The sequence below is a fragment of the Phyllobates terribilis genome, unplaced genomic scaffold (assembly GCF_046119375.1).
Source record: "Phyllobates terribilis strain yellow unplaced genomic scaffold, ASM4611937v1 Scaffold_11__3_contigs__length_659146591, whole genome shotgun sequence".
In the NCBI taxonomy this organism is placed as follows: Eukaryota; Metazoa; Chordata; class Amphibia; order Anura; family Dendrobatidae; genus Phyllobates; species Phyllobates terribilis.
In genome coordinates this window covers 287412651-287484739 of record NW_027362771.1, presented here as the reverse complement: position 1 = coordinate 287484739, position 72089 = coordinate 287412651, and positions in this window count along the sequence as shown.

The window sequence follows — 72089 nt, the reverse complement described above, 5'->3', positions numbered from 1 at the left end:
AGTGACAGTGCTCAAATTACATAGGGACAGCATGGGGATCGCCCCAGGAAGCATTTCTGACCCCCAGGTCACTGCTGTCAACAACGTGGTCAGAGGTATTAAGCCACAGTTAAGGGCTCACAATAAAACGTTCAAAAACAAAACTGAAAGTGCTTTCCTGTGAAATATGTTAAGGAAGTTCCTTTCCAGGGTAAAGACTTGTGTATAAGGTAAAATATATAACCAAAAAAAAAAAATACTCCTCCACACCTTGGGCTATGTTCACAAGTAGCATATTTTATGCGATTTTGCACTTTTGTATTGCTTTCAACCGTGACAAATGCATTCACCAGGAAATGTAATTTTAACATTTTACAACCTTATCTGGCCATGTGCTGTATGATACTTGCATACAGTGCTAAAAAGACAAGGGAAAAGCATGGGGAAGACCCCTTGAAGCATCTCTGACACCAAGGTCACTGCCTAAAAGTGTGCCCATCAGAAGTCATCATTGCCGCAACAGAAGATGCAGACTTGCAACTATCCCCATGCAAGTCCTTGTCCCAGGGCAGTGTTCAATTGTACCTCCCCGATTCCTTGCAATGCAAGGGCAAATATGCAGCCAACCACCCACCCACCCCCAGGCTGCAATACCATACTGCTTGCTTGCTTGCACTTGAAATTGGGCCTTTTAGGCATGTGGAGGCGGCATCTGGCGACCACGTCATGGCTGCGTTGAAGGCCTGGTATCCATACTCAGTCCCCAGCCGCCCGGCGGCCGGGTGTCCACACTCGGTCCTCAGCCGCCAGGGGGCGGCCGGGTGTCCATACTCGGTCCCCAGCCACCCCGCCGCTGGGTGTCCACACACGGTCCCCAGCCGCCTGGGGGCAGCCGGGCGTCCATAAACGGTCCCCAGCCGCCCTTATTTCTCCTTGGAACATCCCTCCACACACTTTTCTTAGCCCAGCCTGCTTTAGGGCAGCATTGGAATAGCCCACCAGAGAACCAGACTTCTCCAGTGGGCCCTGGCTTCTCCATCAGAGGAGTTGAGAGTGCCAAGGTTAGGAGCATGATGATGATGATAGAAGTTAGCATCTGCTTTGCTTTCTTGGAATGCAATCGTAAGTGTGCAGCCTGCCACCCACCGACCCCCAGGCTGCAATACCATACTGCTTGCTTGCTGGCACTTGAAATTGGGCCTTTTAGGCATGTGGAGGTGGATTCTGGCCACCACGTCATGGCTGCGTTGGCGGCCTGGTATCCATACTCAGTCCCCAGCCGCCCGGCGGCCGGGTGTCCATACTCGGTCCCCAGCCGCCCCGCGACCGGGTGTCCACACAAGGTCCCCAGCTGCCAGGGGGTGGCCGGGTGTTCACACTCAGTCCCCAGCCGCCAGGGGGCAGCCGGGTATCCATACTCGGTCCCCAGCCGCCCCGCGGCCGGGTGTCCACACACGGTCCCCAGCCGCCTGGGGGCAGCCGGGTGTCCATAAAAGGTCCCCAGCCGCCCCTATTTCTCCTTGGAACATCCCCCCACACATTTTCTTAGCCAGGCATGCTTTAGGGCAGCATTGGGCGAGCCCACCAGAGAACCAGACTCCTCCGGTAGGCCCTGGCTTCTTCATCAGGGGAGTTGAGAGTGCCGAGGTGAGGAGCATGATGATGATGATAGAAGTTAGCATTTGCTTTGCTTTCTTGGAATGCAAGAGTAAGTGTGCAGCCTGCCACCCACCCACCCCCAGGCTGCAATACCATACTGCTTGCTTGCACTTGAAATTGGGCCTTTTAGGCATGTGGAGGTGGAATCTGGCCACCACGTCATGGCTGCGTTTGCGGCCTGGTATCCATACTCAGTCCCCAGCCGCCCGGCGGCCTGGTGTCCACACTCCGTCCCCAGCCGCCAGGGGGCGGCCGGGTGTTCACACTCAGTCCCCAGCCACCAGGGGGCGGCCGGGTGTCCGTACTAAGTCCCCAGCCGCCCCGCGGCCGGGTGTCCACACACGGTCCCCAGCCGCCTGGGGGCAGCCGGGTGTCCATAAATGGTCCCCAGCCGCCCCTATTTCTCCTTGGAACATCCCCCCACACACACTTTTCTTAGCCCGGCCTGCTTTAGGGCAGCATTGGACGAGCCCACCAGAGAACCAGACTCCTCCAGTGGGCCCTGGCTTCTCCATCAGGGGAGCTGAGAGTGCCAAGGTGAGGACCATAATGATGATGATAGAAGTTAGCATCTGCTTTGTTTTCTTGGAATGCAAGTGCATGTATGTAGTAGCAGCTAGGCCTGAGGTGGTCAGCGTTTTGGCGCATATTCTACCTCCTCTGAGGATTGCTGGATGTTTTCCTGCTACTAACCCAGTTCTATGACTCCCGTTAAAACACAGCTTCAGGTGATAAATGATGGATGAGGTAGTGGCAAAGGAGAAAGAGCAGGAGGAACAGGGACCATTCACATCAATATCAGGCCAGTCAACCACATATGTCTTGTAGGATACGTTTCTTTAACAAAAGTAGCGGTTCGGCTACACAGTTATAGGGCATACAGTGAGTGCAATGCCTACCAAAAATTTTGAGGCACTCCAATGCCCCTTGGAAATTACATGGAGGTCAGAGGGCCTTAATTAAACCATTTTTTCCATTCATAGCAACTGGGTCTCCCGTACACTGTTGGCCTAAGCAGTGAATGGAAGGCTTTCCAAAAATTATGAGGAACTGCAATGCCTGTTGAAACAGACGTGGATTACAGCATACTAAAAACCTTCTACCCATTATTGGGGAGTGGGTCTCCCTTAGTTTTTGCCTTTGCATTGAAAAGCAAAAGCTGACTAAAATTAGGAGGAAATGCAATGCCCGTTGGAAGAGTCGTGGAGATTAGAGGTAATTAAAAACAACATTTCAATGCCCCTTGGAAGAGCTGTGGAGTTGAGAGTGGCTTAAGAAGACGCTATTAATGCCCCTTTGAAGAGACGTGGAGGTCACAGTAGCTTAACAAGACAGTTTTAATGCCCCTAGGAAAAGACGTGGAGGTCCCAGTAGCTTAACAAGATGGTTTGAATGCCCCTTGGAAGAGACGTGGAGGTCACAGTAGCTTAGCAAGATGGTTTTAATGCCCCTCGGAAAAGTGGTGGAGGTTGCAGTAGCTTAACAAGACGGTTTTAATGCCCCTTACAAGAGCCAACAGTACATCATCTTAAAAACATTATTCCCATTTATGGGGAGTGTGTCTCCCATAGTATTTGCTTATGCCTTCCAAGCAAAAGCTGACAAAAATTAGGATGGAGGAACTTGCAATGCCCCTTACAAGAGCCATGCAGTACAGCATATTACAAACATTATTCCCATGATTGGGGAATGGGTCTCCCATAGTATTTGCTTATGCCTTCCAAGCAAAAGCTGCCAAAAATTAGGACGGAGGAACTTGCAATGCCCCTTACAAGAGCCATACAGTACAGCATCTTAAAAACATCCTTCCCATTATTGGGGAGTGTGTCTCCCATAGTCTTTGCTTATGCCTTCGAGCAAAAGCTGCCAAAAATTAGGACGGAGGAACTTGCAATGCCCCTTACAAGAGCCATGCAGTACAGCATATTACAAACATTATTCCCATTATTGGGGAGTGTGTCTCCCATAGTCTTTGCTTATGCCTTCCAAGCAAAAGCTGCCAAAAATTAGGATGGAGGAACTTGCAATGCCCCTTACAAGAGCCATGCAGTACAGCATATTACAAAGATTATTCCCAATATTGGGGAGTGGGTCTCTCATAGTCTTAACAGTCTTAACAGTCGCAGTAGCTTAACAAGATGCTTTTAATGCCCCTCAGAAGAGACGTGGAGGTCCCAGTAGCTTAACAAGACGCTTTTAATGCCCCTCAGAAGAGACGTGGAGGTCCCAGTAGCTTAACAAGACGCTTTTAATGCCCCTCAGAAGAGATGTGGAGGTCCTAGTAGCTTAACAAGACGCTTTTAATGCCCCTCAGAAGAGACGTGGAGGTCCCAGTAGCTTAACAAGACGCTTTTAATGCCCCTCAGAAGAGACGTGGAGGTCCCAGTAGCTTAACAAGATGCTTTTAATGCCCCTCAGAAGAGACGTGGAGGTCCCAGTAGCTTAACAAGACGCTTTTAATGCCCCTCGGAAAAGTGGTGGAGGTCGCAGGAGCTTAACAAGAAGCTTTTAATGCCCCTCAGAAGAGACGTGGAGGTCCCAGTAGCTTAACAAGATGCTTTTAATGCCACTCAGAAGAGACGTGGAGGTCGCAGTAGCTTAACTAGACAGTTTTAATGCCCCTCAGAAGAGAAGTGGAGGTCCCAGTAGCTTAACAAGGCGCTTTTAATGCCCCTCGTAAAAGAGGAGGAGGTCGCAGTAGCTTAACAAGATGCTTTTAATGCCCCTCAGAAGAGACGTGGAGGTCCCAGTCTCTTAACAAGACGCTTTTAATGCCCCTCAGAAAAGACGTTGAGGTCCCAGTAGCTTAACAAGACACTTTTAATGCCCCTCAGAAGAGACGTGGAGGTCCCAGTAGCTTAAAAAGACACTTTTAATGCCCCTCAGAAGAGACGTGGAGGTCCCAGTAGCTTAACAAGACGCTTTTAATGCCCCTCAGAAGAGACGTGGAGGTCGCAGTAGCTTAACAAGACCCTATTAATGTCCCTCAGAAGAGACGTGGAGGTGCCAGTAGCTTAACAAAATGGTTTTAATGCCCCTCAGAAGAGACGTGGGGGTCACAGTAGCTTAACAAGATGGTTTTAATGCCCCTCAGAAGAGACGTGGATGTCCCAGTAGCTTAACAAAACGCTTTTAATGCCCCTCAGAAGAGACGTGGAGGTCGCAGTAGCTTAACAAGACGCTTTTAATGCCCCTCAGAAGAGACATGGAGGTCGCAGCAGCTTAACAAGATGGTTTTAATGCCCCTCAGAAGAGACGTGGAGGTCCCAGTAGCTTAACAAGATGCTTTTAATGCCCCTCGTCAGAGTGGTGGAGGTCACAGTAGCTTAACAAGACGCTTTTAATGCCCCCTACAAGAGCCATACAGTACAGCATCTTAAAAATATTATTCCCATTATTGGGGAGTGGGTCTCCCACAGTCTTTGCTTATGCCTTCCAAGCAAAAACTGGCAAAAATAAGGACAAAGGAATTTTCAATAATGGCAACACGGACCACGGTCACCCTGGTGGTATAGTGGTGGTGGAAGCTGAGGATAAGGAGAAGAACATAAAACAGCCGAAATGAGTAAGCGTATACCCATGTGAGGGTGTGAAGCGGTGCATGTGAATACACCTCCCAAAAAAAACACAGTGGATTTGACTTTATGTTACTCTGCTGTCATTTGGTGGCGATGAGAAGTTTGGCCCTTGTTCATTTTGATAAGGGTCAGCTTGTCAGCATTGTCAGTTGACAGGCGAGTGCGCTTGTCAGTTATAATTCCCCCAGCGGCACTAAAAACACGCTCCGATAACACGCTAGTGGCAGGGCAGGCCAGGACCTCCAAGGCGTACAGAGCGAGTCCATTCCAAGTGTCCAGCTTGGAAACCCAATAATTAAAAGGCACAGAGGAATCATGGAGGACGCTGGTACGGTCGGCAAGGTACTCCCTCACCTCAGATGTCCGACATCCAGGTCCACTCCTAAGGTCTTATGTGTGGATTCTGACCTGAATATCGACTGCCTTGTTACAGCTGGTACTCCACAACTGCTCTATTCTGCTCACAAACCCTTTGCAACATGTGGAGGGTAGAGTTCCAACATGTGGGGACATCACACACCAGTCGGTGTGACGGAAGCTGCAAACGCTGTTGCAACACAACAAGGACGGCGGAAGCTGTAGCCGACTTGAGAAAATGAGCTGACATGTGGCGTACTTTGACGAGCAGATCTGGCACTTCGGGGTACGATTTAAGAAACAGCTGAACCACGAGGTTAAGCACATGAGCCAGGCATGGTATGTGTGTGATCTTGCCTCGCCTCAGAGCCACCACCAGGTTACGGCCATTGTCACACACGACCATGCCTGGATGTAGGTTCAGCGGTCTCAGCCACAGATCTGCCTGCTCTTTCACAGTTGTCCACAACTCACAATCAGTGTGAGGTTTCTCACCTAAGCTTATGAGTTTCAGCACAGCCTGTTGCTGCTTGTTGGAGGCAGTACTGCTGTGCTTCCAGCTTGTAACTGATGTGTTGATATCTGAGATGGAGGCTGAACATGAGGAGGAGGAGGATGATACGCAGGAGCTATACACTGTGGGGGCAACTCTGATTGACAAATGGCTCACAATCCTAGGTGGGGGGAGGATGTGTTCCGTCCCAAGGTCCGACTGGGTCCCAGCTTCCACTATGTTTACCCAGTGTGCAGTCAGGGAGATGTACCATCCCTGGCCACAAGCACTTGTCCACGTGTCCGTTGTCAGGTGGACTCTCCCAGTAACTGCGTTGTTGAGGGCACGGCAGATGTTTTGGGACACGTGCTTGTGTAGTGCGGGGATGGCACACCGGGCAAAATAATGTCGGCTGGGGACCGAGTACCACCAGCCTAAAAGGCAGCATTTCCAATGCAAGCAGTCTTAAAATGTGCGAATTTAGGACTTTGGCCTGTGGGGCATTAGCTGCGAATTTCCGCTTTCGTTCAAAGGTGTGTGATATGGACAATTGAATGCTGCTGTGGGACGTGGACGTGGACGTTGATGCTGTTTCTTGAGAAACTGCCATAACAAGTGAAGACTGAGAGGATGGGGCATCTTTGCATGCAGTATGGACAGGGGATTGCCTTGTACACACAACAGGGGGTTCTATTGCATGCACAACAGTGGAAGAAGCAGTGGTGACACCCGCTGATATAGGTCGTGGACACTGGGGTTCGCCCCACAAAGTCGAGTGCTTGGCTGCCATGTGACTGATCATGCTGGTGGTGGTCAGGCTAGTAGTTTTGTCACCGCTGCTGATGCTGGCATGGCAGGTGGTACAAATGGCCTTTTTGGGGTTATCAGCAGAGTCTTTTAAAAAATTCCAGACTCTGGAAGACCTATCGGTTGTACTGGCAACGTCCCTCGTGTTGGTGTTACGGGGAACCGTTGCCCGCCTTCTGTCTGCGGCCACCACACTGCTTCTTCCTGCCTGTTGGGGTACTCTGCCTCCCTCCCCCTTTGTGCTGCTGGCCTCACTCTGCATGTCCTCCTGCCACGTTGGGTCAGTTACTAGATCATCCACCACCTCTTCCACTTGCGCACCACGATCCTCCTCCTCACTTCCTGGCAATTGTGTCTCGTCATCGTCCACTTCTTGTGACAAATTTCCAGCATCGACTTCCTGTGACAGTGGCTGTTCAAATATTTGGGCATCGCTACATGGGATCTCCTCTTCCACCACTTCAAGTGGAGCAGGCGAGGGGCACAAATCTGGAAATGGACCAGTGAACAGCTCTTCAGAGTGTCGAAATGTGGGATCAGTTGCTGTCTGTCGACACTCGGCATGGTGGGAGGAAGGAGCATCACGGTGAGGGGGAGTATGCGGTCGAGACTCACGGCTACTAAGAGTCGACCGTGTGGAAGACAGGCCGGAGGTGGTGGTGCCCAGGTAACTGGAAGTATTATCTGCTATCCAATTAATAACCTGTTCACACTGATCAGTTCTCAATACTGGTGTTGTTCTGTGCTTCCCTAGTAAGTCGGTCAAGAAGTTGGAGCGAGAAGATGTGGCTGTTGGTTGTGGCACATTTTCACCTTGGCCACTGCCCCGTCCTCTGCATGCACCATCACCAGAACGTCCACTTCCACGTCCCTTGCCACGTGCCTTGCCCATTGTAAAGGAAGTAAAATAGCTTACACTCGCACTGTCAATGGAAAAAGGGTAATAAAAAGTAGATTAGAACCATGGAAGAGGAAAAACACAGTTCTATTTCTCTGGCCTACACCCTACTCTTTTAAACAATCTGAACAATCAGGGAGAAACTATTACTGTTTTTCTTTACGGAAAAAATTCCAAAAGCTGAATAATAGAGATTTTTTACCGTGGAACAGCAAAACCACAGTTATAATTTACTGGTGTATACCAGACTTTTTTAAATATATATATTTGCGGCTGAACAGTGAGCGACACACTCAAACAGTTTTTTTTAGAAATGGCCCATGAAACTGCAAAACCACACTTCTACTTCTCTGACCTACACCAGACTATTTTCAACAGATATATTTGTGTCTGAAAAATCAGAGACACACTTTTTTTTGGGAGGGGGGGGGACACCAAAAGGTTATTAAGACGGGTATTTGTGCAGTGTGAAAGGAGGAAAAAAAAGAGGATTTAGATGAAAAAAAAATGATTTTTCCTGGCCCCCGAGACCTGCAGCTAAGTGTAGCAATTTCAGCAACAGGAGCACACAGGACTGTAGTGCAGCACTTGCTGGTATAACCACTGCATCTCCTATACAGCCTGCCTGTCTGCCTAATATCTGGGATGAATATTAGTCCTGAGAAGGACTGTTTGTTTGATCTGGCAGCCTTTACAGACCCTACACTAACTATTTCGCAGGATATATCTCTCCCTAAATCAGCAGCGCTGTCCCTACACTGTCTTATCTGGAGCGACTGTGTTCAAGATGGCGGCGCCTGGTTTAAAATACTCGAGGTGACGCTGTGCTGCCAGCTAATCACTGTAATGCCCACAAACAACATGACTGCGGCATTACAGTGACTGGCTGGCAATCCCTGCATGTTCATTGGCTCTGTAATGAGCGCCAAACATGCAGGGCGGAGACCCGAGCTCCCGCCCGAGTAACCTGGAAATGCTCGGTGCTCGCCGAACTTCCTGAGTAGCGTGATGCTCGGGCGAGTACTGAGCAGTGTCGAGCATGCTCGCTCAACACTAGTAACTAGGTATCAACTCGGACCGACCAAGGTCATACGGTGGCTCAATCGACCCTTGTATGAGAGCAGGTGACTCCCACGGGTCAGAAGGCAGGGACTGACCGGTACAGCAGATGAGCACGGCAGGCAGGCTGACGGGTGATCCAGGCAGATGGACTGGCAGGCACGGCAGGTAACAAGCAGGAGCCTCCAGGTAGGCGGGCTGGTAGGCACGGCAGGTAACAGTCAGGTGCTTCTAGGTAAGCGGGCGGGCAGGCATGGCAGGTAACAGGCAGGAGCCTCCAGGTAGGCTGGCTGGTAGGCACGGCAGGTAACAGGCAGGTGCTTCTAGGTAAGCGAGCTGGCAGGCACGGCAGGTAACAGGCAGGAGCCTCCAGGTAAGCAGGCGGACAGAGCCTATAGACAGACTGGCGGACTGGACTGTAGACAGACTGTCGGGCTGGAGAGTAGACAAGCAGGCGGGCTGGACTTGTAGTCAGGCTGGCCGGCTGGACTTGTAGTCAGGCTAGCAGGCTAAACTTGTAGTCAGGCTGGCGGGCTAAACTTGTAGTCAGGCTGGCGGACTGGACTTGTAGTCAGGCTGGCGGGCTGGACTTGTAGCCTGGCTGGCGGCTGGACTGGTAGTTAGGCTAGCAGCGGGACCTGAGGGCTGAAGCAGAGTATAACACACAAAGCTACAACCTTGCCTGGGCACCTCCATTTTGGAGGAAGTGCCCTTTATATGAGAGGACCTCTGGCCATTGGCCCGGGAATCCTAAGGAGGGCGCGCGGCACCTTTAAGAGGGAGGGAGCGCGCGCGCCCTAAGCGCAGTGCCCGGGAAGCTGCGCGTGCCGGCAGCAACAGAGGCAGGAGCGCGGGAGGACGCCGGGCAGGGAGCGCGGCGATAAGTGGGACGGCCTATCTGCCTGTCAGGGGGCTGAGACGCCGATACTACACTATGTATTATAGCCAGAATCTAATGTAGCGTGAAAAGAGCACAGCTTGTAAGACCTCTACACACACAGGAATCCCATAAATGTACAAGATTTTGCATTAAATGGAACTATTACCTTATGCATATTTTCCCATCTATTTTATATAATATATATATATTTTTAGACCTGTATGATGGTATTGAACTTGTGGCACATGATGGCACATGATGTCTTAGAGGGGAATTTAGGGGAAGATTAAGTATTTAATCTAACATTAGGCTAATCCATATGTCGTGGATGGGTGGATTCTTGCCAATAGGTCCTCTGATCATCCTTTCTAGCCATCTTGTTTCTTCTTACCTAGTGCTATCAAGTGTGCATGCGTGCCGCTCTCACTCTGGACCTTCCTTCCTCTGACACAGTGCACACAGACTTATTCGCCACTGCTAGGCAGTGGTGGTATGCTTACTTTCCACCATCGGCGTGCGAAAGTGTCCCGCAGGATGTGACGCGCTGTGATGCCTGCTCCAATGGTGATATGCACCATCTCCACATTAATCACACTATGTGAAAGTAATGACAGCATTGGTTGGGGTGCCCTATATAAACAAGCCTTAGCTCACCTATAGACATGCCCCCTTACAAAGCGAGGGCGAAACACGCGTAGGGGCGCGAGGACACACAGCTCCCATTCACCTCTCACTGTAAGTATAATTAACTACTCTTAAGAAGAGCACTTTATGTATGGATGCATTAAGGTAATGGTGAGGTGCAGAATTTCTGTTTGTATTTATGTCTTGGGTCATCTCCAATTAGAGTTCAGGCGTATGCATTGGTATGCAAGACCACAAAAATCCCTAGCCTATCTGTGTTGCAAGATATACCACCTGTGTATAGATTACCAATTTTTTTACTGCACCTAGTGAAGTAAAATCTTTTGGGCATAGCATCATTCTATTAGTCCATCTATACTGACCTCCATCAGGTTGCAAACTGAATATAATTTTTTTCTGCATCTAGCTCTGAAAAAATATTTGGGCTTCTAGCGGTGTGTGGGACTTGGTCTATTAGTCCATCTATACTGACCTCCATCAGGTTGCAAATTAAAAATAATTTTTTTCTGCATCTAGCTCTGAAAAAATATTTGGGCTTCTAGCAGTGTGTGGGACTTGGTCTATTAGTCCATCTATACTGACCTCCATCAGGTTGCAAATTAAAAATAATTTTTTTCTGCATCTAGCTCTGAAAAAATATTTGGGCTTCTAGCAGTGTGTGGGACTTGGTCTATTAGTCCATCTATACTGACCTCCATCAGGTTGCAAATTAAAAATAATTTTTTTCTTCATTTATCTCTGAAAAAATATTTGGGCTTCTAGCAGCGTGTGGGACTTGTTCTATTAGTCCATCTATACTGACCTCCATCAGGTTGCAAATTGAATAAAAAAATTTTCTGCATCTAGCTCTGAAAAAATATTTGGGCTTCTAGCGGTGTGTGGGACTTGGTCTATTAGTCCATCTATACTGACCTCCATCAGGTTGCAAATTAAAAATAATTTTTTTCTTCATTTATCTCTGAAAAAATATTTGGGCTTCTAGCAGTGTGTGGGACTTGGTCTATTAGTCCATCTATACTGACCTCCATCAGGTTGCAAATTGAATAAAAAAATTTTCTGCATCTAGCTCTGAAAAAATATTTGAGCTTCTAGCGGTGTGTGGGACTTGGTCTATTAGTCCATCTATACTGACCTCCATCAGGTTGCAAATTAAAAATAATTTTTTTCTGCATCTAGCTCTGAAAAAATATTTGGGCTTCTAGCAGTGTGTGGGACTTGGTCTATTAGTCCATCTATACTGACCTCCATCAGGTTGCAAATTAAAAATAATTTTTTTCTGCATCTAGCTCTGAAAAAATATTTGGGCTTCTAGCAGTGTGTGGGACTTGGTCTATTAGTCCATCTATACTGACCTCCATCAGGTTGCAAATTAAAAATAATTTTTTTCTTCATTTATCTCTGAAAAAATATTTGGGCTTCTAGCAGCGTGTGGGACTTGTTCTAATAGTCCATCTATACTGACCTCCATCAGGTTGCAAATTAAAAATAATTTTTTTCTGCATCTAGCTCTGAAAAAATATTTGGGCTTCTAGCAGTGTGTGGGACTTGGTCTATTAGTCCATCTATACTGACCTCCATCAGGTTGCAAATTAAAAATATTTTTTTTCTGCATCTAGCTCTGAAAAAATATTTGGGCTTCTAGCGGTGTGTGGGACTTGGTCTATTAGTCCATCTATACTGACCTCCATCAGGTTGCAAATTAAAAATAATTTTTTTCTGCATCTAGCTCTGAAAAAATATTTGGGCTTCTAGCAGTGTGTGGGACTTGGTCTATTAGTCCATCTATACTGACCTCCATCAGGTTGCAAATTAAAAATAATTTTTTTCTGCATCTAGCTCTGAAAAAATATTTGGGCTTCTAGCAGTGTGTGGGACTTGGTCTATTAGTCCATCTATACTGACCTCCATCAGGTTGCAAATTAAAAATAATTTTTTTCTTCATTTATCTCTGAAAAAATATTTGGGCTTCTAGCAGCGTGTGGGACTTGTTCTATTAGTCCATCTATACTGACCTCCATCAGGTTGCAAATTAAAAATAATTTTTTTCTGCATCTAGCCCAGCCAATAGTTTTGGCCTAATACCACAGTTTGGCCACTCAGCTCTGCTCGGTTACCATCCATTGTTTTTTTGTGCAAACAACTCCAGAGTTGTGAATTAGTTAACCACCAAAATGAGTGGAAAAAGGCCTGCTGCTGGTGGAAAGGGGAATAGGCGTGTTGGGAAGGGGAAAAAAGGTTGTGTCCGTGGGGTAGGTGCAGAAGAAAGACCATCTTCCAGCCAAACTAAAATGTCTACTTCTTTTAGCGGACAATGTGATAAGATCCCTTTCTTACGGCCACGCCAATCGCTACAAATTCCAGATGAGGCACAAAAACAGCAGGTGCTTCAACGGATATCAAGTGCTCCTTTAAGTGGGCTCTCCTCCACATCAACTTCAACATCACAAATACTCCAGTCCTCAAAGGTGTCACCCAAATCGCACTTGCTTCCTCACAGCTCCCAAATCTCCAGCTGCCCGTCTGAGTATGAGGTAGAACAGATGGTTGAGTCTGCAGAGCTGTTTACTCATACTATAGCCTGGGAATCAGAGGTCGACTCCAGCGCTTCTGTGAATCCAGACGAGGAAATGATCTGCCCTGATGCCCAGAATCTTTATGAGTCGGATCCAGGACCAGACGCAGAAGGTTCTGACCATAATGTAGACTCTCATTCCCAAACTGTAACTCCTGTTGGTGGAGACAATGAGGAAGACGATGATAAGACTCAAATACCTGATTGGAGCGACAACTTTAGTTTTTTGTCAGGGCAGGAACAGGTTGGCTCTGAGGACGACGGGTGTGATAACGCACAGGGTGATGATGATGAGGTCGGAGATCCCACTTACTGTCAACCCACAGTCAGCCAAGAGATGAGGTCAGCAGAGGAGGTGGAGGAAGATGCTAGTGACGACGAGGTCAGGTTGCGCCTTCCTGGACAGAGACGTAGTACTGGAAGCACGTCAACAACTGCATCCTCAAACACAACTCTGCCTCTCACCACAAGTCGTGGTGGCTCTTCAGGTCGCATGGGTGCTAAGCCTTGCATAGCCTGGGCATTTTTTCAGATCGATAAAGATGACCCAACTCGTGTTATCTGTAACATTTGTCAGCAAAAGCTAAGTAGAGGCCAAAAAATACATAGTTTGAGTACTTCATGCATGAACCGGCACATGGACATGAAGCATAAGTTGCAGTGGGAAGCTCAGTGTGCTACAATGCGGCCTAGCCGGCCGGGCCAATCACCGTCTGCCATATCTTGTGCATCCGCGGCCTCTTCATCCTCTGTGACTGGGGGGACAGCAGTCACACCTGTTTTGGGGCGCAGACCTGCCACCTCTTTACCCGCAACAACCAGCGTGATTGGCAGGTCATCATTTTCTTTGGAGGTGATAACACCAGCTGGTGTTGAGCGCTGTCCGACATCGATAGCACCACCTTTGGATCAAGGCAACCTAACATGTCCGCCTGCATCTTCCTCACAGACCGGCAGTTTGCCGGGGACACCCTTATCAACCCCGTCTAAGCACAATAGCCAGCCCTCGGTCCCTCAGATGTGGACAAGTAAAAGACCATTTCCTCCTAGCCATGAGAAAGCTAAGAGGTTGAATTTCACCATCTGCAAGCTCTTGGCTACAGAAGTGCTGCCTTTCCGCCTGGTGGACACAGAGGATTTTCGAGACCTTATGTCCGTCGCAGTGCCCCAGTACCAGATGCCCAGTCGGCACTACTTCTCAAAGAAAGGTGTGCCTGCGCTCCACCAGCATGTCGCACACAACATCACCGCTTCTTTGAGAAACTCTGTGTGTGACAGGGTGCATTTCACTACAGACACTTGGACGAGTAGGCATGGACAGGGGCGTTACATGTCGCTGACTGGGCACTGGGTAACTATGGTGACAGCAGGACAAGGGGCTGCTGTCCAAGTCTTGCCGTCCCCACGAGTTGTGCGTCAATCCTCTTTATGTCAAAGTTCCTCCACTGCTTCTGCCTCCTCAACCTCCTCTCGGTCTTCCACCTGCACCCAAAGCCTGTCTGGTCATGCCACAAGCTTTTTAACTGCGCAGAAGGGATCCTGCACACCTCCTTACTATGCTGGCAGTAGGGCTCAACGTCATCAGGCGGTTTTTACATTGAAATGTCTGGGAAATGTGAGTCACACAGCTGAGGAGTTGTGGTCAGCTCTGGAGAACCAATTTCATGAATGGTTGTCTCCACTGGACCTGAAACCAGGGAAGGCCGTGTGCGACAATGCTGCAAACCTGGGTGCGGCCCTTCGCCGGGGCAATGTCACACACGTGCCTTGTATGGCTCACGTGTTGAACCTGGTTGTCCAGCAATTTTTAGCCCACTATCCCAGACTAGATGGCCTTCTGCAGAGGGCACGGTCGCTGTGTGCTCACTTCCGCCGTTCGCATCCCGCAGCTCAGCGACTTACATCTCTACAGAAGTCGTTGGGCCTGCCACTTCACCGGCTAAAATGCGATGTGCCTACCCGGTGGAATTCAACTCTGCACATGTTGCAGCGACTGTGGCAGCACCGACAAGCCCTGGTGCAATACGTTCTGACGTATAGCCTGGGCCAACGAGATTCAGAGGTGGGGCAAATCACGCTGGAGGAGTGGTCTCAGATCAGGAACCTATGCACCCTTCTGCACAGTTTTGAAATGGCGACGAAGATGTTTAGTGCTGACGATGCCATTATCAGCATGACTATTCCGGTGATTTACATGCTGGAGCACATGTTAAACAGAATTCGGAGTCAGGTGGTGGCACAAGAGGAGGTGGAGGAAGTAGAGGAGGAGGAGTTGTATGCGGAAGGGCTAACATCTGCAAGGTCCAGACGGTCGGCAGCACCAAGGCGGCAGGCATGTGAGGGTGGGGGAGATGGTTTTACCAGGGCGCATGGTAGCAGCCAAACTAGTGAGGAAGGTGCAGGAGCCCAGGAAGAAGTGGAGGACGAACTGATGGAAGACTCATCAGATGAGGGAGACCTTGATCACATTTCTGTTGTGCGAGGTTGGGGGGAGAGGACAGAGGAAGGAAGCATGATTGTTACCTCGCCACCAACACAACAGGGACTTGGTGCTCCTGGATGCGCAACACACATGAGTGCCTTCTTGCTGCACTACCTGCAACATGACCCTCGAATTGTGAGAATTAGAAATAATCCTGACTACTGGGTTGCCACACTGTTAGATCCCCGGTACAAAAGTAAATTTGCAGAAATTATTCCTGCCATAGAAAGGGATGCACGCATGCAGGAGTATCAGCAGAGACTGTTGCAGAATCTTACATGTGCTTTTCCACAAAATACCAGTGGTGCACGTAGTGAATCTCACAGTTCCAACTTGCCAACCGTGGGACCGTCAAGTGTTCAGCACTCAAACCGTAACAGAACCACAGTATCTGCTGGTAACATCAATTTTGCGGAATCATTTCACCACTTTTTTAGCCCATCCTTTGCAAGGCCACAGGAGACAAGAAGTCTGACACATAGTCAACGCCTAGAGACGATGGTACAGGAGTATCTCCAAGTAAACATTGAAGCCACGACTGTGTCACTGGACCCTTGCTCTTTTTGGGCTTCCAATCTGGATAAATGGCCGGAGCTAGCCACTTACGCCTTGGAGATCTTGTCATGCCCCGCAGCCAGCGTTCTGTCTGAACGTGTGTTCAGCGCTGCTGGTGGTGTGCTGACAGATAAGCGCACGCGGCTCTCCACTGATAATGTAGACAGACTCACGTTCATAAAGATGAACAAATCATGGATCCGAAACGACTTTTCTACCCCTGTGTCATCCTGGGGAGAGTAAAAGCTTGATGATTGGTTAAAATCACCCTACCAACCGTTTTAAGCTTTCAAATTACTAATCATGTTTATCTGTATCTTGACTGGAAAATAATTTGGGCTTTGTAGCAGTGTGCAGCACTGATCCTATTAGGCCATCTATAATAAGCTTCACCAGATTTAAAATTAAAAATAATTTTTAGCTGCATCTAGCCCGGAAAATAATTTTGGGGCTCCGAGATGCGCAAGACACATAAGTGCCTTCTTGCTGCACTACCTGCAGCATGACCCTCATATTGTCAGAATTCGAAGTAATCATGACTACTGGGTTGCCACACTCTTAGATCCCCCAAACTTTTCGATCAACCTTTTCATTTTAATAAAGACCAAAAAAATGGTCATTTTTGAAATTATAAGCATTAGCAGGTTGTTAGAAACTGAAATCAAACAGTTTTCAACTCAAAACTTTATTCTAGGTGATGTTACATTTTCACATAGGACCCCTTGTTTGAAAGGAGCTTCTGAACTCTCTCGTCCATTGAATTTGTCAGGTTTTGGATGGTTTCTGCTTCAATTGTTTTGCATGAGGACAGAATACCCTCCCAGAGCTGTTGCTTAGATGTGAACTGCCTCCCGCCATCATAGACACTCCTTTTAATGATGCTCCAAAGGTTCTGAATGGGGTAGAGGTCAGGGGAGCATGGGGGTCACACCATAAGTTTGTCCCCTTTTATGCCCATATCAGCCAGAGATGCAGATGTTTTATGTGCAGCATGAGATGGTGCATTATCATGCAGAAAAATGATCTTGCTGTGAAATACATGGTTCTTCTTCTTGAACCATGGCAGGAAGTGCTGTTTGAGAAAATCCACATACATTATGGAGTTCATCTTTAGCGCCTTCAGGGATCCTAAAGGGGCCGACAATCTCTCTCCCCTTGATTCCAGCCCAAAACATTACTCCACCTCCTACTTGTTGGCGCTGTAGCCGTGTTTGCGTGGGGTGTCCATCAACCAGCCATCCTCCACTCCATTCATCTGGACCATCGAGCGCTGCACGGCACTCATCCGTGAACAAAACAGTTTTGAAATCAGTCTTCATGTAATGTTTGGCCCACTGGAGCCGTTTCTGCTTGTGTGAAGTGGATAGAGGAGGTCGACAGGATGGCATATGCACAGCTGCAAACCTGCAAACCTCTGAAGGACCTTGCATCTTGTTGTTCGGGGGATGTTGGAGGCACAAGCAGCTTCAAAAACTTGTCTGCTGCTATGACAAGGCTTTTTTGCCGCTGCTGTTTCAACCTGACGTAATTGCCTGTAGGAAAGAGTCCTCAATTTGCCCTTATCAGCACGCACACGTGTGTACTGTGAATCAGCTACATACTTCTTGATTGCCAAGACACTTCATCCTGATCATCGCACAATGTTGATTGTAGTCATGCCTTGACCTAAACACTCCACAATTTGTTGCTTCTCAGCAGCCGACACATCCTTTTTCTTTCCCATTTTGGCAGAAAATGTAGGCTGCTTAATAATGTGAGAGAGCCTTCTTAAGTAGTCTTGCCTTTCATTGGACACACCTGCCAAACTAATTAGCACAGGTGTCTGCAATTGCTTACAGTGATATAAAGAGCCCTGACACACATCACCATCAATGAGTTTAACTGACAAACAAACAAATTCTTCCCTTATCACTCCAAAACACTTTTTGCATAATAATTTGGAACGCGGTGTACATGTGCTTTTCCACAAAACACCAGTGGTTCACGTAGTGAATCTTACAGTTCTAACTTGCCAACCGTGGTCTGTATGGAATTGTTCAATAAAGGGCCCAAAATTAAGATAACGTAGATGGGAGAGGTCTCTATGAATAGGAATTCCTAAGTATTTGATACCCTGTGAGGGCCAGGCAAAGGGAAAGTTGGACTGGATGGAATCCTATATAGATTTAGGGAGGGAGACATCGAGGGCCTCAGACTTCGCTGCATTGATTTTAAAATTTTACCATGTAACAAAGTGATCTATTTCAGCCATAACAGCAGGGATGGATATATGTGATTGAGTGATATATACTAGGACATCATCAGCAAATAGAGAGCACTTGTACTCGGTGCCTCCCACCTCAATCCACCTAATATTGGGGTTATGGCGAATTGATGAGAGCAGGTGCTCCGTCACTAGGATGTATAAGAGAGGGGACAGAGGACATCCCTGCCTTGTCCCATTGGTGATTGTGAAAGGTGATGAAAATGTTCTGACGCACCCCCTGGGCCTTGGGACACCCGGAGCCGGACACTTTTTGGTGGATGCTGGTGGTTGTAGTCTTCGTGGCGGCGATCCGGTTCCGTGGCTCAGGGCGGTCAAACCAGTGGCGGAACTATTTATGTGGTTTTGATGTTTAAATGTCCGACTACGCCACCCGTGGATTGCGGTCAGAGTGAACCGCCGCTACAGGGCAGACCGCTAAGGCTGGTGTTGTGGGTGCAGCAGAGCGTAGCATAACTCCCCACGGGAGGAGTATAGCCTCAGGGCAGTGTATGCGGAGGATGGGGGTGATGGTGCAGGGCAGCAGCAGTAACGACACGGAGTCAGTGATGCAGTTCAGGGCCTTTACTCACAGTTCTTATTATCCAGACCACGTCTGCAGGTAACGGCTGCCCACGTCGTACTGTGCTCACCAGGTGAGGGGCTCAGACAACTCCCAGATAACTTTGGAGCGCTTCACAGGACCCCCTTTGTGTGTCCTTTGTCTGGCCTTTCTTACCAACACTTCTGTCCGGCTGCCTCGGGCCTCCTCTTGGTAAACTTGGCGCCAGTTTCCCTGACCCTATGTGGTGCCTTCCTAGCGGGTGGAGCAAGGGGCTGCGCCAGATAAAATGTCAGAGCCTCCGGTTTCTAGCTGAGGGTCGTTTCCTGCCTCCACTAGTTCGGGGACCGGTCTCCCCCTTTGGCCTGACCCCTCCACGCAGGTGGATTCGGGCGTGCGGTGGCGACTCGCCCGTCCGCACCCCTGGGATCCCTTCATTCCTGGTTCCTGGAGCCTTCTCCGCTCCTCTTCCTTCCTTCTCCCTCTTGCAGGCCTGGGCCTCTGTTACTAGGCCCGCCTCCGGAGCAGAGCTCATGCAGAGCCCCTGCTCCCTGCCACTTCTGCTCAGACTTCTCTGCACTGAACTAAGATGGTGCCCACCTTTTATACTCCCTTCTCAATGCACCCAGGAACTGCTTCCTCCCTGCTCCTGCACTGCAGGGTTCCCCTTCCTCAGTGTTCCCTCCCCCCACTCCAGCCAGGGACAGGGACTGTCGTGCCCATCTCAGGGGCATATTGGTCGCCCTGCCCCACGGCAATGTGGTGTAATGCATGCAGGTGTCGGGTCCTGATCCACACTCCATCCTTATCTGAGAGTGAGATATCACACCTCTGGGTGAGGTGCAATACGTCTGTAGCAACCGAGCCCTCGGTGCTACAGTTCCATTTATCTTCAGCCTAGGTGACGTATTGTGATACAGGGCCGTGATTTTGGCTATAAAAGGGTCCCCTAGACCCCTACCCCAAGCTTTTTAAGAGAATCATATATGGCGTGCCAGGAGACTCTATGGAATGCTTTCTCAGCATCCAACGAGAGTATCTACTTACAAATTTTTAACTGCATCTAGCCCAGGAAATACTTTGTGCCTAGTAGCAGTGTCTGCTAGTCAGCGGATTATCCCGGCTGTTAAGCAAGCTACACCACCTGTAGTTTGGACACTTAATTTTTTCAAAGGAAATGCTTCGGGACCACGGGATACTTAGTGAAGAGCATCAGGAGGCACCCCAAGGCATAGGGGCTGGGACTGGCACTAGGATGCCTTGCGGTGGACAGCCGAGCTCGATCCTTATAAAAGCTTTTTAACTGCAGCACCTTTAGTGGACGCTACTGGAGCTGGAATTACGCGGCTGCTGGCATGAGACTTGCCCTCCAATAGATCCTTGTAAATGGATTTAAAGTGTATTCATTCAAATTAGAGGGACAATTTAAATTAAAAAGCTTAGAGCTGCCTCCACCACAGGGGGGCTCGCTCGACCCACCAGTGGACAGGCACCAGTATTGGGAGAGGGGGGCTGGCCGTCAGGGTTCACCGCGGCTCTGGCACAAACCCGGCGACACGGAGGTGGCACGGGCAAGAGCGTACTGAACGTGTCGGCTTCTCACTTTTTGGATTTTAGAAGGGCATGACATGCCTATATCTGTGTCTCCCCCTCCTTTTACTCCTCCACCTCTTTTCTTTTCGCATGACTATATGTACTTGTCACTTTTCCATGTGTTAGTTGTGTCTTCTGAGCAGTTTGTCAGCTTTTGGACACCTTTGAAGGTGTTTTCTATGTGTTTCTATGTGTTTTTGTTTGCCTGCCATTGGTTTTAACGGTGTTCGAAGGTGTTCGACGAACAGTTCGACGAACAGTTCGGCGAACACACGGGTGTTCGACGAACCGAACCGAACTCGAACACTACGGGGGTGGCTCAACACTAGTTAGGACTAAGACTTTGGGATGTTCTATTGTGGTCTGCTAAAAAACCTTATCTACCTGAACTGCACCTATTAGAACCTTACTTATGTGAAGGGAGATATGAAATGGCCTGTGTCTCCTTTGTGTAGCACTGTGTTATTTTAATCTTGTTCGATGTGTTTAATAAAGATAATTTGTGGTTTATAAAATAACTCTGGTCAGTTGGGCTTTTTTCTTTAGGCCTATTTTCTATGATATTTATGTTTTGGAGTTCAATAAACATGATATTGTTACCGGATACCGTATGAGTATAATGTTGTTCATTAAAGGTAACTTGTCATGTAAAATAACGCTATTAACCTGCAGATATGGGATTAATCTGCAGGTTAATAGCGTTCTGACGTCGTGCGACACTAAGAAACTAACTTTTTTCCCCCAAGCAGCGTTCATCTTTTTTGTCCAGGATAGAATTCACATGCACCATTCATGAGTATACTACTCCACAGGGCCTCTCACCTGGTCCAAAAACAGAAGCAAATTCAAAGATATGCGAGGCACAATAGAGATCCTTATAAAAATACAATCTTTATTACGAAATATTTAAAACATCACAGGACTGAGGAAACAAAAATAGAGTAAAGTTTTGTTTCTTAAGCCTAAAAGACAGTCACAATACACTAACATACAACAATATATATTGTAACTGTTTTTTAGTCTATTTGGTTGAAACGATTATTTATTTTTTTCTCCTCACTGCTGTGTTGTTTTAAATATTTTGGAATAAAGATTGTATTTTTATAAGGATCTCTATGATGCCTCGGATAGCTTTCGGCTTCCAGTCATAGGGGTGGCACTGGCAAGGTTTCAGTCACTGTTCTGTGTATAGAGAGTGACAGCTGTAACCAAGCCCCCACCACTGACTGAAAGCAGGCTCAACAGCTGTCAGTCAGTGCGCAATTTAAGCCGCCACTTTCTATACGCTGGCGCTCTCTATATACTATGCCGGCACCACCCCTGCCACTCAAGTAGGATTCTAAGGCTGCGTGCCTTTTTTTAAGTGTTTCTGCAGCGTCATTAACACCGTGGAAACACTTAAAAAATGCTTGGTAATAGGTCTGCAATGGTCCCCAATGATAATCTGCATGTGCTGTGCACATGCTGCGAAAATTTCCTCTGTGGATTATCATTGTGGAAAAATCTGCAGCACGGCCATTAATTTTGTGGAATCGCGGCGTTTTAGCTGCCATAGACTATCATTGAGCCGCATAACATCCGCATGCATACAAGTATGCATGCGGATGTTATGCGATTCAATGCGTGGATGGTACCCGGGTCTGGAGAAGAGGAGACTTTCCTCCAGACCCGGGTACCATAGAACCTGTAGTTAAAAAATAATTAAAATAAAAAATAAACATATACTTACCTTCTGATGGCCCCCTGTCTGCTCCCGGCGGTGCTGCTGGCTCTTCTTCTGCTCATGGTGGTAAAAGGACCTGTCACATGACTAAATGATGTCATCGAAGGTCCTTTACACCACCGCGAGCAGCCGAAGACACCGGATGCACCGGAGAAGGAGAGCGGGGGCCATCGGAAGGTGAGTATAATGTTTTTTTTATTTTTCACCATTTTTATTCTTTTTTTTACTATTGATGCTGCATTTGCAGCAGCGTAACTTGGTCACACTATATAAATCCATGCCGGTTGCACGGATTTATATAGTGTGACCAAGTTGTCAAGCACTTTTCCAAATGATGTTGAAATTGCTTGGAAAAGTGCTTGACAACCTGCATGCGAAATCGCATGTTCAAAACTCTTCTACCTGGCAGAAAAAACACATGTAAAATCCGCATGTATTTTTCTGCCAGGGAGATGCAGAAACGTTCAGGAAAAATCAGCAGCATTTCTGCATCGTGGGCACATAGCGTTGCCGCCGGACAGTGTCAGAATGCTATTAAACTGCAGATTAACCCCACATCTGCAGGTTAATAGCATTATTTTACATTACAGATTCCCTTTAAGAGATTAACAATAAATTAGTCAATATGTGCATGCTTATTTACTTTTTTATCAAAAATCTTTTTGACAATGGTTACAAAATTATGATTTCTAAGCAAGCATTTTTTTTGTGACAAAGCATCTTATTCCTTGTGCTGACTTTTGCTTTGATCAGAATTGTCGTAAAGCTCATGCAGCAAGATATTAAGCATGATAGATCTGATTTCTGAAAAGGGACTTATTTAAGCTGCCTGCAAAAAAACTACAACTTTGTCAATGGGTTCTGAGTAATATTTGAACATCTGCCCTGTTGAGTTTATGACAAGATTTCCTCTTGTGTATTTAAAAGGGCATATGATAAATAACCTCAAGATGATAATATCAGAAACTAATCTGTGTTAAATGTTAAACTTGACAGTAAGGTCATATGCATTTCCATCTGTGTTAAATGGGCTTCTAGAAACAGGTTACTCTATTATTAATCTATTTTGTATAAACAATGTTAAAAATGATGCCCCTATTACATATACTTCTAGGAAATATCAGAAGAAAATAATACATACATTTTCACAGAGTTAGCTCTAAACACGATATAACAACATTGACATAAGACATAAACATACCCAAGAGTTTATGAAAATAATGTCATTATTGCTGATCAGAAACAGCAGGGGAATAACACATTTTAATATTTTTTATGGTGATATATTGCAGTGTGCTCTGCTGTACTTTTAAGTAGTTTTATTGGAATCTGTCAAACCTAGTGCTAATATTTCACCAGTTGTTCTTCATTTCAACAGTGTACAATTCAATTTTCTAGCATTGCTATAGCCCTTCTGAAATTTTGAATTCACAATAGATATATAATTAGATTATGTCCTGAAGATTAAAAATAATACTGAAATAATTCCCTATACTGGGAACACTTTTTCAGCAAGCGTTAGCTATCTAGCACATTTTTATATATTCTATTTGTAATCACATTTAGTCAATACTTTGCATAATCCTATCCAATGTTTTATGGAACATTACAGTAGTTTTCTAGCATAAGCTATGAGCAAAAGTAAATCCAGGGTAAATATTGTTATACATATTCAAGAAAGTTGTAGTTTTCGAAAGTCCTCAAAATTTTTATAAGGTGACGTATAGGGCAACTAGTTGTTGTTTATGTTGTTTCCCGCTCTGTTGGGTCTGCCACATACTGTATGTGCATTAAAAGGACAGCTTGAGCTAAATATGATATTAATTGGAACTGCTTTCCCGGTTGTGATGCTTGAAAGCATTTAAACATTTGGGACACCCCTTTGAAAAATAACACGTTTTAAACCACTTCCTGCATCTTGGAATAATGTTAGGGTCTTAGATAGTTAAATAGATGGTCACTGTAACCTACTTTAAACCTCACTACAACTTTCACCCATACACCCAATCTGCTAAAAACTTTTTAAAAGACACAAAGCAAGTTTCTTAAACATATTATATTTAATGAGACCAATATATAACTTTGTAATCAGAAAATGTTTCATCCCAATAAGAGTAACAGCATGTGTGATGAGAAAAAAATCAATTAATTTAGTTTCACTTTTAAATTCTTTATTGTTTTAGTTTTACTTTAGTCATAATTAGATAATTTGATTTTATTATTTTAAGTTAGCAATGTACAACATTAAAATAAACAGTTAGATATTTTTGTTTGCTTTCTCTTCAAAATGTAATTAATAGTCTTTAAGTTCATAACAGCTCCACTGCATAATTATACTTTTCACAAAACTATAGCTTGTCCTGTAGAAAAGAAGACCCAACATTCCTATGTAAATGCAAAAAAGACCCATTGTTTCAAAATACTAAAGTGAAAAATCTTAAAAAAATGTACGTGGTTCCAAATTCTAAAAATGCCTTGTGCAACATGGGGATAGATTAAAAACAAAAAGTTGCAAGTATTGTGTGTACTGTTTCTTTAAATATTTTTCGAGAAACCACTAGAGATGAATTAATATTTTGAAATTTAAATTCCACAATGTTAAGGGGACGGTTGCAAACAACTTTATTAAATAATGGAAAGCAACCGAACCCGGGGTCCACTATGCAGCCTGGTGGACTGCGGCCGAACACCTTCCTGGTGAGAAGGTAAAACAACCAACTTAAATAACAATCACTTCCGTGTTACTGTACACCGGAATGGGAATAGGGATACGCACTATCTCCATTAACTGCACGGGAGATGTGCGATAAATAATGTATCTGTAGTCCTGTTACAGCACAGGGACTACACAGCAGGCGCTAGGATGCATGTGTGATACACGCCGGCGTATAAGTGCTCCCAGCCGGCGTGCTACCGGACTGAGGAGTATCTCTCCACGTGGCTTACAGGTGGTGGCGGGAATACGGCATCTGCAGACTGCTCGGGGTGTATGGCGACCCCTTTGTCGGAGCCAGACTGTCAGATGAAGCTACCTGCCTCCCTCCATCTAAGGCTGCCTATCCCCCGCTAAACCTGCCTGAATCAAGCTAAAGCACACGTGGTGCCCAAGCGACCAAGCGTCCGCACAACACCATCACTGCTCAATGATCAGAGCCACCGCCATGTTTGTGGGCGGGCTATTTAAAGATTAAGCCCTGCCCACTGTCGCACTATTGGTGACGTCACCCGTGACCAATCAGGCGGTGCCAGGTCACCGGATCAGCTGACTCCCAAACCACCAATCACGGTCTGCCATATCACGGGCATGCTCAGTGCAGAGAATCCTGGACTTAGGCTGTAGCAGCCAGGTTTCCCTCCGCAACCTATCCTTCATGTTGCTAGGAACAAAGACCCGAGAGACAGCCTGTACATCTCGTGCACCACCTAGGCGTTGGGACCGACGATGATGCTAAGCAGCATCTGGACCAGAATGGGAGACCACAGAATCCACTGATGAGTCTAAACCCTTTTCAGATGCAGCAAACGCCTAACACCCAGCTTTGTCAAATTTTCACAAAAATTAGATTTGCAAAAAACCAATTGCAATACTGCAAAGTCTTTAATTGCTTAGAAAAAATGTGTAACATTCTGAGGTCTCCTTGAACTATTTTTAAGCTCTTTGGTGTAAACACAACCATAGAAATGTCCAAGTGACAATAACAAAGAGTAGCAACCAACAGCCTTGTTTAATAACACACTGTACTGATAGACATTATATGCAACAATGGTTCTAAAATGATTTTTTTGGGAGCAGATGACTGCTGCATCAGTGTTTATACAATAGCAATATACATGGAAGAAGCCATAGCTTTTTGACAAGGAGTAGTACGAAAATTATCCATGTTTGGAGAGAAGAAAGAGGTTGGCTGTTTGTTAGATGCTTTTATCAAGCATTCCAAAAACTAGCCCTTTTTCAGAAGCAACAATAGGTTTTCTGTTTGGAAAGAGACGAAGCAACATGACATTCAAAATTATTCATATTTTGGGATCAGCAAAAGATTTGCTTTTTGGAAAATAAAGAATCAATGGCTTTTTACCAAGCAGAGCAAAAATAATCCCTTTTGTGAAACCATTTTCAGGGTTGTTCACGCTATACAGGATAATGGATTTCAATCAGCAGTACAGTACATAGAACAAGATGAAACAACAGGAGATCTGTGTAGCCAACAATCAGCAGTGGCAGTGGCACAACTGAACCTGTCTGTTCAGGCAGTGCATCCTTTTTGCTGAAGTACATCAAGTTAGTGAAGTGGCAGATAAAACATCTAATCCATCAATTAATATAAACTGCTGCCTTGGCTGATTGTTGTAGCCGAAGCTCTGGCACATGCTGGGGAATATTGTCTCTGTGGTGAGTGAAGAGGGGTCTCCCAGTCAGCCAAGTGGTCAGCAGATGTCTGCTCTGTGCAAGCCTTGCCAAGCAGGGTATATCTTTTCGTGACAATTTTAATTTGCTAAAAAAATTCCTACATGTTGCCTTATTAGTTAGGAATTAAAAGCATGGAAGTCAAATAGTCATCCCTTTGCGTGATGCTAATGGCAATACTGTCATCCCAGAAGCAATCGAGCATACATATTGCCATGCTCAACACAAGCAAAGGTCCGTTTGTTTCACTTTCTACATCCTGCTGTAACAGTTGATCCTCATGGCAAGCGTCATCATAGTTATCAATTTCAGACTGGCTTTCAGACTCTTCCTGTGCTTGGGATAACTCAATGAACCCTCCATATCCAGCTTCTGCTTCTTCTCCTCCGTCTCCCCATCTCCATATTTTGCTGCATGTAACATTGACCTTGAGAGACCCAGACAGCTTCAGGGTGGAAATGAACATGTCTGAGTTGTTTTACAGGCTTCAGTAGGCAATATGCATCCCCCATAAGCTTCCAATGGTGCATTTCAAAGTAACACAAGTGACAGTTTGCCAGCTGCATGATGTAAACAGTCACCACTTTACGCTGGTTGCACAGACATCCAACCTATGCAGTATAGAATTCTATTGTATTGCAATATCACAAATCAGACAGTGCTTAGGCAGACTTTTTTGTTGTTACAAACCCTGTAGATTATTTTTACCATGAAGGAACGGTTAAAACACCCACATAATCTTTTGGTAAAGCAGGTACATTTCTTTAAGAGATTTTGCATGATTAAATTTAGAATACTCTATGAGTTACTTTGATGAAACATAAGGCAGCCAAAATGTTCCAGGCATTATTGCTTATGACAATGCCCTGTTGCAGTAGATGGGGAGTCATCTAGCATGTGATGTGCTGCTTTTTGCAGATGAGCAACTTGTTATCCATGTGGCTTTTGTCACTCATGCTCACAAGCTGTAAAACTGCTGATCAACACTTTTTCTTAATAGAATGAAAAGACTAAGGACAGGAAATGTAGAAGTAGATGGATAAGGACCGTCCTGTCGGTCAGTGGAACAAGACCAAATGCCTTTTCATTGAAGCTTCACTATATTTCATGATTGTGTTAGTGTATTACTGCTGCTCCAAACATTTGACCGGTGGGGCATGAAAGATATATACTATCTCTGTATATAGTTGCTGCTCCATGTGTCCATAACGCAGTGCACTTTAGAGCTCAATGCTAAATCAAAAGGGTGTCCCACATGCTACTGAGCGGCCACCCCTTTCTGCAAGAAATAATGGAGGCTGGATATTATCCAGTGAGGCTGAGCAGATATCATCCCTTAATAAAACAGGAACTGAACTTAGCAAATATTATGTCAGAAGTGTAGCAGTGTGGTACCTCAAAATAATTTTTTGAAAGAAATAATAACATAGGAGGAGGAGGAGGAAGAACAGGATCGGGTATCATGCGCTGTAGACGGTAGTACCTGTACAACTGTCATACCGTCGGTTCAGCGTGGGTGGCTTGAGGACAGGGGGGAGGAGGAGGAGAGCATGGTCAGTCGTCATCTTGGTGAGGACACGGAAGTCTTGCCCGTTACCAGTCTGGCACGAATGGCTGACTTGATGTTACGCTGCCTTAACTGTGACTCTCGCGTTGTCAAAATGTTGGATGACAGTCATTACTGACACTTGGTGACACTTTTAGACCCCCGCTACAAGGAAAACTTTCACTCTCTTATTCCTGAGGTGGAGAGGTCTCCAAAAATAGGGCAGTACCAGAAGGCCGTTGCTACAGAACTGTTAAAAAATTCCCATCTGAACACGCTAGCGGCAGAGGTCACAGTTCATTGATACACATGGGTATACGCTTCCTCATTTCGGCTGTTTTTTGCTCTTTTCCTTATCCTCAGCCTCAACCACCACTATACCCCCAGGGTGACCGTGGTCCGTGTTGCCAGCATTGCAAGTTCCTCCGTCCTAATTTTTGGCAGCTTTTGCTTGGAAGGCATAGGCAAAGACTATGGGAGACCCGCTCCCCAATAATGGGAATAATGTTTTTAATATGCTGTACTGCATGGCTCTTGTAAGGGGCATTGCAAGTTCCTCCGTTCTAATTTTTGGCAGCTTTTGCTTGGAAGGCATAGGCAAAGACAATGGGAGACCCGCTCCCCAATAATGGGAATAATGTTTTTAATATGCTGTACTGCATGGCTCTTGTAAGGGGCATTAAAATCATCTTGTTAAGCTACTGTGACCTCCACGTCTCTTCCAAGGGGCATTGATATTGTCTTTTTATTCCACTGGGACCTCCAACACTCTTGCAAGGGGCATTAATATTGTCTTTTTACTCCACTGCGATATCCAACACTCTTCCAAGGGGCATTGATATTGTCTTTTTATTCCACTGTAACCTCCACCTCTCTACCAAGGGGCATGGATATTGTCTTTTTATTCCTCTGGGACCTCCACCACTCTTCCAAGGGGCATTGATATTGTCTTTTTATTTTACTGGGACCTCCACGTCTCTTCCAAGGGGCATTAAAACCATCTTGTTAAGCTACTGTGACCTCCACGTCTCTTCCAAGGGGCATTAAAACCATCTTGTTAAACCACTCTGAACTTCACGTCTCTTGCAAGGGGCATTAAAATCATCTTGTCAAGCTACTGTGACCTCCATGTCTCTTCCAAGGGGCATTGATATTGTCTTTTTATTCCACTGTAACCTCCACCACTCTTCCAAGGGGCATTGATATTGTCTTTTTATACCACTGGGTCCTCCACCACTCTTCCAAGGGGCATCAAAAAACATCTAGTTAAACCACTCTGAACTCCACGACTCTTCCAAGGGGCATTAAAATAATCTTGTTAAGCTACTGTGACCTCCACGTCTCTTCCAAGGGTCATTGATATTGTCTTTTTATTCCACTGGGACCTCCAACACTCTTCCAAGGGGCATTGATATTGTCCTTTTATTCCACTGGGACCTCCACCACTCTTCCAAGAGGCATTGCTTTTGTCTTTTTATTCCACTGGGACCTCCACGTCTCTTCCAAGGGGCATTTAAACCGTCTTGTTAAACCACTCTGAACTCCACGTCTTTTCCAAGGGGCATTTAAACCGTCTTGTTAAACCACTCTGAACTCCACGTCTCTTCCAAGGGGCATTAAAACAGTCTTGTTAAGCTACTGTGACCCCCACGTCTCTTCCAAGGGGCATTAAAATCGTCTTGTTAAACCACTCTGAACTCCACAGCTCTTCCAAGTGGCATTGAAATGTTGTTTTTAATTACCTCTAACCTCCACGACTCTTCCAGCGGGCATTGCATTTCCTCCTAATTTTAGTCAGCTTTTGCTTTTTAATGCATAGGCGAACACTAAGGGAGACCCTTTCCCCAATAATGGGTAGAAGATTTTTAGTACGCTGTAATCCACATCTGTTTCAAGGGGCATTGCAGTTCCTCATAATTTTTGGAAAGCCTTCCTTTCACTGCTTAGGCCAACAGTGTACAGGAGACCCAGTTGCGATAAATGGAAAAAATGGTTTAGTTAAGGCCCTCTGACCTCCATGTCACTTACAAGGGGCATTGGAGTGCCTCGAAATTTTTGGTAGGCATTGCACTCACTGTATGCCCTATAACTGTGAAGCCGAACCACTCCTTTTGGTACAGCAACATATCCTACAAGACATGTGTAGTTGACTGGCCTGATATTGATGTGAATGGTCCCTGCTCTTTCTCCTTTGCCACCACCTGATCCATCATTTATCACCTGAAGCTTTGTTTTAACAGGAGTCATAGAACTGGGATAGTAGCAGGAAAACATCCAGCAATCCTCGGAGGAGGTAGGATATGCGCCAAAACGCTGACCACCTCATGCCTAGCCGCTACTACATACATGCGCTTGCATTCCAAGGAACAGAAAGCTAAGGAGATGGATGGCCTCATGATCATGAATAATTTACTCGTTGTGTAGGAGGCCGACCACTGCTGCTGTCTACCTTCTGAACTTTGTGTTGAAGCCTGATTGACCCAGGACCCGCAATCCTCTATGTCTGGAGGACATTTTGCATCCCAGTGTCCAACTGTGTCCCGGCTTACACATTATTAAACCAGTGTGAAGGCATCAGTGAAATGGACCATCCCTGGCCACATCCACTTGTCCACGTATTTGTGGTTATGCTGTCTTTCCCATTAAATGCACTGTGGAGGGCACAGGTAATGTTTTGGTATGCACGTTTGTATATAAGGCGCACCGGGACAAATAGGGGCGGCTGGAGACCGATTATGGACACCCGGCCGCCCCCAGGCGGCTGGGGACCGTGTGTGGGCACCCGGCCGCAGGGCGGCTGAGGACCGAGTATGGACACCCGGCCGCCCCCTGGTGGCTGGGGGCCAAGCATGGACACCCGGCCGCTGGGCGGCTGGGAACTAAGTATGGATACCAGGCCGCCGACGCAGCCATGACGTGGTGGCAAGATTCCGCCTCCACATGCCTAAAAGGCCCAATTTCAAGTGCAAGCAAGCAAGCAGTATGGTATTGCAGCCTGGGGGTGGGTGGGTGGCAGGCTGCATACTTGCACTTGCATTGCAAGGAATGGGGGAGGTACAATTGAACACTGCCCTGGGACAAGGACTTGAACTGGGATAGTTGCAAGTCTGCAACGACAGGTGCAGGGCGCGAGGCATCTTCGCATGTGCCATGAACAGAGGGTTGGCGTGGACACACTAGAGCGGAATAGGTTGTCCTTCCCACTAAATGCACTGGGGAGGGCACAGAAAATGTTTTGGTATGCGCGCTTGTGTATAAGGCCTACCTGGACAAATAGGGGCAGCTGGGGACTGAGTATGGACACCCAGCCGCCCCCTGGCAGCTGGGGACCGAGTGTGGACACCCAGCCGCCAGGCTGCTGGGGACTGAGTATGGATACCAGGCCACCAACGCAGCAATTACATGATGGCCGGCATCTGCCTCCACAAACCTAAAAGGCCTCATTTCAAGTGCAAGCAAGCAAGCAGTATGGTATTGCAGCCTGGGGGTGGGTGGGTGGCAGGCTGCACACTTATGCTTGCATTCCAAGAAAACAAAGCAGATGCTAACTTCTATCATCATCATGCTCCTCACCTTGGCACTCTCAGCTACCCTGATGGAGAAGCCAGGGCCCACCGGAGGAGTCTGGTTGTCTGGTGGGCTCGTCCAATGCTGCCCAAAAGCAGGCCAGGTTAAGAAAGTGTGGGGAGGGTTACCGGGACAATAGTGGCAGCTGGGGACTGAGTATGGAGACCTCGCTACCGAAACAGCCATGAGATAGTGGCCAGCTTCGGCCTCCTCCAAACTAAAAGGCCCCATTTCAAGTGCAAGCTAGCAGTATGGTATTGCAGCCTGGGGATGGGTGCATGGCAGGCTGCACACTTACGCTTTCATTCCAAGAAAACAAAGCAGATACTAACTTCTTGTCACGCTGTCTCAGTGTACTGGAGGTAGGGGGCCTAAGCTGACCCTAAGCTGGGGCCCTGACTAATCCCTCTACCTGGAGGTACTGTTAAAGGTACAGAGGTCCAGGCCGCCAGCGTAACCCCTACCTCCTGAGGATCCCTGCACCTAAGTAATCTAGTCCTGAGAAGGACCCCTGATCACAACAAAAGGGGACAGGTAATAATATGCCCACACTTAGTACTTAGACGAACGAGACAGTACAAGAGTAAAACCAAAACCACCTTGCATACAAAAACTACACAACTACAACAGAGGGAATACCAACGGGAAAGGAGATAAATGATAAAGCGAGGAAGGGAAAAAACACTCCAAATACACTTAGCTCTGAAACTCCAAATACCACGATCCGCTCTGTTAGTCTGCATGAAATGCTTTCACCGACACTTCCCTAACAGACCGGCAGGCATTTGAAGGAGTCCCACTACAGCAGCATTGATTGCAGCTGGGCGAGGCTGGACCACGTCTAGCACAGAGAGAGAGAGAGTTAACTCCATCACTGCCGAAAAACACAAAGCACCAAAAGCTCAGCTGCGAGAAGTCAGGCTGTGTAATCGTGACGATCTTCGTGGCGACACACCCGTGACAGCACCCCCCCTTCTACGAGGGGCCTCCGGACCCTCAGGGCCAGGTTTATCCGGGTGAGTCGTGTGGAAGGCCCGAACTAATCGGTCTGCGTTAATATCCGACGCAGGAACCCACATCCTCTCCTCAGGACCATACCCCTTCCAATGAACCAGGTACTGAAGGGACCGACGATTAAAGCGTGAATCGATGACCCTCGATACCTGGAACTCCAAGTTACCATTGACCACCACTGGAGGGGGAGGTAAAGGTGACGGTACCACCGGCGCCACATACCTCTTAAGCAACGATCTGTGGAACACGTTATGAATTTTTAAACGTAGGGGGGAGGTCAAGACGGAATGCCACCGGATTAATTATAGAACTGATCCTGTACGGCCCGATGTACCTGGGACCCAGTTTCCAGGAGGGAACCTTAAGTTTTATATTCCTGGTAGACAACCATACCCGATCGTTCACACTTTGGTCCGGACCAGACACTCTCCTCCTATCAGCCATACGTGTGTATCGGTTCCCCATAGTATTCAGATTCTTCAGCACCCCTCTCCATACTGAAGCGAGTGATGAGGAAAATCATTCCTCCTCAGGAACCCCCGAAGAGCCCCCCCTACTGAAAGTACAAAACTGGGGGTGAAATCCATATGCCCCAAAAAACGGGGACTTACCAGTGGACTCGCTCCGCCTATTATTAAGAGCAAACTCTGCCAGAGGTAAGAAAGAAGCCCAGTCCTCCTGGTTCTCTGACACAAAACACCTGAGATATGTCTCCAAGCTCTGGTTCATACGTTCCGTCTGACCATTGGTCTGAGGATGAAAATCCGATGAGAACGATAAATGCATCCCCCGCCGTGTACAAAACGCCTTCCAGAATTTGGACACAAACTGAGACCCCCGATCTGACACCACCTCGGAGGGTACCCCGTGAAGCCTCACAATCTCCCCAATGAACACCTGCACAAGAGTTTTAGCATTAGGAAGAGCAGGAAGAGCGATAAAATGTGCCATCTTGCTGAACCTGTCCACTACAATGAGTATGACCGTTATACCCGAAGACGGAGGGAGGTCCGTAATAAAGTCCATAGACAGATGAGTCCAAGGACGCTCCTGTGGCACCCCAGGGGTCTGGTTTCCACAGTAATGCAATGTTATGTCTGAGAGCAGGTGGGAGGTCTCTTGGTCAGGAATCCTATGCATGCCACACCTCCTGCCCAGTCCTGGGAGGGGAAGGACTTCCCCTATATAAACCTGGGGCTGAGGCAGGGTTAGGGAGTTCAAAGGGAGAGTTCAGCCAGGAGGGCTGACAGGGAGCTGTGGCTCCGGCTGGGCCCAGCTCCTGGGCCATGCCAGGAGTAGAGAAGAGAAGCAGCATAGGAAGAAACTACAGGAGCTCTGTAGGAGCAGTGCAACAAGGAGTCAGGGGCTGGCAGCTGCAGAGCTCACCCTGACTGAGAAGATTTCTCACCGGACCCGGAGTCCGAGGCTGTGGGGACTAACTCCTATCCAGCAGCAGAAACCGACCGGCAGGGGATTGCAGGTCCTCTGGCCCAGAAACCCGAAGGCACGGTCACACGCGTGGGACCAGCACCGCCGTCGTGGAGCGGAAGCTACTAGAAGGCCCCGAGTCACCGGCCATACGGGTGAGCACCACACGGTACACTCAGGGACGTGGGCTACTTATACCCGCCTCTAGCAAGGTAGCCAGAAGAGTACAGTCAGTTTGGGAGGCCTACAACTCCGCCTGGCCAGGGGAGATCCCATCTGCTCAAGGACTGACCAGGCCCCAATCGCTAGCCAGTACTCCGGGAGGGTCTATCTTTGTCACCAGTAAAGACCCTGAACTACACCGTACCGTCTCCGAGTGGTTCCTGCTACCCCCATCGTCCACGTCGGCTGCCCTGAGGCCATACCCCTCCCGTTGGGGGTTATGCTATCACGCTGCACAATCCTACCACCGGCCTCAGCGGTCTGCCCTGCAGCAGCAGCTCCTTAGCTGTACTCAACGGGTGGCGTAGTCGTCCAACATCTACCGCTGATACAGCGCCACTTAGTCTGACTCCCTGGGCACGGACCGGAACACCGCCACGAGACTACAACCCTCAAGAGATCCAGCTCCGGGTAAGCTCCCGCGTGTGCAACGCAGCGCGACACAGGCCCAGGGGCGCGTCACTCCGGGATCTTCAAAGGTAAGAGGGCCCCAGACGGACGGGTATGTGAGGTCTTAGAGCGCGCACAAACCCCACAGGACGCGACAAAAGTTACCACCTCCTTATGTAAGTTAGGCCACCAAAACCGACGCGAGAGGAGATCCACAGTTGCTTTACTCCCCGGGTGTCCTGCAAAAACTGAGTTATGGTGTGCCTCGATCACCTTTTGTCGCAACTGATCTGGAACAAACAGTCTCCCCGGAGGTCCAACAGGGGCGTCCCCCTGAGCCTCCAATACCTCCTCCTCAAGCTCAGAGCATACTGCCGAAACCACCACCCCCTCCTGAAGGATAGGAATCGGGTCGTCCGTATTCCCGGCCCCAGGGAAACTACGAGATAAGGCATCCGCCTTTACATTTTTTGACCCAGGACGATATGTAACGACAAAATTAAACCTGGTAAAAAACAATGACCACCTTGCTTGTCTGGGATTCAGACGTTTCGCGGACTCCAGATATAGCAGGTTCTTGTGATCGGTGATGACGGTGACCGGATGGACTGCCCCCTCTAAAAAATGGCGCCACTCCTCAAAAGCTAACTTAATGGCCAAGAGTTCCCTATTGCCGACATCGTAATTCCTCTCAGCGGACGACAATTTTTTAGAGAAAAAGGTGCACGGACGCCACTTACCAGGGGACGAACCTTGTGACAATACTGCTCCCACCCCTACCTCGGAAGCGTCTACCTCTACAATGAATGGCTGTGACGCATCAGGTTGAATGAGTATGGGTGCCGAGGCAAAACATTTTTTCAAGGAGGAGAATGCTTGACAAGCCTTGTCAGACCACCTAGAAAAATCCGTCCCCTTTTTAGTCATGTCTGTGAGAGGCTTAACCATGGACGAGAAATTACGAATGAACTTCCGGTATTAATTAGCAAACCCCAGGAAACGTTGTAGTGCCTTAAGATTCTCTGGCCGATCCCACTCAAGAACTGCCCGCACTTTCCCAGGGTCCATACGAAAACCGGACGCTGAAACCAGGAATCCTAAAAACTGGAGTTCCTGTACGGCGAACACACACTTTTCCCATTTGGCATGCAGTTTATTATCCCGCAAGATCTGTAACACCTGCCTAACGTGCTCCTGATGAGACACCAGATCCGGCGAGTAAATTAAGATATCATCCAGATATATGACAACAAACTGTACCACCAGGCGGCGAAAAATGTCATTAACAAAGTGTTGGAACACCGCCGGGGCATTAGTCAGACCGAATGGCATGACAAGGTTCTCATAATGCCCCTCCGGAGTGTTAAACGCCGTCTTCCACTCATCCCCCTCCTTCATCCTAATCAGATTGTACGCCCCCCTGAGATCCAACTTAGAGAACCATTTGGCGCCCACGATCTGATTAAAGAGATCGGGAATAAGTGGGAGCGGACACGGATCTCGGACCGTAATCCGATTAAGTTCACGGAAATCCAGGCAAGGGCATAGGCCTCCATCTTTCTTCTTAACAAAGAAGAACCCCGCGGCCACCGGTGAAGATGAAGATCTAATATGCCCCTTAGCCAGACTTTCTGAAATATAATCCTTCATAGCCTGCCTCTCAGGACCAGAAATGTTATACAACCTAGCTTTAGGTAACTTGGCCTCAGGGAGCAGTTTTACAGAACAGTCATACTCGCGATGAGGAGGTAGTTCCTGACACCCTTTCTCCGAGAATACATCCTCAAAGTCCGCCAGAAATGGAGGTAAGACCCTAGAAGTAACCGCACCGATGACCGTATTCATGCAGTTTTTATTACAAAATTTACTCCATTGGCTTATCTCTCTGGATTGCCAATTAATAACCGGGTTATGCTTAGTTAACCAAGGAAGGCCCAACACTATAGGAGTGGGAAGACCCTCCAACACGTAGCAAGACAACAGTTCTTTATGTATCGCCCCCACTTGAAGTTTTACGTTATGCACAGCTTGCAAAAAACTTCCCTGACCGAGAGGCCTGGCATCGATCGAGAATATGGGGATGGGTTTAGCCAACTCACTCAATCGCATACCTTGAACCCGGGCAAACCGAGCGTCCACCAGATTAGCCCCGGCCCCTCTATCCAGAAGAACAGATATCCTCTCAGTTCTCGTACCCACCACCACCTCCGCCGGTACGAGAAACTGAGACGAACCTAGGGACGAAATACCTACTCCCAGATTGCCGTCCACCACACAACCTGGGATCAACAGTTTTCCGACGACTCTTCACTCTGCAAGGGACGGGATGGACACCCCCCAATAAAATGTCCCTTTCTCCCGCAGAAGAAACACCTTCCTGTCTTATGGCGCACCACCGGTCCCCTCCCCCAAATGATGTCCCTCCTAATTGCATAGGCTCCTCTGGACTGACCAGGGGAACCACCATATGAGAGGACCTTGTAGGAGGTGGAGTCATCACAGGGGGTGGAGTTATCCCGCACCTCTCCCGAAGCCGTCTGTCAATGCAAATAGCTAGGGCCATAGCGGCTTCCAGTGACGCGGGAGAGTCATACTGTGCCAACACATCCTGTAATTTGTCGGATAAAACTTGACAAAACTGGCTCCTAAGAGCCAGGTCATTCCACTGGGTGTCCGTGGCCCACCTACGGAACTCCAAACAGAATTCCTCCGCCGGACGATCTCCCTGCTGGATCCTACGTAACTTAGATTCAGCAAGGGAGATCCGATCCGGGTCATCATATACAAGACCCAGAGCAGCAAAAAACCTATCCACTGACTGGAGAACCGGGGAGTCCGGGGGAAGAGAGAACGCCCAAGATTGTGGGTCCCCTTGTAGGAGCGAGATGACAATTCCCACCCTTTGTTCTTCACTCCCCGATGACCGAGGCCGCAGCCGAAAGTACAACTTGCATGCCTCCCGGAAAACAAAAAACTTGTCCCGCCCCCCAGTGAACCTGTCAGGGAGAGCTACTTTAGGTTCTGGTCCGGCTTGCTCCTGAGGATACAAAACCTTGGACCTAACGTCCGCCAGCTCCATGGACAAACTCTGCAACTGCCGAGCTAGACCGGCTACTGGATCCATGGTAGCTGGAGAAAATCTAAGTGGTCGGTGAAAATGTCACACTATCTCAGTGTACTGGAGGTAGGGGGCCTAAGCTGACCCTAAGCTGGGGCCCTGACTAATCCCTCTACCTGGAGGTACTGTTAAAGGTACAGAGGTCCAGGCCGCCAGCGTAACCCCTACCTCCTGAGGATCCCTGCACCTAAGTAATCTAGTCCTGAGAAGGACCCCTGATCACAACAAAAGGGGACAGGTAATAATATGCCCACACTCAGTACTTAGACGAATGAGACAGTACAAGGGTAAAACCAAAACCACCTTGCATACAAAAACTACACAACTACAACAGAGGGAACACCAACGGGAAAGGAGATAAATGATAAAGCGAGGAAGGGAAAAAACACTCCAAATACACTTAGCTCTGAAACTCCAAATACCACGATCCGCTCTGTTAGTCTGCATGAAATGCTTTCACCGACACTTCCCTAACAGACCGACAGGCATTTGAAGGAGTCCCACTACAGCAGCATTGATTGCAGCTGGGCGAGGCTGGACCACGTCTAGCACAGAGAGAGAGAGAGTTAACTCCCTCATTGCCGAAAAACACAAAGCACCAAAAACTCAGCTGCGAGAAGTCAGGCTGTGTAATCGTGACGATCTTCGTGGCGACACACCCGTGACACTTCTATCATCATCATCATGCTCCTCACCTTGGCACTCTCAACTCCCCTGATGGAGAAGCCAGGGCCCACCGGAGGAGTCTCTAGTTGTCTGGTGGGCTTGTCCAATGCTGCCCTAAAGCAGGCCAGGCTAGGAAAAGTGTGGGGAAGGTTCCCGGGACAAATAGTGGCGGCTGGGGACTGAGTATGGAGACCTTGCCGCCGACGCAGCCATGATCTAGTGTCCAGCTTCGGCCTCCTCCAAACTAAAAGGCCCCATCTCAAGTGAAAGCTAGCAGTATAGTATTGAAGCCTGCAGGTGGGTGGGTGGTTGGCTGCATATTTGTGCTTGCATTGCAAGGAATGGGGGAGGTACAATTGAACACTGCCCTGGGACATGGAAATGCACGGGGATAGTTGCAAGTCTGCATCTTCTGATGCGGCAAGGATCACTTATGATGGGCACACTTTTAGGCAGTGACCTGGGTGTCAGAGATGCTTCCAGAAGTCTTCCCCATACTGTTCCCATGTCTTTTCAGCACTGTATGCATGTGTCACACAGCACATGGCCAGATAAGGTTGTAAAATGTTAAAATGACATTTCCCGGTGAATGCATTTGTCACGGTTGAAAGCAATACAAAAGGGCAAAAACGCATAAAAAATGCTGTCGCAAAAATGCTCGGGTCTCCCAAAGACTAACATTGGGCTCGCTGCTTGGGTGGAGCACCCGAGTATCACAGTGAGCTCGGCCCGAGCACCCGAGCATTTTAGTGCTCGCTCAACACTAGCTTCCGCTGCTACTTGAGAGTGTGTAACAACAGATGCTGGGCAGGAGGCATCTTCGCATGCACCATGGACAGGGGATTGGCTTGCATGCATAACAGCAGAAGAAGCAATGGTGCCACCTGCAGACACTGTCCCTGGACCCTTGGGTTCGACCCACAAAGTCGGGTGCTTTGCTGCCATGTGCCTGATCATGCTGGTGGTGATAAGGCTGGTCGTTTTGCCCTCCCTGCTGATGCTGGCCTGGCAGGTAGTGCAAATGGCCTTTTTGTGGTTATCGGCAGGGTCTTTAAAGAACAACCAGACTCGGGAAGACCTAACAGTTGTACAGGCAACTTCCTTCGTGTTGGTGTTACAGGGAACGGTTGCCTGCCTTCTTTCTGCAGCCACCAGACTGCTTCTTCCTGCCTGTTAGGGTGCTCTGCCTCCCTCCCCCTGTGTGCTGCTGTCCTCGCTGTGCATGTCCTCCTGCCAGGTTGGGTCAGTAACTATATCATCAACAACCATGTCTTCCACTTCTGCACTCTGGTCCTCCTCCTGACTTTCTGGCAATGGTGTCTCATTATCGTCCACCTCTTGGGATACTTTCCCACTGTCACCTTCGTGTGACCGTGGCTGCTCAAATATTTGGGCACTGCTACATATGATCTCCTCTTGCCCCGCTTCAAGTGGACCGGGCGAGAGGCCAGAATCTATAAATGGGAAAGTGAACAGCTCTTTGGAGTGTCCAAGTGTGGGATCAGTTGTCTCTGGGCACTCAGCATCGTGGGAGGAAGGAGGTTCAGGGTGAGGAATATGCGGCCAGAATCACAGCTTCTGAGACTTGACAGTGTGGAAGACAAGGTGGTGGTGATGGTGGCTAAGTGACTGGAAGCATTATCTGCTATCCAACCAGTAACCTTTTGACACTGCTCTGTGTTCAATAGCGGTGTTCTGCGGTCCCCTATTAATTGGGACAGGAAGGTCAAGCGTGAAGATGTGGGTGTTTGTTGTGGCACAATTTCAGCTTGCCCACGGCCTCGGCCTCTGTATGCACCATCGCCATCACGTCCAGTTCCCCGTCCCTTGCCACATGCCTTGCCCATTTTAAATGGAGGATAATATCTTCCACGCTCACAACAAATGACTGGATTTGGAGCGAGCTTAAATGTGATCCGTGTGACGGACAAACCACAGTTTGAAATACCTGGCCTGTAGGTAAGTATTTTGAACAGGAACCTGGGGTCAATTGCTTCACTGACACACTGCAACAAATTTTTAATGAAGGTCCGAAATGGCAGTATTTTCTGAAAACGTATATATGTGATCCGTGTGACGGAGAAAACGGTTTTAAATAGCTGGATTTTTAGCGCTGTAATATGGAAAGGACCTGGCTGTATTCTGCAGTGCCAACAAGCAAAAGGCGCAAAAAAACGATGTTCTCTGGATTGCTTTTTAAGCAAATAATGAGGATTAAGATCCCCAAAAAATTATTCCTGGCCCCTGAGACCAGGGCCTTTGTCTAGAAATATCAAACAGCAGCAGAAGGCAGAACTGGAATGCAGCCTCTTGTGCTTTATTCACTGCAGTCTGCTATATACACTGCCTGCCTGCCTATATATACTGCCAGCCTGATATCTCTGCAGATGGATTGGTCCTCAGAAGGACTGTTTTTTGAGATGGATATGTGTCTCTAATATAGTTTGGTACACCTACACTAACTAGAAACAAGCAAATCTCTCCCTAGCTCAGCAGCACCTCTCCCTACACTGTCTGATTCCGGAGTGACTGTGACAAGCATGGCGGCGCCAGGTCTGATATAAACCTGATGATGCTGTGCGGCCAGCCAATCACTGTAATGCCACAACCAACATGGCTACGGCATTACAGTGAGTGGCAGGCAATCCCTGCATGTTCATTGGCTCTCTAAAGAGTGCCAAACATGCAGGGAGAAGACCCGAGCTCCCGCCGAGAAACCCTGGAAATGCTCGGCAAGCGCCGAGCATGTCGAGCAGTAAGATGCTCGGGCAAGCACTGAGCAGTAGTGAACATGCTTTTTCATGACTAGTCATAAGTAATCAGACCCTTTGCTCAGTATTGAGTAGAAACACCCTTTTGAGCTAGTAAATCCATGAGTCTTCTTGGGAATGATGCACCAAGGTGTTCACACCTGGATTTGGGGATCCTCTGCCATTCTTCCTTGCAAATCCTCTCCAGTTCCGTCAGGTTGGATGGTGAACATTGGTAGACAGCCATTTTCAGGTCTCTCCAGTTATGCTCAATTGGGTTTAAGTCAGGGCTCTGGCTGGGCCAGTCAGGAATGGTCACTGAGTTGTTCTGAAGCCACTCCTTTGTTATTTTAGCTGTGTTCTTAGGGTTATTGTCTTGTTGGAATGTGAACCTTTGGCCAAGTCTGAGGTCCAGAGCACTCTGGAAGAGGTTTTCATCCAGGATATCTCTGTACTTGGTCGCATTCATGTTTCCTTCAATTGCAACCAGCCGTCCTGTCCCTGCAGCTGAAAAACACCCCCATAGCATGGTGCTGTCACCATCATGTTTCACTGTTGGGATTGTATTGGGCAGGTGATGAGCAGTTCCTGTTTTTTTCCACACATACCGCTTAGAGTTATCACCAAAAAGTTCTATCTTCGTCTCATCAGACCAGAGAATCTTATTTCTCATAGTCTGGGAGTCCTTCAAGTATTTTTGAGCAAACTCTATGCGGGCTTTCATATGTCTTGCCTGAGAAGAGGCTTCCGTCGGGCCACTCTGCCATAAAGGCCCAACTGGTGGAGGGCTGCAGTGATAGTTGACTTTGTGGAACTTTCTTCCATCTCCCTACTGCATCTCTGGAGCTCAGCCACAATGATCTTGGGTTTCTTCTTCACCTCTCTCACCAAGGCTCTTCTCCCACGATTGCTCAGTTTGGCTGGACGGCCAGGTCTAGGAAGACTTCTGGTGGTCCCAAACTTCTTCCATTTAAGAATTATGGAGGCCACTGTGCTCTTAGGAACCTTGAGTAATGCAGAAATTATTTTGTAACCTTGGCCATATCTGTTCCTTGCCACAATTCTGTCTCTGAGCTCCTTGGGCAGTTCCTTTGAGCTCATGATTCTCATTTGGACTGAAATGCACTGTGAGCTGTGAGGTCTTATATAGACCGGTGTGTGCCTTTCCAAATCAAGTCCTACCAGTTTAATTAAACACAGCTACATTCCAATGAAGGAGTAGAACCATCTGAAGGAGGATCACAAGGAAATGGACAGCATGTGACTTAAATATGAGTGTCTGAGCGAAGGGTCTGAATACTTATGACCATGTGATATTTCAGTTTTTCTTTTTTAATAAATCTGCAAAAATTTCTACATTTCTGTTTTTTTTCAATCAAGGTGGGGTGCAGAGTGTACTTTAGGGTATGTGCCCATGATGCGTAATTCATGCGCATTTTGTGCGGAAATTTCCGCAGCATAAACGCATGAATTACGCATGCTAGCTTTCCCCCATGGTCCCCTATGGCATTCCGCAATTCTAATGCCCATGCTGCGGAATTTTCCGCAGCATTTTTGATGTGCGGAAAATTCCGCAGCATGTCAATTCTTTGTGCATTTACGCATGCGGAATGACCATATACAATGAAGTAGAATACGCAAGGCAATTCTGCATGTGCAAAACGCACGAATTCCGCGTGAAAAACGCATGTCAAATTCCGCATGCGTTTTTCAGGGAAAAGGACATGCAGAAATGAAGCGCAAAATTCCACTTCATTTGCGCATTTTGGGCACATACCTTTAGTGAGAAAAAAATGAACTTTTTAGAATTTACCAAATGGCTGCAATGAAGCAAAGAATGAAAAATTTAAAGGTGTCTATATACTGTCCATACCCACTATATATCCTTTAAATATAGGTTACACTCCCACAGTTACCACAATCTTGATTGAGGATTTTTTTGTTAAATGTTTTTCAGTTCTTGTGTATTTGCAAATTTTAAGATAAATAATGAATAATATATTATATACAATTTAATGTCCTGTATGTGTGTCACATTTATAGGTTCTGTATATTGCAGCGGATACACATCTTTGTGTAATATTTAGCATTTGTTACTTTCAATGTACAGATCGAAATAGCTGGTGACATAGTCAGATTGTGTGCTACACTCAGCAGGGGCAGTAGTTACAATGACAATGCCAAGCTCAATAAGTGTAGGTGTTGTAGATATATGAGAGCATTGGCTCCCATTAGAACACTGCAAAGTGATTGCAGTATACCATTTGGCTATCCATCACCGCTACATAGGCTTTCTTGTGAAGATCAGACAAAGGCTGAGCTTCATTAGAGACAGTAATTTCTCCTATGTACTGCAATGCTATGGCATTATAGTATATAGAACAAGTGATTAGATGATAAAAGGCTCAAGCAGAATAAAACATTGAATATTTTTCTTGTATTTCAAATCACCCTATTCTCTCCTTTAAAAAAAAAAAGAAAAATAAATAAAAAATACACATAGCTGGTCTTGGCATATCCAATAAGGTCTGGTCTATCAAAATATAAAATTAATTTACCCCTAAGGAAGATTACAACAAAAGTAAATAAATGAACTGTCATAATTGCATTTTTTGGTCACCTCACCTTCCTTGCCCCGATCCTTTCATCTTTTCACCAAATTCACAAGATCACTGTTATCTACTGTAAAAAAAACATTGGTTTTGGTTGTATGTATTTTCATTTATACAGTACATACATAAAAGCTTGAAACATCAATTTACAATTGAGAAAAAAAATGGCAAATGCTCTTTGAGGATCAGTAGTGAGTATTGCTGAAATTAATACCGCCCCCTCACCTGTTGCTTATTGTATCAGTAGGCGATGATACACAGCAAGATTCCACATCTATAGTTTCCTTCAACATATTCCATATTTTTAGTAGAACCTTGGTAAATGATTTTCCACTCAGTTCTTGCTACTCCAATAATACAAATAATATTTGCCGTTGGTCCTTCACTGCCTTCACCTAAATCACTAAGAAAGTCATATTACTAACATTTCATAAAGTGAGCCAGATGGGGTGCAAAATTATAAAGCTTCATGTAGAATCGGCGTCTCTGCCCCCTGACAGGCAGACGCCGTACCTCTTACTGCCGCGCTCCCTGCCCGGCGTCCTCCGCCGCTCCTGCCTCTGTTGCTGCCGGTGCGCGCAGCTTCCCGGGCACTGTGCTTAGGGCGCGTGTGCTCCCTCCCACTTAAAGGGGCCGCGCGCGCCATCCTAAGGAGTCCCCGGCCAATGGCGGGAGGACCTCTCATATAAAAGGCACCTCCTCCAAAATGGAGGCGCCCGTGCAAGGTTGTAGTTTTGTGTGTTAAACTCTGCTTCAGCCCTCAGGTCCCGCTGCTTGCCTGACTACCAGTCCAGCCCGCCAGCCTGACTACCAGTCCAGCCCACCAGCCTGACTACCAGTCAAGCCCGCCAGCCTGACTACCAGTCCAGCCCGCCAGCCCGACTTCCAGTCCATCCCGCCAGCCTGACTACCAGTCCTGTCCGCCAGCTTGTCTACTCTCCAGCCCGACAGTCTGCCTACAGTCCAGTCCGCCAGTCTGTCTATGGGCCCAACCTTCCTGCTTACCTGGAAGCACCTGCCTGTTACCTGCCGTGCCTGCCAGCCCGCTTACCTGGAAGCACCTGTCTGTTACCTGCCGTGCCTACCAGCCAGCCTACCTGGAGGCTCCTGCTTGTTACCTGCCGTGTCTGCCAGTCCGTCTGCCCGGATCACCCGTCAGCCTGCCTGCCGTGCTCATCTGTTGTACCAGTCACTCCCTGCCTTCTAACCCGTAGGAGTCACCTACTCTCATGCAAGGTCGGTCCCCAGAGTAGCACCTGGTCCCTCTGCTCGGTCCTTCCCTGGTCACGGAGTCGATTGAGCTGCCGTACGACCTTGGTCACTCCGAGTTGATACCTAGTTATGCCCCTCTGGTCCCTCCTTGTACCGCAGCACAGAGGTTCCACCACCCGGATCCGTAACAGTTTGCATGGGCCATGGAACCCGGTGGCCCCCAGGCCCCTTTGCTTGCTGACCTGTACCAGGAGGTTTCTCGTCAGAGATCCCAACAGGAAACCATCCTGACCTACCTTCGATCTGTCAACTCTCGCTTGGACACGCTGTCTGTTCCACCTGTGTCCGCCTCGACTCGAGCGACATCCACTCTGGCAGCGCTGCTGCCTACCACGACTTCCAGCGCCTCCTCGTTTTGGAGGTGAACCCGTCTTATGTCAGGGCTTTCTGAACCAGTGCACGCTGCACTTCGAACTTCTGGCACATAATTTTCCCTCTGACCAGGCCAAGTTGGCATTCATCATGTCCCACCTCACCGGGGAAGCATTGGCATGGCTAAACCCACTATGGGAGAGAGGGGATTCCCTGGTGTCTTCACCAACCTCGATCTTCATGGGGATTATAACTTGGTCCGGTTCTGCCAAGGAAACGGTTCTGCCATGGAAGACGGCATTCAATACCTAGGATGGTCACTATGAATACCGTGTGATGCCCTTCGGCCTCTGTAATGCTCCCGCCGTCTTCCAAGAATTAGTTAATGACATCTTCCGTGACCTCTTATATTCTTGCGTGGTGGTGTACCTGGACGACATCTTGGTATTCTCTCCAGATCTTCCCACACACCGGAGGGATGTTCGTCAGGTCCTGCTTAGGCTCAGGCAGAATCACCTTTATGCAAAATTTGAGAAGTGCCTCTTTAAGCAGACATCCCTTCCATTCCTGGGCTATATTATCTCTAAGACAGGTCTACGGATGGACCCCAAGAAGGTCTCTGTCGTCTTAAAGTGGCCCCGTCCGGAGGGGTTGAAGGTGATTCAGCGATTCCTGGGCTTCGCCAATTATTACCGTCTTTTCATTCCACATTTCTCTTCCCGGACTGCTCCCATCTCTGCGCTCACCCGAATGAGAGAAAATCCTAAGGAATGGCCGTCCGAAGCGGAAGAGGCCTTCCTTTCCTTAAAACAAGACTTCTCTTCCTCCCCTGTGCTGCACCATCATGATAGCAGCAAACAGTTCTTTCTGGAGGTTGATACTTCCCCTTCCGGAGCGGTGCTCACCCAGAAATCTCCGTCCAGGTGAATGGTAACCTGCGGCTTCTTCTCCAAGCTCTTCTCCTCGTCTAAGCACAACTATTCCATAGGAGACCGAGTACTGCTAGCCATCAAATTGGCGCTGGAGGAGTGGCGTTACCTGCTCGAGGGGACTCTGCACCCGGTGGTCATCTATACTGATCACAAAAACCTGGCTTATGTACAGAATGCCCAAAGACTCAATCGACGTCAGACCCGGTGGTCTTTGTTCTTCTCCCGCTTCAACTTTACCCTACATTACCGCCCGTCGGACAAGAACGTTAAAGCCGACCCCTTGCCCCAATCCTTCCTGTCATCCGATCAAGAGGAGGAGCCTATGCATATCATCGATCCCTCCAAAGTGATGAATGTGGCCCCCTTGGACCTATCTCGTCTCCCACCCGGTAAGACGTTTGTAGCGGTTCCGGATCGTAAGAAGGTTCTTCACTGGGGTCATTCATGCAAACTAGCCGGACATGCTGGCCAGAAGAAGACCTTCCTGCTCATTACTCGGCTTACTGGTGGCCTACCCTGCGCCAGGATGTGGTAGACTTCATCACGGCCTGTTCGTCCTGTGCTCGCAATAAAGTTCCCAGAGATCTTCCTGCCGGCCGTCTCCTGCCTCTTCCCGTACCTGCTGCCCCATGGCAACACATTGCTATGGACTTTATTACTGATCTCCCTGTTTCTGCCAGTTGTACGGTCATTTGGGTGGTCGCTGACCGCTTTTCTAAAATGGTCCACTTCATCCCTCTGCCTGGTCTCCCGTCTGCATCTGTGCTGGCTAAGAATTTCATCCATTACATCTTTCGTCTCCACGGCCTACCTCTCCACATAGGGTCTTATCGAGGGGTCCAGTTCACTTCGCGCTTCTGGAGAGCTACGTGTAAGCTGCTGGATGTCACCCTGGATTTCTCCTCTGCTTACCATCCGCAATCCAATGGCCAAGTGGAACGTATCAACCAGATCCTTACCAGCTACCTGCAGCACTTCGTCAACGCTCACCATACCGATTGGGTGGAGCTCCTACCATGGGCCAAGTTCTCCTACAACAACCATGAGAGCGAATCTTCTTCCAAGTCCCCGTTCTTTGTGGTCTACGGTCAACATCCCTGTATTCCGTTTCCCGTTTCCGCTGCTGTGGACAACCCTGCTGCAGAGTCTCTGGTCAGCAAATTTTCTACAATTTGGGGGGACACTAGGTCCGCACTTCTTCAATCCTCCGAGCGGATGAAGAAACATGCTGATAAGAGACGTCTGGATCCGCCTCAATTCCATCCGGGAGACAAGGTTTGGCTCTCCTCCAAACATGTTTGTCTCAAAATACCCTCCTATAAGTTGGGCCCACGGTTCATCAGTCCATTTGAAGTCCTCAAGCAAATCAACCCAGTAGCCTGCAAGTTAAAACTCCTGGCCACCTTACGGATTCCCAACTCCTTCCAGGTATCTCTCCTCAAACCAGTTGTACTTAATTCTTTTTCCTGACAATCGAGATAGCTCCCCAGCTCCGGTCTCCGCTGAGGAAATCTATGAGGTAGAGAACATTCTGGCCACCAAGAGGGTAAGAGGAAAAGCCTTTTTTCTGGTGGATTGGAAGGGGTTTGGCCCAGAGGAGAGAACTTGGGAACCCAGGGAGAGCATCCATGCCCCACTTCTCCTTAAAAAATTTCTTTCAGGCCTAAAAAAGAGGGGGCGTAAAGGGGGTGGGTACTGTAGTATCGGTGTCTCTGCCCCAAGACAGGCAGAGACACTGTCCCACTCACCGCCGCGCTCCCTGCCCGGCGTCCTCCGGTGCTCTTGCCTTTGCTGCTGCTGGCGCGCGCAGCTTCTAGGGCACTGTCCTTAGGGCGTGCACACGCTCCCTCCCTCTTAAAGGGGCCACGCGCACCGTCCTAAGGAGTCCCCGGCCAATGGCCGGAGGACCTCTCATATAAAAGGCTCCTCCTCCAAAATGGAGGTGCCCGTGCAAGGTTGTAGCTTTGTGTGTTAAACTCTGCTTCAGCCCTCAGGTCCCGCTGCTAGCCTGACTACCAGTCCAGCCCGCCAGCTTGACTACCTGTCCAGCCTGCCAGCCCAACTTCCAGTCCTGTCCGCCAGCCTGACTACCAGTCCTGTCCACCAGCTTGTCTACTCTCCAGCCCGACAGTCTGCCTACAGTACAGTCCGCCAGTCTGTCTATGGGCCAAACCCGCCTGCTTACCTGGAAACACCTGCCTGTTACCTGCCGTGCCTGCCAGCCCGCTTACCTGGAAGCACCTGCCTGTTACATGCCGTGCCTGCCAGCCTGCTTACCTAGAAGCACCTGCCTGTTACCTGCCGTGCCTACCAGCCAGCCTACCTGGAGGCTCCTGCTTGTTACCTGCCGTGTCTGCCAGTCCATCTGCCTGGATCACCCGTCAGCCTGCCTGCCGTGCTCATCTGTTGTACCAGTCAGTCCCTGCCTTCTGACCCGTGGGAGTCACCTACTCTCAAACAAGGTCGGTCCCCAGAGTAGCACCTGGTCCCTCTGCTCGGTCGTTCCCTGGTCACAGAGTCGATTGAGCCGCCGTATGACCTTGTTCGGTCCGAGTTGATACCTAGTTACGCCCCTCTGGTCCCTCCTTGCACTGCAGCACAGAGGTTCCACCACCCGGATCCTTAACACTTCATATTTAGTATTGACACACTACCCAATTACTTTTGTATATTAAGGTAATTTTGACCCATCCAGGAATATTTTTCACGAGCATTCTTAATTAATTGAAATATTTGTTTTCCATAATATTTTTATTTAACTTGACAGTCAAGTATTTTTAATTTTTGGCTCTGTAACTTTGTTTCGGGATCTAAGAGCAGGAAAACTGATATTCTCAAGTTGATGCACATCACTCTGGAATAACCAACATTCTTATGGCATCCATAACATAATCATTAGTGTTGAGCGAGCACTAAAATGCTTGGGTGCTCGAAGCTCGGTCCAAGCTCGCCGTGATACTCGGGTGCTCGACCAGAGCAACGAGCCCAATGTTAGTCTATGGGACACTCGAGCATTTTTGCGGTGGCACCCCCGGCAGTCTTTTAAAAGCCTAACAAGTGCCCAAAACGATAGTGACAGTGCTCAAATGACATGGGGACAGCATGGGGATCGCCCCAGGAAGCATTTCTGACCCCCAGGTCACTGCTGTCAACCAGGTGGTCAGTGGTATTAAGCCACTTTTACGGGCTCACAATAAAACGTTCAAAAACGAAAGTGAAACTTTTTTCCTGTGAAATATGTTAAGGAACATCCTTTCCAGGGAAAAGACTTGTGTATAAGTTAAAAGAAATGACCAAAAACAAAAATACTCCTCCACACCTTTGGCTATGTTCACACGTAGCATTTTTTATGCGTTTTTGCACTTTTGTATTGCTTTCAACCATGACAAATGCATTCACCGGGAAATGTCATTTTAACATTTTACAACCTTATCTGGCCATGTGCTGTGTGACACATGCATAAAGTGCTGAAAAGACATGGGAACAGCATGGGGAAGACCCCTGGAAGCATCTATGACTCCCAGGTCACTGTCTAAAAGTGTGCCCATCATAAGTGATCCTTGCCGCATCAGAAGATGCAGACTTGCAACTATCCCCATGCAAGTTCTAGTCCCAGGGCAGTGTTCAATTGTACCTCCCCCATTCCTTGCAATGCAAGCGCAAGTATGCAGCCTGCCACCCACCCACCCCCAGGCTGCAATACCATACTGCTTGCTTGCTTGAAATTGGGCCTCTTAGGCATGTGGAGGCGGAATCTGGCCACCACGTCATGGCTGTGTTGGCGGCCTGGAATCCATACTCAGTCCCCAGCTGCCCGGCGGCCGGGTGTCCATACTCGGTCCCCAGCTGCCCGGTGGCTGGGTGTCCATAAACGGTTCCCAGCCGCCCCTATTTCTCCCCCCCCACACACTTTTCTTAGCCCGGCCTGCTTTAGGCAGCATTGGACGAGCCCACCAGAGAACCAGACTCCTCCGGTGGGCCCTGACATCTCCATCAGTGGAGTTGAGAGTGCCAAGGTGAGGAGCATGATGATGATGACATAAGTTAGCATCTGCTATGTTTTCTCTTAATGCAAGTGTATGTGTGCAGCCTGCCACCCACCCACCCCCAGACTGCAATTCCATACTGCTAGCTTGCACTTGAAATGGGGCCTTTTAGTTTGGAGGAGGCCGAAGCTGGTCACTACCTCATGGCTGCTTCGGCAGCGAGGTATCCATACTCAGTCCCCAGCCGCCCCTATTTGTCCTGGTGTGCCTTATACATAAGATTAAGCGTGTATACCAAAACATTACCTGTGCCCTCCCCAGTGCATTTAGTGGGAAGGAGAGCCTATTCCGCTGTAGTGTGTGCATGCCAAACCCCTGTTCATGGTACATGCGAAGATGCCTCCCACCTTGCACCTGTCATTGCAGACTTGAAACTATCCCCATTCAAGTCCTTGTCCCAGGGCAGTGTTCAATTGTACCTCTCCCATTCGTTGCAATGCAAGCGCAAGTATGCAGCCTGCCACCCACCTACCCCCAGGCTGCAATACCATACTGCTTGCTTGCACTTTAAATTGGGCCTTTTTGGCATGTGGAGGCGGAATCTGGCCACCACGCCATGGCTGTGTCGGCGGCCTGGTATCCATACTTAGTCCCCAGCCGCCTGGTGGCCGGGTGTCCCCGCTTGCTCCCCAGCCTCCAGGGGGTGGCTGGGTGTCCATACTCGGTCCCCAGCCACCCCTATTCGTCCCGGTAACCTTTCCCACACTTTTCTTAGCCTGGTCTGCTTTAGGGCAGCATTGGCCGAGCCCACCGGACTATCAGACTCCTCCGGTGGGCCCTGGCTTCTCCATCAGGGGAGTTGAGAGTGCCAAGGTGAGGAGCATGATGAGGATGATAGAAGTTAGCATCTGCTCTGTTTTGTTGTAATGCAAGCGCATGAATGTAGTAGCGGCTAGGCCTGAGGTGGTCAGCGTTTTGGCGCATATCCTACCTCCTCCGAGGATTGCTGGATGTTTTCCTGCTACTATCCAAGTTCTATGACTCCCATTAAAACAAAGCTTCAGGTGATAAATGATGGATGAAGTAGTGGCAAAGGAGAAAGAGCAGGAGGAACAGGGACCATTCACATCAATATCAGGCCAGTCATCCACATATGTCTTGTAGGATATGTTTCTGTAACAAAAGGAGCGGTTCAGCTACACAGTCAAAAATTTCGAGGCACTCCAATGCCCCTTGGAAATGACATGGAGGTCAGAGGGCCTTAGCTAAACCTTTTTTTCCATTTATAGCAACTGGGTCTCCTGTGCACTGTTGGCCTAAGCAGTGAATGGAAGGCTTTCCAAAAATTATGAGAAACTGCAATGCCCCTTACAAGAGCCATGTGTGGCACCCCAGGGGTCTGGTTACCACAGTAATAGAGATATTACGTCGGAGAGCAAGTGGGAGGTTTCCTGGTCAGGATCCCTTAAACATGCAACATCCTCCTGCCCCAGTCCTGGGAGGGGAGAATTCTGCCCTTATAAACTGGATCTGGGGCGGGGTTGAGTGAGTCAGAGAACAGAGAACAGTCAGAGTCAGAGTGAGAGCAAGGGAAAGTAACAGCAAGGAGCTCTGTAGGAGCTAGGAGCTAAAGACCAGGGTCTGGAAGCTGAGCAGAGCTCGCCCTGGCAGAAGACAATAGGAACCGGACACAGGAGTCCGAGGCTGTGAGGACTTATATATCCAGCAGCAGAAACCAGCCGGCAGGGGATTTCAGGTCCTCTGGCCATAGAAGCCCGGAGGCTCAGTCACAAGCAAGGGACCAGCACCGCCGTCGTGGAGCGGAGGCTAACAGAAGGCCCCAAGTCACAAGCCATACGGGTGAGCACTACACGGTACACTCAGGAACGTGGGCTACTTCAACCCACTTACAGCAAGGTAGCCAGGAAAAGTGCAGACAGACGGGGAGGCCTACAACTCCACCTGGCCAGGGGAACTCCTGCTTGCTCACAGACTGACCAGGCCTCTTATGCTAGCCAGTACTCCCGGGAGGGTCTACCTTATAATCATCAGTAAAGACCCTGAACTGCACTGCAAATACTCTGAGTCGTTCCTGCTGCGCTCGTGCACCATCACCCCCATCATCCACACTCACTGCCCTGAGGCTATACTCCTCCCGTGGGGAGTTATCCCATTCTCTGCTGTGCACACAACACCAGCCTCAGCGGTCTGCCTCGCAGCGCTGGTACTCCCTGACCGCAATCCACAGGTGGCGTAGTCGGACAATTTACCTCAAAAACTAAGAAAGACTGCCACTGGTTTGACCAGCCTGAGCCACGGGACCGGGTCACCGCCACGGAGACTACAGACCCCAGAGTCCCGACACCGGGTATCCCACACACGTGTACACACGGCCCAGGGGGGCGCGTCATATGCAGTACAGCATATTACAAACATAAGTCCCATTATTGGGGAGTGGGTGTCCCATAGTATTTGCTTATGCCTTGCAAGCAAAAGCTGCCAAAAATTAGGACGGAGCAACTTGCAATGCCCCTTACAAGAGCCATGCAGTACAGCATATTACAAACATAAGTTCCATTATTGGGGAGTGGGTGTCCCATAGTATTTGCTTATGCCTTGCAAGCAAAAGCTGCCAAAAATTAGGATGGAGCAACTTGCAATGCCCCTTACAAGAGCTATGCAGTACAGCATATCACAAACATAAGTCCCATTATTGGGGAGTAGGTGTCCCATGGTATTTGCTTATGCTTTCCAAGCAAAAGCTGCCAAAAATTAGGACGGAGCAACTTGCAATGCCCCTTACAAGAGCCATGCAGTACAGCATATTACAAACATAAGTCCCATTATTGGGGAGTGGGTGTCCCATAGTATTTGCTTATGCTTTCCAAGCAAAAGCTGCCAAAAATTAGGACGGAGCAACTTGCAATGCCCCTTACAAGAGCCATGCAGTACAGCATATTACAAACATACGTCCCCTTATTGGGGTGTGGGTGTCCCATAGTTTTTGCTTATGCCTTGCAAGCAAAAGATGCCAAAAATTAGGACGGAGCAACTTGCAATGCCCCTTACAAGAGCCATGCAGTACAGCATATTACAAACATAAGTCCCATTATTGGGGAGTGGGTGTCCCATAGTATTTGCTTATGCTTTCCAAGCAAAAGCTGCCAAAAATTAGGACGGAGCAACTTGCAATGCCCCTTACAAGAGCCATGCAGTACAGCATATTACAAACTTAAGTCCCATTATTGGGGAGTGGGTGTCCCATAGTATTTGCTTATGCTTTCCAAGCAAAAGCTGCCAAAAATTAGGACGGAGCAACTTGCAATGCCCCTTACAAGAGCCATGCAGTACAGCATATTACAAACACAAGTCCCATTACGGGGAGTGGGTGTCCCATAGTATTTGCTTATGCTTTCCAAGCAAAAGCTGCCAAAAATTAGGACGGAGCAACTTGCAATGCCCCTTACAAGAGCCATGCAGTACAGCATATTACAAACATAAGTCCCATTATTGGGGAGTGGGTGTCCCATGGTATTTGCTTATGCTTTCCAAGCAAAAGCTGCCAAAAATTAGGACGGAGCAACTTGCAATGCCCCTTACAAGAGCCATGCAGTACAGCATATTACAAACATAAGTCCCATTATTGGGGAGTGGGTGATCCATAGTATTTGCTTATGCTTTCCAAGCAAAAGCTGCCAAAAATTAGGACGGAGCAACTTGCAATGCCCCTTACAAGAGCCATGCAGTACAGCATATTACAAACATAAGTCCCATTATTGGGGAGTGGGTGTCCCATAGTATTTGCTTATGCCTTGCAAGCAAAAGCTGCCAAAAATAAGGACGGAGGAACTTACAATGCTGGCACCCTGGTGGTATAGTGTTGGTGGAGACTGAGGATAAGGAGAAGAAGATAAAACAGCCGAAACGAGGAAGCGTATACCCATGTGTGGGTGTGAAGCGGTGCATGTGAATACACCTCCCGAAATAACACAGTGGATTTGACTTTATGCTACTTTGCTGTCATTTGGTGGTGATGAGAAGTCTGGCCCAATCCAGCCCTTGTTCATTTTGATAAGGGTCAGCTTGTCAGCATTGTCAGTTGACAGGCGAGTGCGCTTATCAGTTATAATTCCCCCAGCGGCACTAAAAACACGCTCCGATAACACGCTAGCGGTAGGGCAGGCCAGGACCTCCAAGGCGTACAGAGCGAGTTCATTCCAAGTGTCCAGCTTGGATACCCAATAATTAAAAGGCACAGAGGAATCACGGAGGATGCTGGTACGGTCGGCAAGGTACTCCCTCACCATCTTTTGAAACTTTCCACTCCTTGTGAGAGTACCCCGCGCCTCAGGGCCTGTAAGCTGGGCGGGTGTCAGAAAACTGTCCCAGAACGTTGACATTGTTCCCCTGCATTTGCTAGATTGGATTTGAATCTCTCTCGCCTGTACGCCTTGGTTGGGCAACGAACTGTGACCTCTGCTGCTAGCGTGTTCAGATGGGAATTTTTTTAAGAGTTCTGCAGCCAGGGCCTTCTGGTACTGCCCCATTTTTGTAGACCTCTCCACCTCAGGAATAAGAGAGTGAAAGTTCTCCTTGTAGCGGGGGTCTACAAGTGTCACCAACCAGTAATGACTGTCACCCAACATTTTGACAACGCGAGGGTCACGGTTAAGGCAGCGTAACTTAAAGTCAGCCATGCGTGCCAGACTGGTAAGGGGCAAGATTTCCGTGTCCTTACCAAGATGACGACTGACCATGCTCTCCTCCTCCTCCTCCTCTTCCTCCTCCCCTCTGTCCTCAGGCCACCCACGCTGAACCAACGGTATGACACTTGTACAGGTACTACCGTCTACAACGCATGATAGCAGCTCCTGTTCTTCCTCCTCCTCCTCCTCCTCTCCCTCATTGTCCCCCAATGCACGTTGGGATGAGATGAGGCTGGGCTGAGTGTAATCGCCCGCTACGGCTTCTTGATCCATCTCATCATACTCTGGCTGCTATGCCTCCTCTTTAATTCTCTGCAGAGAGCGTTGCAAAAGACAGACAAGTGGGATGCTGACACTAATGATGGCGTCATCGCCACTCACCATCTTGGTGGCCTCCTCAAAGTTTGTCAGGATGGTACATATGTCAGACATCCAGGTCCACTCCTGAGGTCTTATGTGTGGAGTCTGACCTGAATATCGACGGCCTTGTTGCAGCTGGTACTCCACAACTGCTCTCTTCTACTCACAAATCCTTTGCAACATGTGGAGGGTAGAGTTCCAACGTGTGGGGACATCACACACCAGTCGGTGTGCCGAAAGCTGCAAACACTGCTGCAACACAGCAAGGGCGGCGGAAGCTGTAGCCGACTTGTGAAAGTGAGCTGACAGGCGGCGTACTTTCACGAGCAGATCTGGCAACAAGGGGTACGATTTCAGAAACCGCTGAACCACGAGGTTAAGCACATGAGCCAGGCATGGTACGTGTGTGATCTCACCTCACCTCAGAGCCGCCACCAGGTTATGGCATTTGTCACACACATGACCATGCCGGGATGTAGGTTCAGCGGTCTCAGCCACAGATCTGCCTGCTCTTTCACAGCTGTCCACAAATCACAAGCAGTGTGAGGTTTATCACCTAAGCTTATCAGTTTCAGCACTGCCTGTTGCCGCTTGGCGGAGGCAGTACTGCAATGCTTCCAGCTTGTAACTGATGTGGTAATATCAGAGATGGAGGATGAACATGAGGAGGAGGAGGAGGATGCGCAGGAGCTGTACACTGTGGGGGCAACTCTGACTGACATAGGGCCCGCAATCCTCGGTGTGGGGAGGATGTGTTCCGTCTCAAGGTCCGACTGGGTCCCGGCTTCCACTATGTTTACCCAGCGTGCCGTCAGAGAGATGTACCGTCCCTGGCCACAAGCACTTGTCCACGTGTCCGTTGTCAGGTGGACTCTCCCAGTAACTGCATTGTTGGGGGCACGGCAGATGCTTTGGGACATGTGCTTGTGTAGTGCGGGGATGGCACACCGGGCATAATAGTGTCGGCTGGGGACCGAGTGCCGGGGGACGGCCACCGCCATAAGATTGCGGAAGGATTCCGTCTCCACAAGCCTAAAAGGCAGCATTTCCAACGCAAGCAGTCGTGAAATGTGCGAATTTAGGACTGTGGCCTGTGGGGCGTTAGCTGCGAATTTCCACTTTCTTTCAAAGGTCTGGGATATGGACAATTGAACGCTGCGGTGGGACGTGGACGTTGATGCTGTTTCTTGAGAAACTGCCATAACAAGTGAAGACTGAGGGGAGGGGACATCTTTACATGCAGGATGGACAGGGGATTGCCTTGCACACAAAACAGGGGGTTCTATTGCACGCAGAGCAGTGGAAGAAGCAGTGGTGACACCCGCTGACACTGGTCGTGGACCCTGGGTTTCGCCCCACAAAGTCGGGTGCTTTGCTGCCATGTGCCTGATCATGCTGGTGGTGGTCAGGCTGGTAGTTTTGTCAACCCTGCTGATGCTGGCATGGCAGGTGGAACATATGGCCTTTTTGGTGTTATCAGCAGAGTCTTTTAAAAAATTCCAGACTCTGGAAGACCTACCGCTTGTACTGGCAACGTCCGTCGTGTTGGAGTTACGGGGAACGGTTGCCTGCCTTCTGTCTGCGGCCACCACACTGCTTCTTCCTGCCTGTTGGGGTACTCTGCCTCCCTCCCCCTGTGTGCTGCTGGCCTCACTCTGCATGTCCTCCTTCCACGTTGGGTCAGTTACTAGATCATCCACCACTTCCTCCTCTTCCACTTGCGCACCACGATCCTCCTCCTCACTTCCTGGCAATTGTGTCTCGTCATCATCCACCTCTTGTCACAGATTGCCAACGTCGACTTCCTGTGGCCGTGGCTGTTCAAATATTTGGGCATCGCAACATGGGATCTCCTCTTCCACCACTTCAAGCGTATCAGGTGAGGGGCCTAAATATGGAAATGGACCAGTGAACAGCTCTTCAGAGTGTCCAAGTGTGGGATCACTTGCTGTCTGACGACACTCGGCATGGTGGGAGGAAGGAGCATCAGGGTGAGGAGGAGTATGCGGTCGAGACTCACGGCTACTAAGAGTTGACCATGTGGAAGACAGACCGGAGGTGGTGGTGCCCAGGTAACTGGAAGTATTATCTGATATCCAATTAATAACCTGTTCACACTGATCAGTTCTCAATACTGGTGTTGTTCTGTGCTTCCCTAGTAATTCGGTCAAGAAGTGGGAGCGAGAAGATGTGGCTGTTGGTTGTGGCACATTTTCACCTTGGCCACGATCCCGTCCTCTGCACGAACCATCACCAGAACGTCCACTTCCACGTCCCTTGCCACGCGCCTTGCCCATTGTAAATGAAGTAAAATAGCTTACACTTGCACTATCAATGGAAAAAGGGTAATAAAGAGTAGATTAGAACCGTGGAAGAGGAAAACCACAGTTATTGTTTACTGGGGTACACCACACTTTTTTAAATCGAGATATTTGCGACTGAACAGTGAGCGACACACTCAAACTGCTTTTTTTTTTAGATACCAAAGGCCCAAAACTGGATAATACAGCGATTTGACCCGTGGAACTGCGAAACCACACTGGGATGTCGGGCCTACACAAGACTATTTTCAACAGATATATTTTTGTGTCACAACAGTCAGGAGACACTACTGTTTTTCTTTACGGAAAAAACTACCAAAAGCTGAATAATAGAGATTTTTTTACCGTGGGATGGCAAAACCACAGTTATTGTTTACTGGGGTATAGCACACTATTTTAAATAGTGATATTTGCGGCTGAACAGTGAGCGACACACTCAAACTGCTTTTTTTTTCAGATATCAAAGGCCCAAAACTGGATAGTACAGAGATTTGACCCGTGGAACTGCGAAACCACACTGGGATGTCGGGCCTACACAAGACTATTTTCAACAGATATATTTTTGTGTCACAACAGTCCGGAGACACTACTGCTTTTCTTTACGTAAAATAGACCAAAACCTGAATAATAGAGATTTTTTACCGTGGGATGGCAAAACCACAGTTATTGTTTACTGGGGTTTACCACACTTTTTTAAATAGTGATATTTTCGGCTGAACAGTGAGCGACACACTCAAACTGTTTTTTTTTTTAGATACAAATGGCCCAAAATGGATAATACAGAGGTTTGAACCGTGGAAGCGCAAAACAACACTTCTGTTTCTCTAGCCTACACCAGACTATTTTCAACAGTTATATTTGTGTCTGAAAAATCAGAGACACGCTTTTTTTTGGGGGGGGGTGGACACCAAAAGGTTAATAAGACGGGTATTTGTACAGTGTGAAAGAGGAAAATAAAAGGAGGATTTAGATGAAAAAAAAGGATTTTTCCTGGCCCCTGACACCTGGTGCTAAGTCCTGCAATTTCAGCAACAGGAGCACAGAGGAATGTAATGCAGCATTTGCTGGTATAACCACTGTGTCTCCTATACAGCCTGCCTGCCTGGTATCTGGGATGGATATTAGTCCTGAAAAGGACTGTTTGTTTGTTCTGGCAGCCTTTACAGATCCTACACTAACTATTTCGCAGTTTATATCTCTCCCTAAATCAGCAGCGCTGTCCCTACACTGTCTAATCCAGAGCGACTGTGTCCAAGATGGCGGCGCCCAGTTTTAAATACTCGAGGTGACGCTGTGTGGCCAGCCAATCACTGTAATGCCCACAACCAACATGGCTGCAGCATTACAGTGACTGGCTGGCAATCCCTGCATGTTCATTGGCTCTGTAAAGAGCGCCAAACATGCAGGGCGGAGACCCGAGCTCCCGCCCGAGTAACCCGGAAATGCTCGGTGCTCGCCGAACATCCAGAGTAGCGTGATGCTCGGGCGAGTACCGAGCAGTGTCGAGCATGTTCGCTCAACACTAATAATCATGTGTTTCAGGCAAGTCAACCAAAAAAAATTAAAAAGCAATTGGCGTAAAGTAAAGGAGCATTTACATAGACTGGCAGTTGTTTAGTGCCACTGGTCAATCAGTAAATATTTACCAATCAGTAGTTGTTTAATAGCCTGCTTACACACAAACACCCTGATAAATCATGTGTACTGAAATATCTGAAGTAGATTGCTCAGTGTGCATAGGCTGCCATTGTTCTCAGCAATGCAAATCCTATTTACACAAGATGATGCAGAGTTGAGAACAATGATCTTTTGCGCTGTACAAAAGATCATTTCACCTGAAGAGCATTTTGCTCATTCATCAGGTGATCGTCAACCTGTTTACACTAAAAATTATCGTGAAGGAGTGTTCAAAAATGTTACTTCATGAAAATCTTTCAGTGTAACTCCTTAACACCGAAACCTGTCTTCACCTTCCCAACCAGGCCAATTTTTCAATTCTTTCTAGTGATGAGCGAGCACTAAAATGTTCAGGTACTCATTGTTCGAGTCGGGCAAATTGAAATGCTTGAGTGCTCGGACCGAGTAACGAGCCCAATGTAAGTCTATGGGAAACTCAAGCATTTTTCTTGCAGTCTGCAGAGGGCCTAAAAATTTCCCAAATCAATGGGAACAATGCTCAAATGGCATGGGCACAGCATGGGGAAGACCCCTGGAAGCATTTCTGACTCCCAGGTCACTTCTGTCAACAATGTAGTCAGAGGTATTACGCCACTTTTACGGACTCACAATAAAACATACAAAAACGAAACCAAAATGGATTTTCCTGGGAAATATGTTAAGGAACATCCTTTCCAGGATAAGGACTTGTACATAAGGCAAAATAAGTGTCCAAAAAAAAAATGCTCCTCCACACCTTGTTTTTGCACTTTTGCATTGCTTACAACCAAGAAAAATGCATTCACCAGGAAATGTCATTTTAACATTTTACAACCTTATCTGGCCATGTGGTGTGTGACCCATCATCAGACACATCCTGTTTCATTTATGATGGAGGGACTCTGAAAGTCACAAAGACTATTTTTATAGGGCCATCAGGCAGCCCTTACTATTCTTAAAGGGCCAGCAGTCGGCTATGCTTTGTTGTTCCTATTATTAACGAGTGGATCTCCTATACTGTGATTGCGTATGCAGTGAAGAAACGGCTGCCAAAAATTTGGAGGAACTCCAATGCCCCTTGCAAGAGACGTAGAGGTCAGAGGGCCTCCTGCAAAAAATGCTCCCATTATTAGGAAGTGTGTCTCCCATACTGTTTGCCAAGCAGTAAAGCAAACATTGTTCATTTTTATAAGAGTCAGCATTTTCAGTTGACAAGCGGGTGCGCCTATCGGTTATAATTCCACCGGCGGCACTAAAATATCGCTCTGTTGTGGAATACCTATACTAGAAGAAGAAAATCTCTCCCTGACGCAGCAGCAGCTCTCCCTAGTCTGCCTGATTCCGGGGTAGACTGACGAGCATGGCGGCGCCCGGTCTTATATACAACTGATGATGCTGTGCGACCAGCCAATCAGTGTAATGCCCACAACCAACATGACTACGGCATTACAGTGCATGACAGGCAATCCCTGTATGTTCATTGGCTCTCTAAATAGCCTCAAACATGAAGTGAGGGGACCCCATTTTAAAAGTTACACCCTGCAAGGTATTCAAAAATACATTTAGGAAGTTTCACAGAAATTAAAACAAAGGCTCAGTGGTTAGCACTGCAGCCTTGCCGCACTGGGGTCCTGGGTTCAAATCCCACCAGGGACAACATCTGTAAAGAGTTTGTATGTTCTACTCTTGTTTGCGTGGGTTTCCTCCCACACTCCAAATGCATACTGATATGGAATCTAGATTGTGAGCCCCAATAATGGGGACAGTACCGATAATGTCTGTAAAGCACTGTGGAATTAATGGCGCTTTCTAAGTGAGTAAAATAAATAATTAGGGCAAAAAAAATAAAATTTGTTATTTTGCACAAAAATGTTGCTTTAGTTCCAATTTTTTTTTCATTTTTACAATGGTAACAGAATAAAGTTCTTATATGGAAGAAAGCCATTGTTTGGGCACATGGCAGTGCTTAGAAGGGAAGGAGTACTATATAAATATTGGAGTGCAATGTTGGCTGGAATAGATTGCGGACACCATGCCACATTTGTCATCCCCAGATGCACCAAAACAGTAGAAACTCTCCAAAACGGACTCCATTTTGGAAACTACAAACTTGTGAGGCAAAACGCAAAGTTCAGAAGGGAAGGAATAACATACTGGAGTGCAGATTTTGCTGGAAGTTTGCTGATGCCTTGTCACATTGACAGAGCCCCTGAGATGCCAGAACATCAAAAATCCCCCACAAGTTATCCTAGTTTGCAAACTACACCCCTCATTGAATTCACCAAGAGGCTCAGTGATCCTATTGACACCCCAGGCGTGGCATAAAATTTTCTGCTATTGGGCAATGAAGAAAAAAGAATTATATTTTTACTACTAAACTGTTGTTTTATCCCCAGATGTCCAATTTATACAAAAGAAATTAGGTAAAAATGGCCCCATATTTTATTACATAATTTCTCCTGAATGTGGCACTACAACATATGTGGCTGTATAGTACTATTTGGCCCCACGGTAGGGCTTGGAAGGAAAGAAGCGCTATTTGACTTTAGGAGCACAGATTTTCTTAGAATAGTTTGTAGACTCCATTTGCAGGGCCCCTAAGTGCTAGAAAAGCAAAATCACCCTCATGTGACCTCATTTTGGAAATTCCACCCTCTGGGAATTTATCTACAGATGTAGTAACGATTTTATTTTTGGAAAACACCCATGGAGTCAAATGCAGTGAATATTGCAGAATGAAAATTGCAAATATGCCATTGTAGTGCCCAATACATTGTAGTATCCATGATATTGTGCTAAGTTTGTGCGTCAGGAATACTTGGACCTCATAAATTAAGTGGACTCTCCTGGATACAGTAATTCTTTAAGTGGAGCACATTTATTAATGCGCTTGGCACATCTTACTCCTGCATAGTCCGGCTGTCTCTAGCAATCCCATATAGAATTAATAAGGCAGTGGGACGCTTCATTTTTGGGATGAACAATCATATAAGCAGTAGTTATATATATTCTTAGCAACCAACAAATTATAACACTTTTCTTTTGCAATAACAGTAACTTGCACTTGTACATTTACATTTCATTTGTTAATTTAGTTTTTCACATACAGTACTGTGCAAAAGTTTTAGGCAATTGAGAAAAAAACATTGTAAAGTAACAATGCATTCAAAAATAGAAGTGTTAATAGTAGTGTTGAGCCACCCCCGTAGTGTTCGAGTTCGGTTCGGTTCGTCGAACACCCGTGTGTTCGCCGAACTGTTCGTCGAACTGTTCGTCGAACACCTTCGAACACCGTTACAACCAATGGCAGGCAAACAAAAACACATAGAAACACATAGAAAACACCTTCAAAGGTGTCCAAAAGCTGACAAACTGCTCAGAAGACACAACTAACACATGGAAAAGTGACAAGTACAAATAGTCATGCGAAAAGAAAAGAGGTGGAGGAGTAAAAGGAGGGGGAGACACAGATATAGGCATGTCATGCCCTTCTAAAATCCAAAAAGTGAGAAGCCGACATGTTCAGTCCGCTCCTGCCCGTGCCACCCCCGTGTCGCCGGGTTTGTGCCAGAGCCGCGGTGAACCCTGACGGCCAGCCCCCCTCTCCCAATACTGGTGCCTGTCCGCTGGTGGGTCGAGCGAGCCCCCCTGTGGTGGAGGCAGCTCTAAGCTTTTTAATTTAAATTGTCTCTCTAATTTGAATGAATACATTTTAAATCCATTTACAAGGATCTATTGGAGGGCAAGTCTCATGCCAGCAGCCGCGTAATTCCAGCTCCAGTAGCGTCCACTAAAGCTGCTGCAGTTAAAAAGCTTTTATAAGGATCGAGCTCGGCTGTCCACCGCAAGGCATCCTACTGCCAGTCCCAGCTCCTATGCCTTGGGGTGCCTCCTGATGCTCTTCACTGAGTATTCCGTGGTCCCGAAGCATTTCCTTTGAAAAAATTAAGTGTCCAAACTACAGGTGGTGTAGCTTGCTTAACAGCCGGGATAATCCGCTGACTAGCAGACACTGCTACTAGGCACAAAGTATTTCCTGGGCTAGATGTAGTTAAAAATTTGTAATTAGATACTCTCGTTGGATGCTGAGAAAGCATTCCATAGAGTCTCCTGGCACGCCATATATGATTCTCTTAAAAAGCTTGGGGTAGGGGACTAGGGGACCCTTTTGTAGTCAAAATCACGGCCCTGTATCACAATACGCCACCTAGGCTGAAGATAAATGGAACTGTAGCACCCTGAGGGCTCGGTTTCTACAGAGGTATTGCACCTCCCCCAGGGGTGTGATATCTCACTCTCAGGTAAGGGTGGAGTGTGGATCAGGACCCCACACCTGCATGCATTACACCACATTGCCGTGGGGCAGGGCGACCAATATGCCTCTGAGATGGGCACGACAGTCCCTGTCCCTGGCTGGAGTGGGGGGAGGGAACACTGAGGAAGGGGAACCCTGTAGTGCAGGAGCAGGGAGGAAGCAGTTCCTGGGTGCATTGAGAAGGGAGTATAAAAGGTGGGCACCATCTTAGTTCAGTGCAGAGAAGTCTGAGCAGAAGTGGCAGGGAGCAGGGGCTCTGCATGAGCTCTGCTCCGGAGGCGGGCCTAGTAACAGAGGCCCAGGCCTGGAAGAGGGAGAAGGAAGGAAGAGGAGAGGAGAAGGCTCCAGGAACGAGGAATGAAGGGATCCCAGGGGTGCGGACGGGCGAGTCGCCACCGCACGCCCGAATCCACCTGCGTGGAGGGGTCAGGCCAAAGGGGGAGACCGGTCCCCGAAACTAGTGGAGGCAGGAAACGACCCTCAGCTAGAAACTGGAGGCTGTGACATTTTATGTGGCGCAGCCCCTCGCTACACCCGCTAGGAAGGCACCACATAGGGTCAGGGAAACTGGCGCCAAGTTTACCAAGAGGAGGCCCGAGGCAGCCGGACAGAAGGGTTGGTAAGAAAGGCCAGACAAAGGACACACAAAGGGGGTCCTGTGAAGCGCTCCAAAGTTATCTGGGAGTTGTCTGAGCCCCTCACCTGGTGAGCACAGAACGACGTGGGCAGCCATTACCTGCAGACGTGGTCTGGATAATAAGAACTGTGAGTAAAGGCCCTGGACTGCATCACTGACTCCGTGTCATTACTGCTGCTGCCCTGCACCATCACCCCCATCCTCCGCATACACTGCCCTGAGGCTATACTCCTCCCGTGGGGAGTTATGCTATGCTCTGCTGCACCCACAACACCAGCCTCAGCGGTCTGCCCTGCAGCGTCGGTTCACTCTGACCGCAATCCACGGGTGGCGTAGTCGGACATTTAAACATCAAAACCACATAAATAGTTCCGCCACTGGTTTGACCACCCTGAGCCACGGAACCGGGTCGCCGCCACGAAGACTACAACCACCAGCATCCACCAAAAAGGGTCCGGCTCCAGGTGTCCCAAGGCCCAGGGGGTGCATCAGAACATTTTCATCACCTTTCACAATCACCAATGGGACAAGGCAGGGATGTCCTCTGTCCCCTCTCTTATACATCCTAGTGACGGAGCACCTGCTCTCATCAATTCGCCATAACCCCAATATTAGGTGGATTGAGGTGGGAGGCACCGAGTACAAGTGCTCTCTATTTGCTGATGATGTCCTAGTATATATCACTCAATCACATATATCCATCCATGCTGTTATGGCTGAAATAGATCACTTTGTTACATGGTCAAATTTTAAAATCAATGCAGCGAAGTCTGAGGCCCTCAATGTCTCCCTCCCCAAATCCATATAGGATTCCATCCAGTCCAACTTTCCCTTTGCCTGGCCCTCACAGGGTATCAAATACTTAGGAATTCCTATTCATAGAGACCTCTCCCATCTATGTTATCTTAATTTTGGGCCCTTTATTGAACAACTTCATACAGACCACGGTTGGCTAGTTAGAACTGTAAGATTCACTACGTGAACCACTGGTGTTTTGTGGAAAAGCACTGTGTTCCAAATTATTATGCAAAAAGTGTTTAGGAGTGATAAGGGAAGAATTTGTTTGTTTGTCAGTTAAACTCATTGATGGTGATGTGTGTCAGGGCTCTTTATATCACTGTAAGCAATTGCAGACACCTGTGCTAATTAGTTTGGCAGGTGTGTCCAGTGAAAGGCACGACTACTTAAGAAGGCTGTCTCACATTATTAAGCAGCCTACATTTTCTGCCAAAATGGGAAAGAAAAAGATGTGTCGGCTGCTGAGAAGCAACAAATTGTGGAGTGTTTAGGTCAAGGCATGACTACAATCAACATTGTGCGATGATCAGGATGAAGTGTCTTGGCAATCAAGAAGTATGTAGCTGATTCACAGTACACACGTGTGCGTGCTGATAAGGGCAAATTGAGGACTCTTTCCAACAGGCAATTACGTCAGGTTAAAAGAGCAGCGGCAAAAAAGCCTTGTCATAGCAGCAGACAAGTTTTTGAAGCTGCTGGTGCCTCCAACGTCCCCCGAACAACAAGATGCAGGGTCCTTCAGAGGTTTGCAGCTGTGCATACGCCATCCTGTCGACCTCCTCTATCCACTTCACACAAGCAGAAACGGCTCCAGTGGGCCAAACATTACATGAAGACTGATTTCAAAACTGTTTTGTTCACGGATGAGTGCCGTGCAGCGCTCGATGGTCCAGATGGATGGAGTGGAGGATGGCTGGTTGATGGACACCCCACGCAAACACGGCTACAGCACCAACAAGGAGGAGGTGGAGTAATGTTTTGGGCTGGAATCATGGGGAGAGAGATTGTCGGCCCCTTTAGGATCCCTGAAGGCGCTAAAGATGAACTCCATAAGGTATGTGGATTTTCTCAAACAGCACTTCCTGCCATGGTTCAAGAAGAAGAACCGTGTATTTCACAGCAAGATCATTTTTTTGCATGATAATTCACCATCTCATGCTGCACATAAAACATCTGCATCTCTGGCTGATATGGGCATAAAAGGGGACAAACTTATGGTGTGACCCCCATGCTCCCCTGACCTCTACCCCATTCAGAACCTCTGGAGCATCATCAAAAGGAGTGTCTATGATGGCGGGAGGCAGTTCACATCTAAGCAACAGCTCTGGGAGGGTATTCTGTCCTCATGCAAAACAATTGAAGCAGAAACCATCCAAAACCTGACAAATTCAATGGACGAGAGAGTTCAGAAGCTTCTTTCGAACAAGGGGTCCTATGTGAAAATGTAACATCACCTAGAATAAAGTTTTGAGTTGAAAACTGTTTGATTTCAGTTTCTAATAACCTGCTAATGCTTATAATTTCAAAAATGACCATTTTTTTGGTCTTTATTAAAATGAAAAGGTTGATCGAAAAGTTTGGGGGATCTAAGAGTGTGGCAACCCAGTAGTCATGATTACTTCGAATTCTGACAATATGAGGGTCATGTTGCAGGTAGTGCAGCAAGAAGGCACTTATGTGTCTTGCGCATCTCAGAGCCCCAAAATTATTTTCCGGGCTAGATGCAGCTAAAAATTATTATCAATTTTAAATCTGGTGGAGCTTAGTATAGATGGCCTAATAGAATCAGTGCTGCACACTGCTACAAAGCCCAAATTATTTTCCAGCCAAGATACAGATAAACATGATTAGTAATTTGAAAGCTTAAAACGGTTGGTAGGGTGATTTTAACCAATCATCAAGCTTTTACTCTCCCCAGGATGACACAGGGGTAGAAAAGTCATTTCGGATCCATGATTTGTTCATCTTTATGAAGGTGAGTCTGTCTACATTATCAGTGGAGAGCCGCGTGCGCTTATCTGTCAGCACACCACCAGCAGCGCTGAACACACGTTCAGACAGAACGCTGGCTGCGGGGCCTGACAAGATCTCCAAGGCGTAAGTGGCTAGCTCCAGCCATTTATCCAGATTGGAAGCCCAAAAAGAGCAAGGGTCCAGTGACACAGTCATGGCTTCAATGTTTACTTGGAGATACTCCTGTACCATCGTCTCTAGGCGTTGACTATGTGTCAGACTTCTTGTCTCCTGTGGCCTTGCAAAGGATGGGCTAAAAAAGTGGTGAAATGATTCCGCAAAATTGATGTTACCAGCAGATACTGTGGTTCTGTTACGGTTTGAGTGCTGAACACTTGACGGTCCCACGGTTGGCAAGTTGGAACTGTGAGATTCACTACGTGCACCACTGGTGTTTTGTGGAAAAGCACATGTAAGATTCTGCAACAGTCTCTGCTGATACTCCTGCATGCGTGCATCCCTTTCTATGCAAGAATATTTTATGCAAATTTACTTTTGTACCGGGGATCTAACAGTGTGGCAACCCAGTAGTCAGGATTATTTCTAATTCTCACAATTCAAGGGTCATGTTGCAGGTAGTGCAGCAAGAAGGCACTCATGTGTGTTGCGCATCCAGGAGCACCAAGTCCCTGTTGTGTTGGTGGCGAGGTAACAATCATGCTTCCTTCCTCTGTCCTCTCCCCCCAACCTCGCACAACAGAAATGTGATCAAGGTCTCCCTCATCTGATGAGTCTTCCATCAGTTCGTCCTCCACTTCTTCCTGGGCTCCTGCACCTTCCTCACTAGTTTGGCTGCTACCATGCACCCTGGTAAAACCATCTCCCCCACCCTCACATGCCTGCCACCTTGGTGCTGCCGACCGTCTGGACCTTGCAGATGTTAGCCCTTCCGCATACAACTCCTCCTCCTCTACTTCCTCCACCTCCTCTTGTGCCACGACCTGACTCCGAATTCTGTTTAACATGTGCTCCAGCATGTAAATCACCGGAATAGTCATGCTTATAATGGCAATCTCAGCACTAAACATCTTCGTCGCCATTTCAAAACTGTGCAGAAGGGTGCATAGGTCCCTGATCTGAGACCACTCCTCCAGCGTGATTTGCCCCACCTCTGGATCTCGTTGGCCCAGGCTATACGTCAGAACGTATTGCACCAGGGCTTGTCGGTGCTGCTACAGTCGCTGCAACATGTGCAGAGTTGAATTCCACCGGGTAGGCACATAGCATTTTATCCAGTGAAGCGGCAGGCCCAACGACTTCTGTAGAGATGTAAGTCGCTGAGCTGCGGGATGCGAATGGCAGAAGTGAGCACACAGCGACCGTGCCCTCTGCAGAAGGCCATCTAGTCTGGGATAGTGGGCTAAAAATTGCTGGACAACCAGGTTCAACACGTGAGCCATACAAGGCACGTGTGTGACATTGCCCCGGCGAAGGGCCGCACCCAGGTTTGCAGCATTGTCGCACACGGCCTTCCCTGGTTTCAGGTCCAGTGGAGACAACCATTCATGAAATTGGTTCTCCAGAGCTGACCACAACTCCTCAGCTGTGTAACTCACATTTCCCAGACATTTCAAAGTAAAAACCGCCTGATGACGTTGAGCCCTACTGCCAGCATAGTAAGGAGGTGTGCAGGATCCCTTCTGCGCAGTTAGAAAGCTTGTGGCATGACCAGACAGGCTTTGGGTGCAGGTGGAGGACCGAGAGGAGGTTGAGGAGGCAGAAGCAGTGGAGGAACTTTGACATAAAGAGGATTGACGCACAACTCGTGGGGACGGCAAGACTTGGACAGCAGCCCCTTGTCCTGCTGTCACCATAGTTACCCAGTGCCCAGTCAGCGACATGTAACGCCCCTGTCCATGCCTACTCGTCCAAGTGTCTGTGGTGAAATGCACCCTGTCACACACAGAGTTTCTCAAAGAAGCGGTGATGTTGTGTGCGACATGCTGGTGGAGCGCAGGCACACCTTTCTTTGAGAAGTAGTGCTGACTGGGCATCTGGTACTGGGGCACTGCGACGGACATAAGGTCTCGAAAATCCTCTGTGTCCAGCAGGCGGAAAGGCAGCATTTCTGTAGCCAAGAACTTGCAGATGGTGAAATTCAGCCTCTTAGCTTTCTCATGGCTAGGAGGAAATGGTCTTTTACTTGTCCACATCTGAGGGACCGAGGGCTGGCTATTGTGCTTAGACGGGGTTGATAAGGGTGTCCCCGGCAAACTGACGGTCTGTGAGGAAGATGCAGGCGGACATGTTAGGTTGCCTTGATCCAAAGGTGGTGCTATCGATGTCGGACAGCGCTCAACACCAGCTGGTGTTACCACCTCCAAAGAAAATGATGACCTGCCAATCACGCTGGCTGTTGCGGGTAAAGAGGTGGCAGGTCTGCGCCCCAAAACAGGTGTGACTGCTGTCCCCCCAGTCACAGAGGATGAAGAGGCCGCGGATGCACAAGATATGGCAGATGGTGGTTGGCCCGGCCGGCTAGGCCGCATTGTAGCACACTGAGCTTCCCACTGCAACTTATGCTTCATGTCCATGTGCCGGTTCATGCATGAAGTACTCAAACTATGTATTTTTTGGCCTCTACTTAGCTTTTGCTGAAAAATGTTACAGATAACACGAGTTGGGTCATCTTTATCGATCTGAAAAAATGCCCAGGCTATGCAAGGCTTAGCACCCATGCGACCTGAAGAGCCACCACGACTTTGTGGTGAGAGGCAGAGTTGTGTTTGAGGATGCAGTTGTTGACGTGCTTCCAGTACTACGTCTCTGTCCAGGAAGGCGCAACCTGACCTCGTCTTCACTAGCATCTTCCTCCACCTCCTCTGCTGACCTCATCTCTTGGCTGACTGTGGGTTGACAGTAAGTGGGATCTCCAACCTCATCATCATCACCCTGTGCGTTATCACACCCGTCGTCCTCAGAGCCAACCTGTTTCTGCCCTGACAAAAAACTAAAGTTGTCGCTCCAATCAGGTATTTGAGTCTCATCATCGTCTTCCTCATTGTCTCCACCAACAGGAGTTACAGTTTGGGAATGACGGTCTACAATATGGTCAGAACCTTCTGCGTCTGGTCCTGGATCCGACTCATAAAGATTCTGGGCATCAGTGCAGATCATTTCCTCGTCTGGATTCACAGAAGCACTGTAGTCGACCTCTGATTCCCAGGCTATAGTATGAGTAAACAGCTCTGCAGACTCAACCATCTGTTCTACCTCATACTCAGACGGGCAGCTGGAGATTTGGGAGCTGTGAGGAAGCAAGTGCGATTGGGGTGACACCTTTGAGGACTGGAGTATTTGTGATGTTGAAGTTGATGTGGAGGAGAGCCCACTTAAAGGAGCACTTGATATCCATTGAAGCACCTGCTGTTTTTGTGCCTCATCTGGAATTTGTAGCGATTGGCGTGGCCGTAAGAAAGGGATCTTATCACATTGTCCGCTAAAAGAAGTAGACATTTTAGTTTGGCTGGAAGATGGTCTTTCTTCTGCAGATGTTACTGTTGATTTAACACCTACCCCACGGACACAACCTTTTTTCCCCTTCCCAACACGCCTATTCCCCTTTCCACCAGCAGCAGGCCTTTTTCCACTCATTTTGGTGGTTAACTAATTCACAACTCTGGAGTTGTTTGCACAAAAAAACAATGGATGGTAACCGAGCAGAGCTGAGTGGCCAAACTGTGGTATTAGGCCAAAACTATTGGCTGGGTTAGATGCAGAAAAAAATTTTATTCAATTTGCAACCTGATGGAGGTCAGTATAGATGGACTAATAGAACAAATCCCACACACAGCTAGAAGCCCAAATATTTTTTCAGAGGTAGATGCAGAAAAAAATTATATTCAGTTTGCAACCTGATGGAGGTCTGTATAGATGGATTAATATAACAAGTCCCACACACAGCTAGAAGCCCAATATTTTTTCAGAGGTAGATGCAGAAAAAAAATATATTCAGTTTGCAACCTGATGGAGGTCAGTATAGATGGACTAATAGAGAAAGTCCCACACACTGCTAGAAGGCCAAATATTTTTTCAGAGCTAGATGCAGACAAAAAATTATTTTTAATTTGCAACCTGATGGAGGTCAGTATAGATGGACTAATAGAGAAAGTCCCACACACTGCTAGAAGGCCAAATATTTTTTCAGAGATAGATGCAGACAAAAAATTATTTTTAATTTGCAACCTGATGGAGGTCAGTATAGATGGACTAATAGAGAAAGTCCCACACACTGCTAGAAGGCCAAATATTTTTTCAGAGCTAGATGCAGATATAAATTATTTTTAATTTGCAACCTGATGGAGGTCAGTATAGATGGACTAATAGAGAAAGTCCCACACACTGCTAGAAGGCCAAATATTTTTTTAGAGCTAGATGCAGAAAAAAATTATATTCAGTTTGCAACCTGATGGAGGTCAGTATAGATGGACTAATAGAGAAAGTCCCACACACTGCTAGAAGGCCAAATATTTTTTCAGAGCTAGATGCAGATAAAAATTATTTTTAATTTGCAACCTGATGGAGGTCAGTATAGATGGACTAATAGAGAAAGTCCCACACACTGCTAGAAGGCCAAATATTTTTTCAGAGCTAGATGCAGAAAAAAATTATATTCAGTTTGCAACCTGATGGAGGTCAGTATAGATGGACTAATAGAACAAGTCCCACACACAGCTAGAAGCCCAAATATTTTTTCAGAGGTAGATGCAGATAAAAATTATTTTTAATTTGCAACCTGATGGAGGTCAGTATAGATGGACTAATAGAGAAAGTCCCACACACTGCTAGAAGGCCAAATATTTTTTCAGAGCTAGATGCAGACAAAAAATTATTTTGAATTTGCAGCGTGATGGAGGTCAGTATAGATGGACTAATAGAACAAGTCCCACACACTGCTAGAAGGCCAAATATTTTTTCAGAGCTAGATGCAGAAAAATTTTTTATTCAGTTTGCAACCTGATGGAGGTCAGTATAGATGG